A 67,007-nucleotide genomic window follows, 5' to 3' on the forward strand; every position below is an offset into this window, starting at 1 on the left:
ACGATTTGCATATTATCGATAGACGGGGCAAAAAAGAAGTCGATTGGCTGCTAAAGCACATTAAGTGGGTAATGATATGGGAGGATCAATGCACATTCCCCGTATAAAACCCATTTATATGGATCATTACTCGGTTGCAGATGATTATTATGAGTAGTTCAACACTGTAGACAATAAATTTTTGTCCATTTTTTATTTTTATATTATTATTATTATTAAAATAATAATTACAGACCCGTTTTACAACAAACCCAAAGGCCCAGATCCAGAAGCCCAACCCTGTCCAGACTCGGTTCAATAGCAGACCCAATCCAGACCCACAAACCCGAGAAGCCCAAAATCCTAATGCATCTAAGGTTTCATCACCCTATCTCCAGCCGTCGTTCTACTGCCGCCACTCCACTGCCAAATGCCTCACCCGCTGATGCCACGACGCCGCAGCTCGTCGAAGACTCCAGAACACCATATGACAGCCCACGTCGAATCTCTATGGTGAGTCACCGTGACTCACCGAAAGTCAACCATATGACCGGTCCGAGGCAAGCACCGTGGTGGCCTATAAATGCCACCGAACCTGCAACAACAAAGACACAACAATAGCCACCGAGACCCACACCAACAACAACCGAGAGCAAGAATGGGGAGACAGCAAGCAAAACCAATAGTAATATACAGAAACGAGAGCAAACAACCAACAACAGAAATAAAGGAAAAGAAATAGAGAAGAACTTACCCTCAGAGAGCCTAAACGTCGCCCGAAACTGTTGTTAACCAAATGTAAAGGCTTCAGTTTATTTTAGATCTGGAGTGATTAAGGGATTTTTAGGTGTAAATAAGGTCTGATTCGGGTTGAGGGTTTGGAGAGCTTTGATTCGAGGTAGTTTTTTTGTCATCGGCTACCGTTGGCGATGGCCGGAATCGTCGGAGCACAGTTACCGATCGGTGACCGGCCTTCCCTCCGAAGAGGGATTATAGAGAAAACGAGAGCTCTCTACAAAAAAGGGAAATGAGGAAAATTGGCCCAAATGGCCAGTTAAAAGGGTTTAAATACCCTCCCCATACAACGTGATTTTGGGGGATGAGTGCCTGTGTAATTTCCCTCATGGGAAAATTATGTGCGCAATCCCTCGTAGTTTTGTAAACTTCCATTTTAGTCATTAAAATCAAGTTTTTGTTTATTTTAATTTTGTCTTCAAAGTTCATTTTATTATATTTTAGTCCCTACCAGCATGCATATATATTTTAGGGTAAATAATCTATTTAGCCCCTATAATTTTAAGAATTCATATTTTAACCTCGAATAATTAATTATAGTTAAATTACATTATTAATCCCTAAATCTCATAATATTTCAAATTAGAGTTGTAAGTTTTAATATTTTACGTTTTAATCCTGTTATTTTTATTTGTATTAGTCACTGTTTAATTTAATTTAATTTTTATTATTACCCTTTTAATTTCAATATGTTTAAATTATTACTTTAATTATTATTTTATTATTATTTTAATTTTAATCATATATATATATATATGTGATTAAATAATAATTTTTTATTTATTTTTAAATATTAAGAATGGAATGTCTTAAATTAACTAGAGATCATGTTCCGATATTTTTAAATAAATAAATATCTTACTTATAAAAACAAATATATATATATTAGTTTTATTCAAATTAAGTTTTAGGAAAAATTATTATATTCTTATTATTATTTATTTATTTTTAAATATTAAAGAAAGGGGTTGTCTTAAAATAACTAAATGTCTTTTTCTGATATTTTTAAATAAATAAATACCCTATTTATAAAACCCTAAATATATATATATTTATTTTAGTTTTATAAAAAAATATTTTAATATATTTTTCTTTAATATTATGCGATTGAATCTAAAATAATAGAATCTTAAATTAAATTTATATTAGAATTCTTACATTTTTACTAATAGAGACAATTTATAATCGAAAGGTACCAATTTTGGGCGTTATAGGGGTGTTAATCCTTCCCTAAATGTAACCGACCATGAATCTCTTTTTATTAATAAAAAGAATGAATTTTTGGTTAAACACATATTGGTTTATCTTTTAAATTGTTTTTTTTCTTAAAAACTCTTTTAAAAGATGATTTTTAGGTATTCGACCTACCTAACTCGAAAGGTCAATGGCGACTCCAAACATTTCAATAAAAACCATTTATTATTTTACATACTTTTTCGCCAAGGAAATTCGTGCCTGGGCGAAAACCGGTTACGGCATCTTAGCAACTTTGCTGGGGACCCTGGTCAAGCCTAAGCCAATTATATATTGTCTTTATAGTTAGAAATTAAGAATTCAGTTTTATTTAATTTATGATTCTTTTGATTTCTGTCAACTATTTATATTTTTATCTTTATATATTAATGTTTATATTTGATTGATTTTTAAATATTAGGATTCAATTTTTGTGAATTTTGTCAAAGGATTGAGAATTTCTCCTCACACACAACACGTTTATTGCATAAACATAAGCTCTATACTCGAGCTCTTTTCCCTTTTAAGTGGGAGTGAAAGTGACGTATTCATGAGAATTTATTCTCCGTGTTAGACCTAGCAAGTAGCTTTCGGGGTTCATATACCCTAAGTCTTCATGAGGATTTATTCTCCGTGTCAGGCATAGGTAAATGTACCCTCTCGAATTGAACTCGATCCGCTTTAAACCTATAATGGGTGAGGATTGAGGGTTTGACAGCCCAATGGAGCACCAACAAGGACAATTCGAGTACCTTTACTCCTAGAATCGAAACCCTACATATAATAAACCCTAGAAATTCACCCAATATAAGACAATGCCGAAATTCTGTCCAAAATAGGTGTAGACAAAGGAGAAATAAAGTCTAACTTTTGTCTTTTAATTTATTTTTCTGAATAAATGCATGCAAACTAGAAATCATGCGGTTAGGTTAATATTTCCTAACAAAGCATGGAACTAGAAAGCATGAGGTTAGGATTTATATACCATGATAGATAGAATCTTTTCTTTCTATTAATTGGTACTAACCATTTTTTCTCATTTTTATTCATTTTTTATTGTTCATACATTTTATTTTTTGCATACATTTTATATTAATTTCTTTTTTTTTGCATTACATTTATATTGCTCAATACATTTCCAAATCATGCATTAAAACATTCATTCATTAAAATAAGGATTTCAACCGAAGTGATCTTGGTTCTTACTTGTAACAAGAACGCTTAACATCTGCACGACATAAGAAAAATGTCTAAAGAAACTGAGGATAGGCTAGCCAAATTTGACCACTGGAAAGAGTCTTGTTGAAAACCCTCATGTCCTCTTGGTGTTACACTTGTTCATATTCCGGGGCACACCTCTGTGTATCAGGAAATCCAACCTATAGTCCATTTCACTATTAAGAACCCACAATATTAGGCTGAAGCTTCATTCCCCACTGATTGTCCTACTGCTTTTGGGTTGAAGCCAAATGAATTTCGTACTGATAATGAGGTCCCTGACTCAAATGAATTAATTGAGAAGGAAAAATTCACCCAACGATTGAAAATATAAAAGAAGTGATAAAATATAGAGAGATAGTTGAATCATTTTATGGGTTTTACATCGAAGAGCTAAGTTTGGTCCCTAACCTGGTTCTCCCACCAAAGTTCAAAGTTCCAGATTTTGAGAAGTATAAAGGGACCACATGCTTTTCATCTCTTATTACCATGTACTGTCGTCGAATGGCTGGTTATGTGGAGAATGAAGAATTATTGATTCACTATTTCCAATACAGTTTATCTGAACCTGCATCCAAATGGTATAATAAGCTAAAACATTCTCAAATTCGTTCTTGGAAAGACTTAGCTCAAGCCTTTTTGGGTCAATATAAACACATGGTTGATTTGACCCCTGATCGAAATGTTGCAAAACATGAATATGAAGTGCAATGAGAGATTTCGACAATATTCACAACGATGGAGGAATGTGGCTTCTCAGGTGCATCCACTAATGACTGAAAATGAGTTCACTACTCTATTCATCAGTACATTAAAATTTCCCTATATTAATCACATGATAGGGGCTGCCACTAATAATTTCTCTGACATCATCATGTGTGGAGAAATGATCGAAATAGCTATCAAGAATGACAGGATAAGAGGCTCCGACAGTACTGACATCAAGAAAGAAGATGAGATCAATACTGTGAAGTCTTATTCAGCTAATCATGGAACCAAACCTTATAGAATGACCCGAGAGAAGACTCCTATCGGTGAAATTCCAATGACATATGAAGAACTACTCCCATTACTAGTTCAACAGAATCTTTTGACTCCAGTTTAGTCTAAACCAAAAGAACCCCCATTTCCTGAAGGATATGATGTTAATGCCATATGTAGTTACCACATAGGAAGCTCGGGGCATACTATTGAGAATTGTGGGGTATTGAAGCGTAAGGTTCAGAATTTAATTGAATCGGGGGCATGGACTTTTGAGGAATGATGGATTAAAAAACTCTTAAAATGATTAGAGTTTGAACATGCCATATGTAGTTTATATTTTTAGCAACTTGTTTGAACATGTTTTTGTTCCTTTCTATGCCTTTTATGTAATAAATAAATTTGTGTTGCTTTTAAGGTTATGAGCATTGAATCAATTTTTCAATATTACAGTTATTTGAATATCAAATGGATTAAAAAACTCTTAAAATGATTAGAGTTATAATCTTTGACAAAATATCAAGATTGAAAACTGGAAAAACAAGGACCCTTGACTTTACCTTAGAAGAAATACATCCAAACACCATCCTATTACAAATATGAGATAGCCTTATCATATTGAAAGGAATTACGAAAAGGCTTGGTATTTATATATATGAGCATACAACATGGGGCATCGTTGGTGTATTACATTACAAAACAGATTAGATTATTTTTCTATTGATGACGTTCAATGATGAACGTAATCTTCAAAAATAGATAAATCTAGTTTAAGTCAGTTGCTTGGGAATTGAACTCTAACGAAGAAATTTTATGACTTCCACCAAAACACCTAGACTATAACAGGTTCTTCTTAACAAGCTTAAAAAGTTGGAACCGTATACTCATATTATATTATTATATATGCAATAAAGCTTGAGTTATCCCCCTTAAGCAATTGGTTAATAGCCCCGACTTTATGGATAATATTCAGCTAGCCTGTTATGCTTGAGTTATCCCCCTAAAGCAATTGGTTAATCACCCCGTCTTTATGGATAATATTCAGCTAGCCTGATATACTATTATATGTAGTAAAACTGTCCCTCTAGAGCAATTGGTTAATCGCCCCAGCTTTATGGATAAGTTTCAACTTGCCTGATAAAGGTGATTATATTATTATATACAATAAAGCTGAATTTATAAAGAGTGTGGATATGTGTGCAAGTATACACAATCAAACAAGTAATAAAGTGATAAGTAGAGTATCGTCTCCAAAGGGATTTGGAGAAGTCAATGGGTATGTCAAGGCACTTTACTTTGTCACCTAAGTAAAGTTAGTGAGGGTATATACAAATGATAATGTTGTGGCAAACTGGAATGACTGATGTGGAAATGGAATGATGGTGGTGTGGTAGTAATCGGATATGTCATGGCAAATGAAATTGTAAAGTGTGGGAACAAATAGAAATGTCAAGGAAAAATAAAATGCAAATACTTGATTTAACAAATAGGACTTTAGCTTTCTCACACGACAAACAGCGATGGGAATGATTGATGGGAGTCACAAGGAAAACCTAAGTCCATTTCTATGAATGGTATATCTTCTATGCCTAGCCTGCCCGACAAAGTCTACTAAGGTGCCCTATGCTATCTCTAGTAAGGGACTCGACAGTGTGACAGCATTGACATCTAACCTATCGTTCTTGCATGACTCTTTTTAGTCGAATGAAATCCTAGCCTTATCTCTAAGGTGGATTAGGCTTAGTTACTATCTAGAACCCCTTTTTTATGTAGTTCTTCCCTAGTTTCTCTCGAATACGAAGGATATTTTGCCAAGGCATTCTCTCGAACCCTCAAGCTCTCCTAAGGAAGTGCTACTCTCGTAGCTCCTACAACCTTAAGGCATTAAGTTTCATAAACAAAATAGAATAAAGCATAGAAAATCAACCATTCATTGCAATAAAAACTTAAACATCCAAGTGAACTCCCACCAAATAGGATTAGTTCATGGTGGGATTCGAAATAAACAAGCAAAAAACAAGTTTCATTCGTTCCTTACAACCCAATAACAAAATATGAATGAAAGAACTAAGGGAAGGAGAAAAAGCCTTTAACGTGCACTGCCAAATGCCTTCATCGACCACCAAGAATTGCTCCTAGTGAACTAGCTCCTCTCGGATACTTATAACGCCACTCCCTTCGGCTTGTCAAGGAGAAATGCCACGAAAAATATGATTGACTGAGAAAAGTGAGACATTTTCTCTCGAACTTTTTAAACTCAAATCTAGGTGCAACAAAAGTCTTCTTCAAGGTGGCTTCATCATCTATTTATAGGGGAAAACAAATCCTAGGAAACCCCAAAAACCATGGTCAAGTACTTGGGAGTCGAGCAGTACAGTCTATGATGCAACCTGGGTAGCTAACTGAGTGACCGGCATAATCCCGTCCCATACGCCCAAGGACAGACAAGATCTGCAGAGTTAGACGGTGTCATCAGCAGAATTGGCGGTAGCAGCGTCGATTCCTCCATGCATATCTTCGAGGTGGATTTCTCGGGCAGAGGGCACGGAGAGTCGGAGACAGTTGGCTGGGAAAATATTTTCTTTTACCTTGTGCGCTCTCGAAATTCCAGTTGAACTTGGCATTTTTATTTAACTCAGCAATCTCCTTATGTCAAGGCATTTTTCTTTCCTCTTTACCTTGCTTTCAATACCTTCACATCATTAGACAAGTACCTTTCCCATAAAGCAACACCGCTGTAAAAATAAAATGCTACAGCAAACCGATATTCACCACATGCAATTAAATGCTTCTAAATGCATCTATATGGTCCTAAATGAGCCTTTAGACATTCAATAACTTAAGTTAAAAGGTCCCAAAATATGGCCTTTTACGGATTTATCACACCCCCAAACTTAAGCTATTGTTTGTCCTCAAGCAATGGATAGTAATAAGAAAAACAAAAATACCATGACAAGTTCAGAAGCAGAATAGTTTATGGGATAAAATTTCAGCCCTCAGCACATATGGCTTCAACATGCTAGACTAGGTCGAGAAATCTAGTATTGTCCCCTATGGCAAGATTCTTTGTGTGGGTGTGTGCGTGTTTGTATCCAGTCCATGCTTAACAAACTTAAAAATTTTCTATGCAAGCTTTCTTAATTTGCCATGATATTTTCTCAATCAACTCCCACCTTGCCTTTCTTTTCTTTTATTAGTTCTGCTACGAGGGGAGTTAGCCCATCACTCTATCATCCCACACTCTTGGTGAAAGGGAGCATACCTTCCACCCCCGATCTAGTCTGATAGAGTCATCCTGTGACATCTTTCATTCACTCATATGCCATGGCATAGCAGAGTGTCCCTCTGCAGATATGCCTAGGCATTTATTCATAACTTCAAATATATATATATATATATATATATATATTTAAAACGGGGCTTTCAACAGTCAAAATTTTATGCCACGACATTTTAAGAATTCTCTTATAAAAATTCCTAAATTCCTCAAGCATGGGAAGCATACAATCATGTATTCAAGAATTTCAAAGTAACAAGTCCTAGTGTTGGTTCTATCATCCTCAACCAGTCATGTATATTCTATTCTAGCCATCAAATTCATCATCATTGGGCATCCTTAACTAACCCCAGAAAACTATTCAGGTAATTACTAATGTCATTGCATTTTTAATTTACTGCTACTATCATGTAATGATGCGAGAAACGTGAGAACCCTACTTCCCCCAAACTTGAGATAAGCATTGTCCCCAATGCTTACTAAAATTAAGGAAAATGAAATTACATGCCATGAATACAATGCAAATGCAAGGTACCTTGGCTTTAAGCGGGTAGTGGTGCAGCGGTTGCGCGGCGAGTGCGCTTTCTTAGCTTGGCAGGGCTAGAATGTTCAGAGTCAGATGCAGGTGCAGCTGGAGGAGTGCTAGGTCCTTCTGGAACGGCTGGGAGCGAGGGCTCCTGATGCTGAGATGATTTCCTGAGGCGGCGTCGACTCCTACGTAAGGGAGCTTGCCGTGGCATCTCAGATTGGGACTCCTCAGTTAACTCGGTGGACTATGGTACTTCAGGGTGTGCTTCTTCCATAGGCGCGGCGGGTTGTGGCATATGAGGATGTTCGACCGCCAGGGGTTCAACGAATTGTGGTGGTTCCGGGATATTGGCGAGTTAGAGATTAGCTTCTCGATTTGTATCGGGTGACATTGCATGGACTAGATCAGGGTCAACTGGATCGTCCGCTTCAGTGGGCTGGTGACTGTCTTTACTGGATGAGTGTTGAGCAGCAGCTGGAGTAGGGTGGGGTGCTTCTGCAGATGCATCGGTATTCTCATGTGGTGGCGCTAGTATGTCAGGGAAGACATGAATGGTAAAGTTTGTGTGCGGGAGAAAGTCCATCAAGGCGCTGGCAAAAAATTCATCTCGACGCTAAGCATAGGCAAAATATGTCATCAGTTTATCGGATAGCTGCCCGACATGCTCTTGAGTGCAGTGGACTGCCTGCTCCAGGGCATTTAAAGTTGCCCTGGCATGTGGAAATAGTGTAGCGCAAGATGTGGTTGCCTCTTTTTCCTTCCCTTTGGCTTCCTTGTAACCCAACAACAGAGGGATTTTTGCTTTGGTGATTCCAACAATACCCGGTAAAATCTCAGCAAATAATTCTTCAGGGATCTTCTTTTTACGACATAAGGCGGTGATGAGATTTGGAAATACCAGTGTACTTGCAAGTCGCTTCAGGCACAAATGAGCCTGTTCCATAATAATTTTCCCTACATCGATGGCTCTCCTGTATATGATTGAATATAACAAGAGCATCCGCTAGCAGGACACGGTAGTGTTGTGTGAAGTGGGTAAGAGTTTGTGCATCATGAAATGATTCCACAACTTTACTTGTGGAAGGAGTCTCTCCCAGTCCACGGTCTTGCGGATCATTTGCTAACCATTACATTGCGTGTCGGGAAGACAGAGGTCTTTCAGGATGCCTTGGTAAGTTTCGTTGCAGCTTCTTGAGCGAAACTAGCATGGTGGTCTTCAGCAACCTGCAGTTTAAAATAACGATTAATGGCAGAAGGAGTAAAACTAATAGAAATGTCGCGAACCACCACGATATGCTGACTTGGCTCGGTGATGTTTGAATAAAACTCCTTCACTATGGTTGTGTTGACGAGTGCCGGATGCTTGGAAAATTTTTGCCACTTATGTTTGGTGGCCACATCGAGCACCTCACTCCCCAAGTCGGTATCCTCCTCTTTGGAGAAGATAAACCCTAACTCAAAAAAGACTCATCGATTCTTGATAGTTTGGAACCGTTCGTGGGTGGCATCATCTACAAATCGTGGTGGCGAAGGTAGTGGAGGGGGTCGTGATCGGACCATAGTGAGAAGACAAAACAAAAGAAATAGAAAAAGCTTGGCGTGGTCGGCTATGGAGGTTTGGTTAGACGGAGGGAAGGAAGAGATGAAAGAAAGTAAAAGTGAAAAGTAAAATTGAAAAGAAGATAAAACAAAAGAAAGATTTGTGTGGGGGAATATTAAATAAGAAGGTGGGGTGATGTAAGGCTAACCAGGCTTCTTCAATAATGGAGAAGTTGGCAACCTTGTTGTTTCCCGATCTAGGAGAGACACCAAATTCTACACCTTGGATTGAAAGTAATCTGCACAAAAGAAGAAGAATTGATTAAGTAATATGATAATTAAGAAATGAAAAGTAAATTAAAATGGAAAGAATTTAAATGGATAGAATAGTTATCAAAGAAGGGCTGCGAAAGTGTTGTAGAATGATCCTTCAAGTGATGATAGATTCGGCCTCCAATGGTGGTGATGGACGAATGCCTTGTAGAGGATGAAGGATAATTCAAAGATGAAGAAATGGAAATTTATAAGTTGGTGATAATATAGGCGTGATATGGTGATGGAATATGGTGATGATATAGGCGTGATAATGGTGATGGACTATGGTGATGATATAGGCGTGATAATGGTGATGGACAGATTGTATCTTATAAAACTAAGAAGGAACCAATGCTATTAAAGGAGCAAAGACCCGTTTCTTATAAGTTTTATAAAGGATGGTATGAAAGGACTTTGACCCACTAGTTATTTAAACTAGGAACGAAAAGTATCAAGGTGAAGGAATGACGCCACAAGCTTTAGAAAGGCTTGCTTAATCGATATAGTTCTAAAAGAACTTGAAGAGAGAATAATCTCACAAAGGGTTTTTAATATCAAAGGGTTGAGTTTACAAATGAATGCCAAAGCTTATTTATAGATTTGTAAAGGCTTGGCCGAATAAATACATGCCTTTTCGGCAAAGTACATGTCTTAAAACGAAAATAAATGATGCTTGGATGAGGGGAGATGTCTTTGGCCGAATGGTTCCCATATCTCTTCATCTTGGCGCCAACTTGAAGCATGATGATGTTTAGGCCGAATAGAGAGAAGCCTCTTCATTTTGGCGCCTATTTCATTCACATGCAAAGCACATGGGTGGCTGGTCATGTGGCACTCACATGGATTATGTAGAATGCTTAAGGCGTGGACTCCTCCATGGCGTGAAGATGAACAGCAACTTAGGCGTGACTTGGCATCAAACATGTGTCTAGGTGACATGGCATCAATGGGGTAGCAACTAATTATGAAAGGTCACATTTGTGTGAAACAACCTTTCATCATTTGAGCTACTTCCCATGAGTTTAAGCTGAAGTTGAGCTGGCCATAGATGAAGGACATGTGTACAAGTCATAGGACAGCTCCTTGTGAAAAGGCACTTCTCGGAATGGCAACTCTTCGCGGAAAGGTACGAATTCATAAAATTCGACCTAGACCATATTTGTAGTGCTCTATGTGGTGAAGATGATGGTGTAACTCTCCAGCTGAAATGAAGTCTCTAGCTAGCTCAAAAGTCCAGCTCAAGTGAGCTATGAGCACGGGGGTCAGCTAGCAACTTTTCACCATTTGTTCTTCATGATCTCCCGAGTCATCCTATGTAAGATTTCCTATCTTATTAATTCCAATTCTAGCTTTAAATCAGCTCCCATGATGTGGCCGAACATGTACCTACAAAAGAAAGCATTTATAAGCTAAGTAATATAAGAGATAAATATATGGTTCATAACAATAACTTCATACATTCATAATATCATCATCATAACTATAATTATAATGTATATAAGCTATTATCATAACTATGGTATAAAGAAAGATTAAGTTAAGAAAAATCCCCCTTTGAATATTGAGAAAGGTTGGAGATGCAAGTCCATTTGTGACGCTGAATCGGATCACATCATCCCCCCTTCTTTAAACCAATTTGTCCTAAATTGAAGGGTGGTTTCTTTTCAACGTTCCTCCATTCCATAGTTGCTGTTTCGTCAGAAATTGGGATCCCTTCTTTAGGCTCTTGAGTGAGATATGCCCATGTAAATTTGCTCTGAATATTTAGGTCCCTTGATATCCCAAAAGTGGTGTTTCTTAATACTCCAATAGACATGATCATTGAATTCTCATAGGTCACGTCCATTGTTTCTTCTAAAGACACATTCTTTGAATGAAAATTGATGTCCTTTTGCTTTTCAATGGTCACATATTTTGGATTCTCAAAGGTCACGTCTCCTAAATCTTCCTTTTGGCAAATGGTGCCTCTTGGTAAATCATGCAAGACAAAGAAAAAATCTGCATGTTCAAAGTTAGAATAATCATCTTTAACCTTGCATTTTGTTAATAGGCATTCTTGAATCAAACACTTTGAAGAATAAACACTTGTTTTTGGATCAGTTTATTCTACAGTTGTTGCTTTTCCTTTCCTCATAGCCTCAATACTCTGTTTTATTCTTACTTGATCATTCTGAACTTGTTTAGGCGTTAAAGGAGTTAGGATAATCTTCTTTCCTTTATGGCTGAACGAGTATTGATTGGTAAAACAATCATGAATAGTCCTTTTGTTGTATTGCCATGGCCTTCCAAGAAGTAGATGGCTAGCGTGCATAGGGACAACATCACACATAACCTCATCTTTGTATTTGCCAATGGAAAAAGGAATTATCACCTGTTTGCTAACGTTGAGTTCTCCTCGTTCATTGAGCCACTGCAACTTATATGGATTTGGGTGTGCTTCATTGTTTTCAAACCAAGCTTTTCCACCATTATTATACTGGCCACATTAGTACAACTTCCACCGTCTATAATAACAAAACATACCTTTTCATTCACATGGCATCGGGTATGGAATATGTTTTCTCGCTGTGCATTATCTTCCGCAACTTGAAGATTCAAACTTCTTCTAATTACCAAGGCTTCTCCTTGATCAACGGGATCTGCAAGAGTTATTTCTTCATTGACTTCAAGGGGTGCCTCTTCTTCTTCTTCAGGTTCTGATTCTATTTCACCATTTCCAAGTAAGAGCATGGTATTCTGGTTAGGACATTGTGTAGCTATATGGCCCCTCCCAAGACATTTAAAGCATCTAATGTCTCTTGAACGTTCAGTAGTTTGCTTTCCTCGATTGAGGTCTTTACTTACTTGTTGAGTCTTCGAAGATTCGGCTTGTTCTTTAACAGGAGGAGGAGTAGGTTTCTTTATGTTTGGATTCCATCTTGATGGTGTAGGCGCAACATAGCGAGATGTATGTCTCCTCTTCAGTTGTCTTTCAATCTTCATTGCCATTTGCACCATCTCATCTAGTTCGATGTAATGATACAACTCTAAGGTATTGGCAATTTCGGGATTAAGTCCAGCAAGGAATCTTGCCATAGTTTCTTCACGATCCTCCTCAATGTTGACTCGGATCATGGCCACTTCCATCTCTTTGTAGTAGTCCTCCACACTCTTATGGCCTTGTTTAAGATTCTGTAACTTTTGAAACAAGTCACGGTGATAGTGGACAGGAATGAATCGTTTTCTCATAATACCTTTCATTTCAAGCCAAGTTGAGACCGGTCGTTCTCCATTCCTCCTTCGGTTAAGGGTAAGTTGATCCCACCATATTAAGGCATAGTCTATGAACTCCATGGCTGCCAATCTCACTTTCTTCATCTCGGAATAGTTGTGGCAACTAAAAACATGTTCCACTTTGCTTTCCCATTCAAGATAGGCTTCAGGATCAGTCTTTCCTTAGAATTGAGGAATTTTGATCTTAATGTTGCTCAAATTGTCATCAACAATGGCACGTCTAGGGCCTTGGAATGCTGCTTGTTCACCCTCGTCAAAATTTTCTTGAACAACTTCTTCTGGAGGGGGTGGTTGTTGTTGTCTTCTATTGGCTCCATTATTACGGGTTGGTGGTAGATCATGGTGTTGATCTATCTTTTCATGAAGATCATCGAACTCTTCACGAAACATTCTCATCATTTCACCAATGAGTACCTGCATTTATAAGTTTTGTGTTCATGCATTTCCTCGGGGACTTTGAGACATGGTTAGTGAAATAAAGTAATTTAAAACCTTACCAGCACACTCACAAAAACCTCACGTGATCTCTCCAAGAAAATTCAGATTGCACTCCACTCACTCTCGTGTTTGCACTCGGGGATATGATCCTTGGTTTTTTCTGATCCCCCTTCTGATCTCACCCTCTCGTTTGCCTTTTACCGCTCGATTCTCTCTTGTGGGTCCTTTTTAAGAACTAACTCAAGATTGAGCAAGTTTCTTTAGTTTGTGCGTCGGTTTAGAAATGGTTAGGGTATATGATAAAGGATAGGCTAGGAAAGGTTAAGAAAGATGATAAGGTAATGGAATAAGAAAAGATGAAAGAAAAGGAAATGAAATAGTAAATAAGTGAAGATAACTTACAACTCAAGTTGCAACACTTACTATCTTCCTTCACAAGAAACAACAAGGATACCTCCTTCAAGTTTGATGTTGGGCAGATTGTATGGTGCTTCTCTTTGAGTATACTTTGCAACTTGCTTCACTTTTCTTTTGCTTTTGATTTTCTTCTTTTTCTTTCTTTTGCACTCCAAATTTGTTGTAGGAGTCTTTTTTTTATTCTTTCTCATTGCTTTTTGTTGTAGCACTTTGAATGTCAATCCACCAAAGCTCTGATTACCGCTTGATGTAAGGCTAACCAAACTTCTTCAATAATTGAGAAGTTGGCAACCTTGTTGTTTCCCGATCTAGGAGAGACACCAAATGCTACACCTTGGATTGAAAGTAATCTGCACAAAAGAAGAAGAATTGATTAAGTAATATGATAATTAATAAATGAAAAGTAAATGGAAATGGAAATAATTGAAATGGATAGAATAGTTATCAAAGAAGGGTTGCGGAAGTGTTGTAGAATGATCCTTCAAGTGATGATAGATTCGGCCTCTAATGGTGGTGATGGACGAATGCCTTTGTTGAGAATGAAGGATAATTCAAAGATGAATAAATGGAAATTTATAAGTTGGTGATAATATAGGCGTGATATGGTGATGGAATATGGTGATGATATAGGCGTCATCATGGTGATGGACTATGGTGATGATATAGGCGTGATAATGGTGATGGACAGATTGTATCTTATAAAACTAAGAAGGAACCAATGCTATTAAAGGAGCAAAGACCCATTTCTTATAAGTTTTATAAGGGATGGTATGAAAGGACTTTGTCCCACTAGTTATTTAAACTAGGAACCAAAAGTATCAAGGTGAAGGAATGACGCCACAAGCTTTAGAAAGGCTTGCTTAATCGATATAGTTCTAAAAGAACTTGAAGAGATAATAATCTCACAAAGGATTTTTAATATCAAAGGGTTGAGTTTACAAATGAATGCCAAAGCCTATTTATAGATTTGTAAAGGCTTGGCCGAATAAATACATGCCTTTTCGGCAAAGTACATGTCTTAAAACGAAAATAAATGATGCTTGGATGAGGGGAGATGTCTTTGGCCGAATGGTTCCCATATCTCTTCATCTTGGCGCCAACTTGAAGCATGATGATGTTTAGGCCGAATAGAGAGAAGCCTCTTCATTTTGGCGCCTATTTCATTCACATGCAAAGCACATGGGTGGCTGGTCATGTGGCACTCACATGGATGGTGTAGAATGCTTAAGGCGTGGACTCCTCCATGGCGTGAAGATGAATAGCAACTTAGGCGTGACTTGGCATCAAACATGTGTCCAGGTGACATGGCATCAATGGGGCAGCAACTAATTATGAAAGGTCACATTTGTGTGAAACAACCTTTCATCATTTGAGCTACTTCCCATGAGTTTAAGCTGAAGTTGAGCTGGCCATAGATGAAGGACATGTGTACAAGTCATAGGACAACTCCTTGTGAAAAGGCACTTCTCGTAATGGCAACTCTTCGCGGAAAGGTACGAACTCATAAAATTTGACCTAGACCATATTTGTAGTGCTCTATGTGGTGAAGATGATGGTGCAACTCTCTAGCTGAAATGAAGTCTCTAGCTAGCTCAAAAGTCCAGCTCAAGTGAGCTATGAGCTCGGGGGTCAGCTAGCAACTTTTCACCATTTGTTCTTCATGATCTCTCGAGTCATCCTATGTAAGATTTCCTAGCTTATTGATTCCAATTCTAGCTTTAAATCAGCTCCCATGATGTGGTCGAACATGTACCTACAAAAGAATGCATTTATAAGCTAAGTAATATAAGATATAAATATGTGGTTCATAACAATAACTTCATACATTCATAATATCATCATCATAACTATAATTATAATGTATATAAGCTATTATCATAACTATGGTATAAAGAAAGATTAAGTTAAGAAAAATCCCCCTTTGAATATTGAGAAAGGTTGGAGATGCAAGTCCATTTGTGACGTTGAATCGGATCACATCATGGGGTCTAGGCGGGAAGAAAATAAAAAGGAAGAATGAAAATTTTTAATCTTAAGTAAAAGTGAAAAGTGAAAAAGTTCCCTCCCTTTTACTATTCAAGTTTGCCGCCCAAATTGTTCCTAAGCTTCTTCCATACAACTCACGTGCTCTCCATGTGGGTTAACCCTTGCAAAAATACAATAAAATTAATTAATTAAAACAATAAATATTAAAATAACAGCAAGACAAGAATAATTTATGTACAGAAGTAAAATTAAAATGCCACGGCATCCCTAAGATGCCGGACCAGTGTCGACATCGTGCAATAGCAGCGCTGACTTGTCACGTGCAGGTGGGATTCCCTGGGTAAAGATGGATCCATCGTCCATATTCTTGATATCAACAGCACCGTATGGGTAAACATGATGGATTTCGAATGGTCCCGACCAATGTGACTTCAGTTTGCCAGGGAAGAGTTTGAGCCTTGAGTTGAAAAGAAGAACTTTCTGGCCCACATGAAAATGTCGTGGCAAAAGAATTTTGTCATGCCACTTTTTGGTTTTTTCCTTGTAGAGCTTGGCATTTTCATATGCTTGCGCTCGAAACTCCTCCATTTCATTTAGATCAAGCAATCATTTCTCCCCAGCAAGTTGCTCGTCGAAGTTTAGCTTCTTGATTGCCCAGTATGCCTTGTGTTCTAGTTCAACTGGAAGGTGGCAGGCTTTTCCATATACTATTTTGAAAGGATACATTCCCAGAGGTGTTTTGAATACCGTCCTATAGGCCCATAATACTTCATCGAGCTTAGGAGACCAGTCTTTTCTTCGAGGGTTCACCAACTTCTCAAGGATTTGCTTGACTTATCGATTGGACACTTCAGCTTGCCCATTTATCTGCGGGTGATATGCCATGGCAATCTTATGTCGCACTCCATATTTCTGTAATGCCTTGGCAATCAGCTTGTTGTCAAAGTGAGTGCCCTCATCGCTGATAATGGCTCTTGGGACTCCAAATCAAGTGAATATGTTCTTGTGAAGGAATTTGAGCACCGTCTTAGAATCGTTCCGTGGTGTAGCGATTGCTCCAACCCACTTTGAAATATAGTCAATCGCAAGCAAAATGTATAAGTCTCTAAAGGAAGATGGGAATGGTCGCATGAAATCAATACCCCAAACATCAAAAAGTTCTATCTCCAGAATATTTTGCATCGGCATTTTCGTGTCGTCTGGAAATGTTTCCAGTGCGCTGGCATCTGTCGCACGCTTTGCAAAATTTGTGGGCATATTTAAATAGCGATGGCCAATAAAATCTCGATTGGAGGACTTTTGCAGTAGTCCTCGAACCTCCAAAATGCCCTCCACAGATTATTGTATGGCAATGGTGTAAGATATCACTTTTCTCTTCTTCGGGGACGCACCGTCGAATCATTTGATCAGCACATTGCTTGAACAAGTAAGGCTCGTCCCAAAAATAGAACTTGGTATCATACAGAAACCTCTTTTTGCCGGGGTTATTTAGTTCATAAGGAAAAGCACCACTAACAAGAAAATTAACAAGGTCAGCGTACCACAGAATTACCGTGGCATATAAAATTTTCTCGTCAGGGAATTCTTCTTTAATATCAAAAATGTCATGGCATTCTGAAATGTTCTCTAGCCTAGATAAGTGGTCTGCAACCTGATTTTCAATACCTTTCCTATCGATTACCTCTAAGTCGAATTCTTGCAAGAGTAATATCCACCTAATCAGTCTAGGCTTGGCATCTTTCTTGTTCACTAAGTATTTTATAGTTGAATGATCAGTGTGAACTATAACTTTGGTGCCTATCAAGTATGGCTTAAACTTGTCAAATGCAAATACCACGGCAAGTAATTCTTTCTCAGTGGTCGTGTAATTTAATTGTGCATCATTTAAGGTACGACTGGTATAATATATGACATGAAATATTTTACCTCAACGTTGCCCAAGCACAGCTCCCACGGTAAAATCACTTGTATCACACATTAATTTGAACGGGGCCGTCCAATCTGGGAAAACCACGATCGGTGCTGATATAAGTCTTTGCTTCAGCTCTTTAAATACGCAATGACATTTTTGATCAAACACAAATAGTTGGTTCTGTTGCAGCAGGGTGCACAAGGGCTTGGATATTATGGAGAAGTTTTTGATGAATCTTCAATAAAATCCGATATGCCCAAGGAAACTACGAATGCCCCTTGACAGAATTTGGTGAGGGAAGTTTCTCGATCACCTCGATCTTGGCCTTATCTACCTCAATGCCCTTTGCAGAAATCTTGTGGCCTAGAACAATGCCTTCTGTTACCATGAAGTGGCATTTTCCCAATTCAGCACGAGATCAACCTCCTCACATCACTTCAGTACCTTTTCCAAATTACCGAGGCATTTTTGAAAGTCGTCCCCAGAAACAGAAAAATCATCCATGAAAATTTCAAGAAAGTCCTCAACCATGTCAGAGAATATGGCTTGCATGCAGTGCTGAAAAGTTATCGGGGCATTACAGAGTCCAAAAGGTATTCTTCGGAAGGCATAAGTGCCATAGGGGCACATGAATGTGGTCTTCTCTTGGTCCTCTGGTGCGATGGAAATCTGATTATACCCCGAGTAACCGTTCAAGAAACAATAAAATGCCTTTCCAGCAAGTCGATCCAGTATTTGATCGATGAATGGCAAATGGAAGTGATCCTTCTTGGTGGCCTTGTTAAGCTTACGGTAGTCCATGCATATTCGCCATCCGGTGATCGTGCGAGTAGGAATCAACTAATTGTCTTCACTCGTCACCACAGTCATGTCTCCCTTCTTGAGCACACATTGAACGGGACTCACCCACGAACTATCTGAAATGGGGTAAATTACTCTAGCATTGAGCCATTTGAGAATCTCTTTCATCATAACTTGTTTCATGATTGGGTTTAATCTTCGCTGTGGCTCTATGGATTTGCCGTGGCATTCTTCCAGTAGGATTTTGTGCATGCAGATTGTTGGACTTATTCCCTTGAGATCTGTCATCGTCCAACCTAATGCTTTCTTATGTTGTGACAAAACACTTAACAAACTTGATTCTTGGTTAGGAGTGAGAGCAAAGGAAATAATTATAGGTAAAGTTTCATCACTACCCAGATAAGCATATTTAAGATGTTGTGGCCAATTCTTAAGTTCTAGGGTAGGAGCATGTTGTAATGAGGGCTTAGGAGGAACAAACTCTTTGAAATTAAGAGGTTCAAAATGCGTACCTGGGCTAGCTTTAAGGAAACTAGCCTGCTATTCCTCGGATGAAAAATCATTAGGCTCTCCGTCCTTTAAGTCTTCCACTATCCCCTCATCAGGTCTCAGCTGAATGAAATTATTCTGGAAAAATTGATTTGCTTCTTTTGTTATTATTGTATCCACTTCTAAAATGCTCTGGCATTCTTCGAAATCATCCATGTACTTGAGAGATCAGAAAACATTCACAATGACTTGTTGATCGCTCACTCGCATGGTCAGCTCGCCCCTCTCACAGTCGATGAGTATATTACCGGTAGCTAGGAATGGTCTGCCCAATATGATGGGCGATGTGGCGTCGACCTCACAGTTCAGAATAAAAAAATCGGGAGGAAAAACGAACTTGTCGACCCTGACAATGACATCTTCAATTCGCCCCTCTGGTTGAACGTGCGAACGATCCGCTAATTGGAAGATGACCGAGGTTGGTCTCGCATTTCCTATCCCAAGCTTTACGAATATTGACTTAGGCATCGAGTTCACACTAGAGCCAAGGTCACATAATGCCTTCCCAATAAAGTTGTCTCCTATCGAACATGGGATGATAAAACTTCCCGAATCATGTCTCTTTGGTGGTAGCTTACTTAAGGAAGAGCAAAATTCTTTTGACGTGGTAATTGTTTCATACTGCTCAACCTTTCTCTTCTTAGTAACAATTTCCTTGAGAAATTTGGCATATGTCGGCATTTGTTTCATAGCCTCTAGAAAAGGAAAATTGATTTGAAGTTGACTCAGAATGTCAACAAATTTTCTAAATTGGATATCTTCGTTATGCTTCTTCAGTCTTTGTGGAAATGGTGGTGGGGGTCTGGCTTCATGTACTGACGGGGTGCAGACAGAAGTTGCCTTGGCATTTTTATTTGCCCCCTCAGTTTCTTTACTTGACGACTCCTCAGCCTTTTCCTCTTCCACTGGTGCTTCTTCTTACAATTCTTGATCAGCTTGCTTGGTTATAGGGGGTGAATCATCCTTCGGTCTTCCCCCAAACTTGCCTTCAACATTAATTTGTGTACCACTTCGGAGAGTTAGCACACTGCAATTCTCCTTGCCATGAGGTTTGGTGACTTCAGTGTCACTCGGAAAATATCCTGGTTTGCGTTCTTGTAATGTTGCGGCAATTTAACCAACTTGACTCTCCAGCGCAATCCCTGGGAGTCATTGAAATTCTGTTGCCGAGCTGGTTGATGTGCATTGTTGTTTCCTTGATTTCCCCATAAAAAGTTTGGATGTTGATGCCATTCAGGATTATATGTGTTGGAATAAGGGTTGTTGTTGCCTCGATTAAAGTTACCTACAAAGTTGATGGATTCTTGATTGGTTGGGCAGTCACTCTCATTGTGATTGTCGTGGCATAATAAACATGTTGAATGAGCTGTCTTCACTTCTCTTACCTCACTTGGCCTTTGCATATTCTTCAACATGTTGGTGATAGCAACAAGTTGGGCGGACACGTTATCTTTAGAATCTAGCTCGAAAGCTCCGTGTGACTTGCGCCCAACTCCAAGCCGCGTGGATGGAAACTGATAAACATTAGTGGCAATCTTATCCAGAATATCAAATGCCTCTGCTGGTGATTTGTCAAGCAGCGTCCCATTTGCCGAGGCATCTAGCATCATCCTCGTGGGCGCGTTAACTCCATTGTAGAACATCACCACTTGTGTCCAATCTTGAAAACCATGGTTTGAACACTTGCGAAGCAAGGCCTTGTATCGATCCCAACATTCATACATCGACTCGTCATCAGCTTGACGGAAGGAAGCTATGTCATTCCTCAATTGGGTGTTCATATTCGGAGGATTATACCGCATCAAAAAAAATTTGCACAGATCTATCCATGGCTCCATTGAACCCGCTGGAACGCCACTCAACCACGCCCTTGCTCGGTCACGCAGGGAGTACGAAAACAGCTTTAATTTTATAACATCTTCGGGCACCCCTTGTTGGCGAAAAGAATCGCACACCTTCAAGAAGTTACGAATATGCTATCTGGCATCTTCATTTGGCATGCCCCCAAACTGTCATATTAAATTTAACATATTGAATATAATAGGTTTGAGCTCGAAGTGGGCTGCCTGAATTTTTGGGGCCACTATTCCAGGATTTAAATCATCTAAGATCGAGTTTAAGTGATCATGAATGGCACGAGGTCTAGTTGCATGCCCATCATTTAAATTTGCCCCGGCATTCTGATCCTCCTCATGACCAATGCCTTGATTTCCAAGTTGATACATATTTATACGTTGAGCGCGTCTTCTTTGTCTAAAAATCCTCTCGATTTCAGGATCAATCAGTTCTAATGGCTCTTCAGGGTTGTTCTAGTCATGTAACTAGAGAAACCAATGAACAAAAATTAAGGAAAGTAAAAAGTAAAGCTAAGTGAAAAGAAAATATGAATAAGTAAAATCAAAATGCTATGATAAATCAATTTAACTTCCAGTTGCCAACTCCCTGGCAACGGTACCAAAAACTTGTCCGCTCTTGTGAGTACTATAAAATGAATGCGGATATGTGTGAAAGTATACACAATCAAACAAGTAATAAAGTGATAAGTAGAGTATTGTCTCCACAGGGAATTGGGGAAGTCGAATGGGTATGTCAAGGCACTTTACTTTGTCACCTAAGTAAAGTTAGTGAGGGTATATACAAATGATAATGATGTGGCAAAATGGAATGACTGATGTGGTGGGTATGTCAAGGCACTTTACTTTGTCACCTAAGTAAAGTTAGTGAGGGTATATACAAATGATAATGATGTGGCAAAATGGAATGACTGATGTGGAAATGGAATTATGGTGGTGTGGTAGTAATCGGATATGTCGTGGCAAATGAAATTGTAAAGCGTGGGAACAAATAGATATGTCAAGGCAAAATAAAATACAAATACTTGATTTAACAAATAGGACTTTAGCTTTCTCACACGGAAAACAGCGATGGGAATGATTGATGGGAGTCACAAGGAAAACCTAAGTCCATTTCTCTTAATGGTATTTATTCTATGCCTAGCCTGCCTGACAGAGTCTACTAAGGTGTCCTATGCTATCTCTAGTAAGGGACTCGACAAGTTAAAGATGCCCTGGCAAAACCGATTGGCGTAAACCTCTGCAGTGATCCTATTGGTCTAGATAACAGGATATGTCTCGGTAATACCTTTTTGCAGCAACATTAACATCTAGCCTATCATTCTTACATGACTCCTTTTAGTCGAATGAAATCCTAGCCTTATCTCTAAGGTGGATTAGGCCTAGTTACTATCTAGAACCCCTTGTTTATGTAGTTCATCCCTAGTTTCTCTCGAATACTAAGGATATTTTGCCAAGGCATTCTCTCGAACCCTTAAGCTCTCCTAAGGAAAGGCTACTCTCGTAGCTCCTACAACCTTAAGGCATTAAGTTTCATGAACAAAACAGAATAAAGCATAGAAAATCAACCATTCATTGCAATAAAAACTTAAACATCCAAGTGAACTCCCACCAAACAGGATTAGTTCATGGTGGGGTTTGAAAAAAACATGCAAAAAACAAGTTTCATTCGTTCCTTACAACCCAACAACAAAATATGAAAGCAAGAACTAAGGGAAGGAGAAAAAGCCTTTAACGTGCACTGCCAAATGCCTTCCTCGACCACCAAGAACTGCTCCTAGCGAACTAGCTCCTCTCAGATGCTTAGAACGCCACTCCCTTCGGCTTGTCAAGGAGAAATGCCATGGCAAGTAGGATTAACTGAGAAAAGTGAGAACTCTCTCTCTAACTTTTTAAGCTCAAATCTGGGTGCAACAAAAGTCTTCTTCAAGGTGGCTTCATCCTCTATTTATAGAGGAAAACAAATCCTAGGATTTATTGTTAACTATCCTAGAAAACCCCAAAAACCATGGTCAAGAACTTAGGAATCGAGTAGTACAGTCTATGATGCAGCCTGGGTAGTTGGCTGAGTGACCGGCATAATCGTGTCATAGGTGCCCAAGGACAGACAAGATTTGCACGATCAGACGGTGTCATCAGCAGAAACAGCGGTTGCAGCACCGATTCCTCCAGACATATCTTCAAGGTGGATTTCTTAGGTAGAGGGCACGGAGAGTCGGAGACAGCTGGCTAGGAAAATATCTTCTTTCACCTTGTGCGCTCTCGAAATGCCAGTCGAACTTGGCATTTTTATTTAACTCAGCAATCTCCTTATGTCACGGCATTTTCTTTCCTCTTTACCTTGCTTTCAATACCTGCACATCATCAGACATGTACAATTCCCATAAAGTAGCACCGCTGTAAAAATAAAATGCCACGGCAAACTGATATTCATTACATGCAACTAAATGCATCTATATGGTCCTAAATGAGCCTTCAGACATTCAATAACTTAAGTTAAAATGTCCCAAAATATGGCCTTTTACGGAGTTATCAGCTAGCCAAAATGGCAAAAAATTACTATATAAAGATGGACTAAGGGAGTTAAGAAACACTTGTTATAGTCAACCTCACACGAGTACTCAGAAATTTCATTTTTAGACCAATATTTTTGCACCGCCTTTGCTAGAGTTTACAAAGCTTACACAAATGGAAGATTTCAGAGAATCAAAATAGATGTATTCTAGATAGTCTAGTAATTGGCAATCCTAGTTTCGTCATTTTGTCTTCATCCGGTTAAAATACCAAGTCATGAAAGTGAGGAATGTGGCAATGTTCACAAAGAGTGAGAGAGGAGTGACATCTTAAATAGATGTAACCATAGAAAATAGGAAAACCATCTTGAAACCAACCCAAATCTTGATACTTGTCAAAGAGTTATAATTTTCAAACATTAAAGAACTATTGATTCTTTTGATATTCTTTAAATTCATGCTTATGATTTGATCCTATTGTGAACTTGTAAGAAACAATACGTTACCAAATTCTTTCATTCTTTGATAAAGAAAGGAGGAAAAATATTTTTAAACATGACAGTCTCAAATGAGAAAGGTTCTTGAAGCAAGTTGTTGCATATTCTACTTCTATTGTAGAAAAAGAATAAACGAGGCCAAAATGAAGAAGCATTTCACATTCTTGAAGGCAAGTGGTCCGAGAGCCAGAAAGTCTGAAGAATTTAATTTGTAATACTCTCTTGAGACAATATCAGCTATTCATCAAGAATGATTACCCTATTCAAAAGGGAAACATATCTCATAGCATAGTAAAAGGCAAGAACACGACCATTCAAGAAGAAGATGACCACCTCAAGAGGCACATATCTCAGACATTTATATTAGAATGGTTGATCACTTCTTAAGTTTGGGATTACATGAAAAGAATCCCTCAAGTTATTTGACAACACTGCTATTTTGTAACACCAGAATAAGAGCATTCAAGATAAACAGAGTTGGTCACGAATAGAGCTACGAGTACCCACAATGGGGCATTATCAAAATTAGACCTCATGGGTATTATGATATTCAATGGACATTGAGGATAACTTTTACGAATTGGAATGTTGAGACATCTTAAAGACCCATTTTAACCATAAATAGAATGTTGGGGCATTTTGAAGGCCCATTTCAGGCAGAAATAATCCATGTGAGGTATTTTGAAGGCTCACATCAGCAAGAAATTTTTTTTGAATGCATTTTGAACATTCATATCAGCAATACTAGGGCATACTGAAGGCTCACCTAATCTTGTGAAAAGATCATTGATTTGAACAAAGATTTCCAATCAGACAGAAAGTTGCATTGTTCTGATAATTTGATCCTGGAAAGCCAAAGCATCCCACTTGTATTCCCACCGAGTTTTGTTCTTAGGTATCCTTGTAATGACATCTTATAAAAGCTATGAACACTATGCAAATAGCTTCACTGACGAGAAATCTGGGCAGAATCCACAGGAAAGAATGAATGTGTTGTCTAATGTTTTACGAACATCTGTGCAGAAGCCACGAGAAAATATGAATGTGTTGTCAAATGTTTTGCGAACATCTGTGCAGAAGCCAAATGAAAGGATGAATGTGTTGTCAAATGTTTTGTAAACATCTGGGCAGAGGCCATAGGAAATGATGAATGTGTTGCCAAATGTTTTACGAACCAGTGATTATAGTGCTGAATCAATGTTGCGATCGTATGGTTTTTCCATTTATTGATAAGATAAAGTTTGTCTTCTTTAACCCCCAAGGTTAGAAGTGAGATATGATGAAGATTTTTTTCCATGAGAAAGGAAGTTGAAATTTTAACAACAAGAAACTAGTGAAGCCAACTAAGGTTGAATAATATGTTGTTGTTAAACATCTCGACATGATATAGTATAAATAGCCTTGTTCGAGATCCGATAGATGTGGAGACATGAAAGGAATTAGGATAAATCCTCCTTGTGATGTATTTCAAAAGTCAAATCAGAATAGGCACTGCTTTCCTAAATAATCTCTATTGAGTTTGACATATTTACATATACATTCTTCAAAGATGATAGATTCTCTTTTCAAAGATGAAAGTTTTATTGGAATTCTACATAAGTCCAAGCAAAGAAAGCTAGTGTTATCCATGAAAAAATGGGGCAACAAGATCATAATTCTAACTGCAGCAAGAGTTCTATGAATTAAACATTTCTTCTGAGTCTTTAATGCAAATGAAGCAAAGAAGATATAAAGTTTGCTCTTCAAAAAAAGAGAATGCCAGCTTGAAATGACATTTTGACTAAGTGAAGGAAGACCGAGTTCGCCACTTTGAAATCAAATAAAGATGGACTCAACATTCATGCATCATATTTAAGCATTTACAAAAGTAGGGGCATTTTCATTCATTTTATCAATATTGAATATTTGACAGGAATTCTAAAAATTAGAAAAGATTTCAGCAAAGATTTGAAACCTCACTCGAGGGATCAATATTGCCAGAAAGAGTTTGTAATAAGAAAAACTCATATGAGAAGGAAGAAAAAGTTCATAATCTGAAGAACTTATTCAACCTTTTGCTTGACTCTATCGTAGAAGGAGATAGAGCAACAGAACCATTTCAAGACAGAGTTCATAATAAGAAGAACTTCTCTGAAGAGGAAGAAGAATTCATAGTCTGAAGAACTTATTCAACCTTTTGCTTGACTTTATCGCAGAAGGAGATAGAGAAACAGAAACATTTCTAGACAAAGTTTGTAATAAGAAGAAATCCTCTGAAGAAGAAGAAGATGTTCATAATCTGAATAACTTGTTCAACCTTTCACTCGTCTTTATTGCAAAAGGAGATAAAGCAACATCAACATTTCCAAAAGAAGTTAGTAATAAGAAGAACTCATCTGAAGAGGAAGAAGAAGTTCATAATCTGAAGAACTTGTTCAACATTTTGCTCGATTCTATCGCAGAAGGAGATAAAAACAACATCAGCGTTTCCAGAAGGAGTTCGTAATAAGAAGAACTCATCTAAAGAGGAAGAAGAAGTTCATAATCTGAAGAACTTGTTCGACCTTTTGCTCGATTCTATCGCAGAAGGAGACAGAGTAGTATCAACGTTTCCAGAAGGAGTTTGTAATAAGAAGAACTCATCTGAAGAGGAAGAATAAGTTCATAATCTGAGGAACTTATTCAACCTTTTGCTTGATTCTATCGCAGAAGGAGATAGAGTAGCATCTACATTTCTAGACAGAGTTCGTAATAAGAATAACTCATCTGAAGAGGAAGAAGAAGTTCATAGTCTGAAGAACTTATTCCACCTTTTGCTCGACTCTATCGCAGAAGGAGATAGAGAAGCATCAACGTTTCCAGAAGGAGTTCATAATAAGAAGAACTCATCTGAAGAAGAGGAAGAAGTTCATAATCTGAAGAACTTGTTCAACCTTATCTCGACTCATTACAGAAAAAGATAGAGCAGTATCAACATTTCTGTCTTAATAAAGAGAAGTCAACTGGACAAAAATTTATTGTCTTTTTATCTTTGCCCTATTCTTGTTAACACAAGAATGAGCAAAAAGGGGCAGCTGTAGACACTAAATTTTTGTCCCTTTTTAATTTTTAATTTATTATTTTTATATTATTATTATTATTATTAAAATAATTATTACAGGCTCATTTTACAACAAACCTGGAGGCCCAGATCCAGAAGCCCAACCTTGTTTAGACTCGATTCAACAATAGCCCGATCCAGACCCGATCTAAACTCATAAACCCGAGAAGGCCAAAACCCTAATACATCTACGGTTTTATCACCCTATCTCCAGCTGCCGCTCCACTGCCAGATGCCTCACCCCGCTGATGCCACGACACCGCCACTCGCCGAAGAGTCCAGAACACCATATGGCAGCCCACGTCGAAGCTCTATGGTGAGTCACCACCATAGTTCGGTGACTCACTGAAAGTCACCCATAGGACCGGTCCGAGGCAAGTACCGTGGTGGCCTATAAAAGCCATTGATCTTGCAACAACAAAGACACGACAACAGCCACCGAGAACCACACCAACAGTAATCGAGAGTAAGAACAGGGAGACAGCAAGTAAAACCCAACAGCAATATACAGAAATGAGAGCAAACAAGCAACAGCAGAAATAAAGGAAAAGAAATGAGAGAAGAACTTACCCTCGAAGAGCCCAAACGTCACCCGAAACTGTTGTTAACCGAAGGTAAATGCTTCGGTTTATTTTAGATCTGGAGCGATTAAGGGATTTTTAGGAGTAAATAAGGTCTTATTCGGGTTGAGGGTTTGTATAGCTTCAATTCGGGGTATTTTTTTGTCGTCGGTTGTCATAGGAGGTGGCCGGAACCACTGGCGCATGGCTGTCGGCCGGTGACCGGCCTTCCCTCCGAAGAGGGATTACAGAGAAAACGAGAGCTTATCTCTCTATAAAAAATGGAAATGACGAAAATTGGACCAAATGGCCGGTTAAAAGGGTTTAAATACCCTCCCCATACAACATCGTTTTGGGGGAGGGGTGCCTGTGTAATTTCCTTCATGGGAAAATTATGTGTGTAGTCCCTTGTAGTTTTGTAAACTTCCATTTTAGTCATTAAAATCAAGTTTTTGTTTATTTTAATTTTGTCTTTGAAGTTCATTTTATTATATTTTAATCCCTACCAGCATGCATATATATTTTAGGGTAAATAATCTATTCATCCCCTATAATTTTAAGAATTCATATTTTAACCTCGAATAATTAATTATGGTTAAATTACACTGTTAATCACTAAATCTCATAATATTTTAAATTAGAGCTGTAAGTTTTAATATTTTACATTTTAATCATGTTATTTTTAATTATTTTAGTCACTGTTTAATTTAATTTAATTTTTATTATTACCCTTTTAATTTTAATATGTTTAAATTATTACTTTAATTATTATTTTATTATTATTTTCATTTTAATCATATAAATATTAAATATATATATATATATATATATATATATATATTTGATTAAATAATAAATTTTTATTTATTTTTAAATATTAAGAAATAGCTATCTTAAATTAACTAGAGGTCTTATTTCGATAATTTTAAATAAATAAATACCTTACTTATAAAAACAAATATATATATATATATATTCAATTTTTTTAAGGAAAAATTATTATATTCTTATTAATATTTATTTATTTTAAAATATTAAAGATAGGGGTTGTCTTAAAATAACTATATGTTATTTCTGATATTTTTAAATAAATAAATACCCTATTTATAAAACCCTAAATATATATATATATATATTAGATTTATAAAAATTATTTTAATATATTTTTCTTTAATATTATGCGATTGAATCTGAAATAATAGAATCTGAAATTAAATTTGTATTAGAATTCTTACATTTTTACTAATAGAGACAATTTATAATCGAAAGGTACCAATTTTGGTGTTATAGGGGTTTTAATCCTTCCCTAAACGTAACCGGCCATGAATCCCTTTTTATTACTAAAAAGAATGAATTTGTGGTTAAACGCAGACCAATTTATCTTTTAAATAGTTTTTTTTTCTTAAAAACTCTTTTAAAAGATGATTTTTAGGTATTCGACCTACCTAACACGAAAGGTCGATGGCGACTCCAAACATTTCAATAAAAACCATTTATTATTTTACATACTTTTCCGTCAAGGAAATTCGTGCCTGGGCGAAAACTGGCTACGACAAATACGAACGAGAAATTGTTTCTATTTTCTCAGGAAGCACGAGGTGGGAGCATTCATTGATGTCGATAAAGACGTCCACCGTCACAGCATCATCGTCCCCTGACTCGTGGACGAAGAGCATGCGCTTTTGGCTCGTCTTCAGCTGCAGCATCGGAACCATCACAACAGTCACCGTCTATACCGTTATACATTCCGTAGTCATTTCAGATGGCACCACAGCGGTATCAGATGGCACTGCTTCCATACCATATGTTGCCACCGCCGTAGAGTTTTATGACCCCTTTTGGCGGATATTATACTTCCATGCTTGCAGATCCAACTTGGAGTTCATATGTTGGTTTATTTGGCGGGTGAAGCTTCACCACATGCGCAGACACCTCTGGTGCAGTTTTCACACTCATCGATGTCGGTGTTTTCACAGTTTTCACAGTTTTATATGAGCGGTTGGATAGTTAACCATACACCTCCAGGGTCCTTATTCTATGGAGGTGCTACATCGTCATTCGTACCTCATCAACAAAATGTATATGATCCTAATGATGATGGTGATGATGATGATAAGAGTAAGGAGGCAGAACAAGTTATATGAAGAAATCCTCATCGACACAGACAACCACTGCCTTTCGGAACACATTCAAGACGCCGTCATCGATAGAGTTGTTTACTTCATTATGTTTTTATTTAATTTTTTTTGTTTACCAAAAATTGTAAAGTTTTTATTTAATTATGGACTTTTTATTTATTTTGTTTCTTAATTTTTTTATTATTTAATTGTTTGAATTGTTTTTATTATTTAATTTCTTAAGTTGCCAATTAATCGGTGATGCTCAAATGACATTAAATGAAAGTAAATAAAAATTAAATAACAGAAACTTAGATTTCATAAACAACAACTACATCAATCAAAACATCAATGTTTATTTGATGACAAAAGAGATGTACATTTTTTCCTATTGTATCTTAGGTTTCTACAATGCCCAAATCTTTTGTTTTCTCTAGACGTCTCTTGAATATACATATCACAATGAATTCAAGTGGATTTTATACGATCGGGCTCCCTCAATAAGGACGGATCTGGTACAATCAGAAGTTAATTCTGAACCTCATCAGGATCTTTCTCATTACATATAGGGCAACTTAAATTCATATACCTTAAACACTTTTAAAGTTGGTATACAGGATCAATAAAACGGTTATAGTTTTGATGGGTATGAGAGCAAGCTGTTATGACATGAGAGCATGGATACTTCATGTAACATCCCAAAAACAGGGCTAGTGACTAAAATGTAAATTTTGAAAGTTTTTTGCTCAATTTTGAAATAAGTTAAAAGTTCAAGGATTTTGTTGGGAATATTTTTTAAAGGATGGTTTAGTAAATAATTGATGGAGTAAGGGGTATAATAGTCATTTGAAAAGAAAGATTTTTTTATTTTCCCTTTATAAGAGAATTAACCACGTGGAAAGGAAGGAAAAATGAAAGAAAACTCTGGAGTTTGGTTATCTTCTTCCTCCCGTGGCTTTGGTAAGGTGAGTTGGATTCCACTTGATTGTTTCTTTTTTTTAAGCTTTCTTTTGATTCTTAGAGTGATAAGAAAGCCTAAGGGAAGTCTTAAATGGTTTAAAACTTAAAGATGAACAAGTTATTAGAGATTAAGAAAAAGGAGTTTTTAAGTGAATTATTGAGATAGAAGGAGTTAATGGATTTTGAAGTTGAATTTGACTTGTCATAAGATGAAATAAGAAACTCCAAGTGTTAGAAATGAATTTGGAACATGTTGATTTATTAGCATGATTCTTGAATTCAAGTATAATAGTTATTTATGGGATGTTATAATGAGTTAAAGTGAAATAAGTTAATTTGTGTAAGTTAAGTTAATTTTGTGTAAGTGTGGTTAAGATTAAAGGTATGAAAGTATAGTAAAATAAAGAATTTATCTAGGTGATAGTTGATTTTTGGGTTTAAGAAATGAATTATGGGTTGGTAGTATCGGTACTGGTTGAGTAGGTACCAATACTACAAGGCAATTTATGAGGAATTTATGCATGGGGTATCGATATTACATGAACAACATTGATACCATAGGGAAGCAGTATCGATACCAATGTGGAGGGTATTGATACCAAAGAGCATCGAAGCTAATTTTGGTATTGATACCGGGGTAGGGTATCGGTACCCTAGTATAGAAGTATCGATACTGTGAGGGTAGTACCGATACTACTTAAGATGAAAAGTTGAAATTAATGTTTTAGTTAATTTACATTAGTATGAAGCTATACGAGTAATTCAATTATTCGATATTCATTAGATTATATGTTCGTGTAGATATCGATCAAAAATAAAGTCTGGACAAGTCGACAAGTAATAGTCATCGAGAAAAGGTAAGAGATCAATATTGACTAGTGAGGCTAGGTGAGTGCGTATTAATTGGTATATGATGTGTATGGAAATAAGAATCCTGATGAGTCTATTTCCAATATTTGATTGCATGAATCTATGAATATTAATATGTGAGATATGATTATTATGTATGAATGAATATATGAATAGAGTCATAAGTGTTATATATTACTTTGTGTGCTAAGGGTATATGTAATTATATGATGATAACATATAAATTATATGAATTAGATTCAAGTGAATAAATGAAAAGTGAGATAAACTAAGCAGGATTGACATATATGATAATATGTGAATATGATATAAGTTAGGAGATATTGACATAAATGAGTATTTGAATATGTTAGATAAGTACTATAGGAAGGATTTTATGTTAAGTGGAACTATGATCTAAAATTTGTTAAATTCTTATATGATATGAAGTATAGTACGAAGATATCGAAAATCATATGAGGATGTTATAGGAGCTATGTAATAATAAGTTATGAGAATATATGTTTATGTGGCAAATTATGTAAAAATGAACTAATGGAATATAATAAATATGATATAGTGATTATGTGAAACTAGGAAGGTAAACTATATGGCATTGATGTATAAACTATATGAAAAGGAGTACATGATGGAGTAATAAATTATAGAAATTGATATAATAAAATTATATGAATAAGTGAAAGAGTAAAATAAGTTAAGTAATGTTGATATAAACTATATTATGAATTAGTGATATAAGAATATGATATAAAATATGCAATAAGAATCGATATGTTATATGATAAATATGAACATATGAGAATAAGAGATAAGATATGTGACTATGAGTACTTGAATACGTATCTATGTGATGTGACCTATGAGATCATATGAAATATTATGTGACTATGTGATTATATGAAAAAGAATACATGTATACGTGTTATGTGAATGTGAATCATATGAAAATGTTCTATGTGCAAGTGAATCATATGACTATATGAATCTGTGAAATGACATAAATGATAATGCCCATGTTATGTGTCATGAGAGCTAGGGGTATAGTTGGCATGCCAAGAGTCGAGGGTTCTACATGGTCCTTTGGGACATATATGTAATCCTTTGGATTATATATGTGGTACTTCGGTAAAGTTATTTGGTCCATTGGAATATGTATATGGTTCTTAAGGAGTGGTCCTTCGGGACATATGTGATATGTGGTCCTTCGGGACATAGTCGTCTATCGGGACATAGTGGTCCTTCGGGACAAATTCTAAGTGCCCCTAGTGGGATTTTATACGAGCTGTGGTGATAGCATATGTGCACAACCTCTATAAACTCACATATCTGTAGTTCTCACATGTTTACATGGGCTAATGTAAAGATATTATAAATGAACTTGGTATGATTAAATGTTTGTTTCTTTGTGAATGGATATAAGTGATATGATGATGTGTACATGGTTTGGTCAAGAATGTTCAATAAAAGAGTATATGATTAAGAAATTTAAATGAAAATAATACTAATAATGATAAGAATAAAAATAGTGTGACTAATGATAATGATAGTATAAATATATGCATGTTTGTAAAGGTTATATGAATTGTTATATGATTTGCATAATATTAATGTGTGAATTGTTCGTGCATTGTTAGATAATTTAAAGTTTTTTTGTATTCATTTTATATGTCTCACTAAGTCATAGACTTAACGTGTGAATGTTTCACACGTAGGTTTCGAGGAGATTATGGAGCGAAGAGGATCAAGACAGGTCAGATTCTCCTTTCTAAAGATCAGATCAAAAATGTATTTAAATACATGTATTTTTGTTACATAGAATGTAGTTGGTATGTATTCTAAAGATTTGAATTGTATAAGCTCTTATTTGTTTTGTAAACCAATTGATTTTAATTATGTAAAATATTCATTTTCTTGAATTGTGAATTTAAATTTTAATCAATTTGTAAAGGAAAACGTTTTAAAAGGTCAATGTGACACCTTGGACTCGGATACGGGTTGAGAGTGTTACACTTCAGGTCTTAAAAAACCCAAAATCACACCATCTATCTCGTATATTAACTCTGAACGAGTTAGCTTGAATCCCTTGAAGAGGTCGCGACATCTCTTTGACACAAAATAATTCATGGGTTCTAGAGAAGATTGTTACAGACATTTCATTTAATGCAACAATTATTTTTAGATCTGTAACTAATTTTGGGTGATAGACATGACTGTTTTGGATCCAAGTTTGAGCTTGTCCCCTGAGTTTGGCAAGAAGCGCTCCTAAACGAAAATATGTCGTTTTAACCAAAGTTGTTACTGGTAAATGGCATGCCCCCTTTAAGGTTGAATTGATAGCCTTAGTCAAGTTGGTCGTCATGTGTCCATATTGATATCCACCATCATATGCATTTATTCATATTTTTTGATGATGAGGCTAATGTAACCGTATCCTTCCTCATTTTTTCCTCTCAAATCTTGAAGCATGGACTCAAATGCTTTAGATAATAGTATGTAACATGAGCATCAAATGTAGAACTTACTGTTAAGTTTCCATAAAAAATGAAAATGATATAAAAATAAAAAAATGGCATTTTGATATACTCATGCACACAAGTAATTGACGTTCATCTTTCTTCTTGAACCTTCTATGATAGTTAGCATCAATGTGTCAAATACAGTACCGATGTTGGACATAAGGTGGTTTCCATATTGGACCCAAAGAATCTATTGTTGCTTTAACCCCAGCTCCGCAATCTGAAATGTCTCGTCGATTTGGAACACGGGCTTGCAGTATTTCACAGCATTAATGCACCGTGGGTAAGTCAAAAAAATCCGATATAATTGGCATCGATCACGAAGCACTCGATCATTGTGGTATGCATGGTAAATTTTGACGACAATTATCTCTGGATTCAATCTGCGCTCTACCCTAAACCAACTTGGTAGTTCATTCTAAGATGCATCCCATTTCCCGTGAAGTTTTTTAATGGTATTCTGTTTTGCCTTCCATACTTTCCTGTATGAGATGGTATACTCATACTGCAATTGTATAGCTAAAATCAGCACTGCAATAGTTATGGGAGCTTACTTTTACCATGGGCATGATGGCTTGACAGATAATATCGGAGTCCAAGTTGGGATGATCCTAGTTGATTCCTCCAGGATATCATGTGTGAGGACCATTGTATACTGTTACTTCCCATATATTATTTTTCCTCTTCCTCTTTGATACACGAACCATCCAATTGCATCCATTATTACGTTGGACATAGTGGTAGACATACTTTTCGGTGGTGTAACGCTCGACTCTGGACTGAACATAATTATGAATGTTGTAATTCTTAATTTCCATCATCGCTTCTTCTTTGCATGGAAACTCCATTCCTTTATATAAATCATCATCATTGACTGATGAGTTAAATCCGTAGTCACCTACATTAGACATATCCATAAATTCTAGCCCGTACATTGCACCATAGTCAGCTTCATACATGTGTATTGGAGGTTCGGTGTGTACTGTCCATGTTGAACTGCGGTGATTCTGGCTGAACGAATAGTCAAGTCTCAGCATCATCCGCACCTGGTTCACGAAGAGATTCTTCTGGAAGAGATGAGGGTTCCTCCCTGATGTCAACATTTAGGTCAAACAAGCTGGTAGTTGTATGCATTCCCCTTGAATTTGAAGGCATCTCGACATTGAGGTCGAAGAAGCTCACAGTTGAATGCCTCCCTCTGGAACTTGAAGGCATCGTGTCAAATGGGTACTGCACAGATTGTTTCATCGATGGCATCTCCATATTCAGGTCAAATAAAATGGTAGATGAATGCCTTCCCCTTGAACTGGACGCTATGTTTCCATATGGATTGTTTGTGGACCACTTCGGTACAGATAGTAAGAAGTTGTTGATGAATGTCTCCGTATTGAACTTGATGGGATGACACCATGATGTGGATTTCCCATTAACGAATTAAAATCATTACATATTACTTGAGTTGGGTTGTCAACATGATCAGCTTGTTGAGTCAGCCCATAGTGGGAGCATAATGACATACCACGAACAACATGCACTTCAAAAAATTTCGCATACATCTATGTATCAGTGTCTGAATATTGATTTTGAGAATCAACCATCATAGAAACATCGTCATGGTTGGATAGTTCGAATGTTGTATAAGTTAACGGAAATACTATAGTTGGAAATCTATACTGAAGTGAGGACAATCTTCTAGTACTTTCAACATGAACCTTCCTTGAAATTTTCATTATCAGCTCCTCAAGAGTGATGTTTCTCTTGAAAGATATTCTGACAAAATGATTTGATGTGAAGATGAAGTCATTTTTATCTTCCCGGATTTCTCCATCATAGTAAACAATAGTTGAAATACGCCTCATTTTGAGAGTTTGAAAGTTTGAGAGTCTTATATCTGCAAAAACAATAGTTGAAATACACCTAATTAAATAAATAGTATATTAAAATAAAATATAAACTAATCAAAAAAATTTAAAAATTTTCATAATAATTTAAATAACATAATTTTATATTGTTACCGTATCGGAAAAAATATCTTGAGGTATGATCCTAATTTCCAATTTTGCAACCAAAAAAATAATATAAAATAATTAGTACAATAAAATTTATTAAATAATCATATATAAAAATAAATATAATATAATAAAAAAATAGATTTACCTTACAACAAAAATAGAAGGAATTAATAAAAACAAAAATAAGCAAGTAATTTTGATGTGGTGATGTTTGCATAGAGAGGGTTCTTATTTATAGGGGATGAGAAGGGTTTCAAAGTCGAGCTGCTCGGATGGTACCAATAATGGAAGGAGTGGATCATCATCTGCGCCTTACGTACAAGTCATAAATCCCGCGAAGGAACGGATGATGATCCGTGCCTTTCTTGACGTGGCACCAACTCGGACAGAAACCTATGAATGGCTATCCACGCTTTGTTAGAAAGTGTGCTAGATCGGTAATATTAGGAGAAAGGATGCCTCACATGTAATTATTAAATGTATGGGTGATATTTTGGTAAAAACATTGTATCTTTACCTATTATAACTATATCGACAAGCGAACCACAATGGAAAATGAAATTATTGAACAACCACCGACAATCGTAAATTAGATTCGAATGTCATGAGACAACTATCTTCGAACAAACTACATATCCACTTCCAATTCGAGGATCCAAAGCAGTGCATGTCAGTAGAATAATAAATAAACATCATCGAGGCGATGTCAAATCATACTCTAAGAAAATAAAACCAAAAAAATGATTGATAGAAAAGATCACAACGTATCAAAAGACAAAGAAAAACATGTTATAAAAATAGATAAATATGTGTCATAAAGATGAACTTATTAAAAACCAAACTATTAAAAAAATAAAAAAGATCAATGAGAAGTTGATCATTAGATTTTTTTCTATGAATAAAATAAAAATATAAAAGTAAAATGAGAGCAATGTGAAAAAGATTATCTAAAGATCTCTCTCAATTAAGGTTTATGTATTTATAATGACTTCAGCTCGTAAGATTATTATTATTACTTGTAAGTCAACAAGTAAAATGGATCTAATAGTTAAATCTCAAATTTCTTTCTGATAAATTATGCGGACTTATCAGAAGTTTTGTTTCTACATTGTAGATGATTAAGGTAATCATGTGTGCTTGAAGGATGTGAGTCCTTCAAAAACTCTAATAAATAAAATAATCTTTCCAAAGATATTATCTATCAAAGAGTTGATAATTTATAATGGTGAAAATTTTAATGGTAATATTGACGTATTATCATAAAATTATGTTATGGCATCATTGAAAAATAAAAAGTATTATATTAATAATTTTGTTATTTTTTAACGATAAGATATTAAATTTAACTTTAAATGAAATGTTAAATATGATTTAAAAATATAATATAAATATTAAAATTAAAAAATAATAATAATTTAAGTGATATACGTGTAGTTTACCCTATTAACTATTGTAATGTTTTTTGGGATGTGACAATTGGACACGTGTGATCTCACAACAACAATTTTAATGGTTGGAAATTGTCAATAAAGACCTATTTTTTTCTTTTTTAAATTTGGGGTCCAAATGTATTTTCACTTAGATTTTTTTAATTGTTAAGGGCATAAACTAAAGTGTTAGGTTTGTTTGTTTGGTTCTGAATGGAATCATTCAACGTTGAATGTTGAATTGTTTAACATTTAGACTGTTTGTTTTTCACCTCTGAATGATTCAGTATTGACTGATTCAGCAAAACAGTGTTGAATGATTCAGTACAGAAATACATTCTAAATGATTCAGAGTCATTATCAAACAGCATGTTACATTCAGTGTTAATTCATACAGATCCTCTAAATCATTCAGTATTTGAATCATTCAGCGCTTAATCATTCTGAAATAAACAAACAACACCTTAATTTTATAATTTGGGAAAAGAAACACAGAGATCGTTTCATGTCTTTAGCTTTGGATTTTGAATTTTGAGAGTCATCGATGATGACGAACTGCTACACAAATTTTCAATAGGCGTAGGCGATGGATTTACTTTTGTGAATTGCCAGAACTGGCCACTTTCACTGTCGAATTACTCAAATTTGGATGATTTTAAAGGGCCTTGTCCTACCGAGGTGATCAAATGTTATATATTCAAAGAAAACAGTTAATCAAACCGATTTTTTTTAATAATTAATTGAACTGAACAAAATTTGATTTATCAATCAGTTAATCGAAATAACATAAATTTATAAATAATATATATTATATATTTTAATATTTTCAATTAATTCATTTAGTTGGATCGTTTAATTCAATTAAAACTAAAGTTTAAACACTGATAAGGCTAAACTAATATAAAAATAATATATTTAATATTTAATAATTTCAATTAATTCGATTAATATGATTAACCGACAAATTTTTAACTGAATTAACCGATAACCAAAGTTTTAAAAAAAGCATCCACCATTAACCGACTAATCCTAAAATTAACCTAGTGATTTATCTAAAAAACTACAATTTAATCAATTAAATTGATTTTAACCAAAGTTTGAACACCTCTAATCATACGCACAGAGATTCGTCTAATATCCACGTCAAGGACATAGTGTACTCCATGGTCCGATGATACTTGACGTATTTTTTAATCAATAACACGTGTAAACTTTTATGAACTTAGATCAAGAAAATAATATATTTTAGATGTTTATTTTGATAAAAAAATACTTCATATATCTAGATGAAAATAATGACAATTTTAAATATTTACTTTGATAAAAAATAATGGTTAAAATAATGTTTCAATTTTTTTTACTAAAATAATCTATCTCAATCATTATTTTTAAGATTATGGCAATTGTTACATACTTTCGGACTACAAGAGTGCATGAAATCTTTAATTGAAAATTCCAAAATTAACATACGTCTTTATTTTTTAGTATCATCGAAAAATTGAATTCACATGATGTTCCTGACATCTTCTCATTGACACTATAATAATAATCCTAAATCAAGAAATAATATGATGAGAATCTTATACGAAAATTCTCACTATTATACGTGTAACACCCATAACTCATATATATCTTGTAATACGAGTTACATATGTCACGTCAATTCAACTGACATTGGTTGAACTTAAATGCTTAAAAATTTTGTTTCATTTAATAATTTCCTTTTGACTTAAAAACATTTTTTCCTTAACCATATAAATTTATAAAATAAGGTTTGACCATTGAAAATTAATCTGATTTTCGTCTGTAAATAGTAATTGATAATTAGGTAGTTCAGTGTTGTTTCATATCCAAACACAACGGCCTAATTCCACTTATTTTTTTAAACCATTTAAAATATAACTTTTTTATATTATTCACTCATAAATACGATTAATACTAAGATTAATCAAAACAACAAAAAATAATCCTAATTACTATTACAAACCCTTTTTAAAATAAAATTGATAAAAAATCCAACAAATATAATGTACCTATCACTAATAAGTCAAAGTTAGAATGTCTTACTGATATTGTCAATATGTTTGATTTTGCATAAGATGCTGACAAACTTCTCACTTCATGACATCTACTTTATTCGAACCTACGCATGAAAATCATCACGCGTTAAGTAAAATTTAGTGAGGCAGAAATATAATTAAAGAGATATAAAACCATAAATTTCATAAAATATAAGAAACAAACTATAATTTAAATAAAAACAATTAAAACTTCAAACCGGATTAATCATGCCGTTTTTCCTTCTGAAAACCTGAGAATCATCATCTCATGATTTCATCAAAAAAAACATGTAAGTCATCATTAAATATCATAAATAAATTTTGTTCTTATCATTCAAACATGTTTCAAAACTTTCTTTTCAATTCTATGTTCCTTTCTTTCACATACTCTCATAACTTTCACATTTACTATTATAGCCCGATGTATATGTAAGAGAATATAATGTACGTGAGTTTAAGGTGCGCACTTGGCATAACACGGTGCTGAATCATAACTGAAACTGATATATAATGCACTTCAGTGCAATCATAACCTAAATAAGCACCAACGGTGTTGAACATTGATATACAAATGTATCAAAGCTGAACTGATAACTGAACATTGATACACGAATGTACCAAAGCTGAACTGATAAGAACTCACTTAATGGCATGCTAAATGTACATACGACTCTCAATGCAACATATAATGGGCTTATATTTATCGTCACATAATCATTTATTAAATTGTATCTGATAACTGTAAATATTTAGAATTCATCATCATAAATATCATACTTGGGTCGTTCATACCCAAATCATTCATAAAACTTAGTAAAACAAAATATTATATAAACATTACATACTGAAAATTTATAAATTATACTAGAAAATAAAATGAGGTTGACTTATCACAAGTCGTCCTCGACTATAACAATAATCAAATAAACAAATTGGATTCACTTTAACACTTTATTATTATTATTTTAAATCAAAATATAACTCTCACTTAGCTTTAGATATAAATCCTTTGTCTTCCATTACTTTCAATATACAATTTATCAAAATTCTATATTTTGGCAATTTGCACTACTATCAAACAAATATTGTTCTGTATTAATTAATATACTGAAAAATTATTTTGTTTGCACTAATGAAAACTAAACTCGAATACGAATAACCTGATAAGGCACTCTGTCTGGTTCCACTTGTACAATTTATAGGGAATTTTCAAAGTTGAATGATAGAAGTTGTTTCTACAAAATCTCCTGCCTTATTTTCTGACCTATAATCGATTAAAAATTCATATCTTTTTGTATACTCGAAATCAGTCACCGTCTATTTTAAACGAATCTAGACTGATATAAAAATCTAACGGTATAAAGATCGTCCTCTAATAAATTTTGTATAATTTATGGTGAATTTCTAAACACATTGTTTGAATTCAAATTTCTAGACAACTTTCCTTAATTAGCTTCTTTAGCTTAATTTCATAATTCTATAAGCTTAATAAATAGACCTTTAGGCTAGAATCACAATTTCACATAACATTAGGAGTCAATTCTTACCGTAGTAACTCCATCACTGACTCATCGCAAGTCAATGTTTATATCATAATACAAACACAAATTAAATGCACTCACTTTTGTTTCGCTATTGAACATTCTTTACAATAATTTTCTCAATCCCATACTTTTTCATTCCCTTCAAGCTACTCGAATCACTAGATTTACCTTGATCTGATGACATTATATAATATCATAAAATATTCAAACTATATTTTAGCATTGAACTAATATAATTTAAACTTAAATATAAAATTCGATAGAAATAAATCCGATACTTAAATCGATATAAAACTAAATCATATTCCCATCAAAATTTGAAACTTCTCAAAATACTTATTCAATCTTATGAATATTTATTTTCTCCATCAACCCTTCAACATTTGCCAACTACACAATCAAACCACTAATTATGAATTCTTTCTAGAATTCACCTTAACTTTTCTATTAACTTCATAATGATCCTTTACCATTATGATTATTTTACATTAATAACATAAAATTTCCATCACCTCAATAAAATATTTAAAAACACTCAAAAGCTTGCAAATTCATCCTTAACTTTCTGAAACTTTTCAATTTCAACACCTAATTTGATAAACTTGAAATTCGATCCCAACTCAACATTTAAACTAAAAAAATCAGCACATAAATAAGATTTCCAGCAGTGTATTATTTTACTCAAATGGTGCTTTCACATTTAAAAACTTGAAATCAAGTTCCTATATTTCTTAGACTTTTTGAATTCCACCCCTAAATTTTACCTAACTTGAAATTTGGTTCCAACCAACTTTGTAACTTAATTTTCCAGCATCTTAATACTAAATATTATCATTGAATACTCCAAATCTCACATTTATACAATAATGTCCCAAAATCCTTAAAACTTGTAAACTAGCCCTTTTTCATTTTCAAGGTTCCAAATTGATCTCCAAATAACATAGAATACTTCTAATATCATTTCTAATTCATAGGAAAATTTTCACATTTTTCCCAAATTCCTCCCTATGGCCGAATACAACAAGTCTTTTAGGACTTGATTTTCATTTCAAGCATGAATTCAACTTTCTTAGATTAAATTCATGTTACTCTAACCATAACAACATCAAATTAAACCAAATTAAACCAAATTAAACCAATATCCTAAAATCCTAGGTATGGTCGAATCCTATACAAAGCACTACACATGATTTTAAACATCACACATGCTTGAAAATTAATCTTCAACATCAAAAACCTAAAAATCCTTTATCAATTCTTCAAAATCACAAAACCTTACATAAACCCTAACTTTCAATCTCAACACATAAGCATCTTCACTATGAAATATTGGTACCAAATGATAGAGAATTTGATGTAGAACATTTTTCTATTTCACAACTTTTTCCAAAATATTACTAAAATAGCTCAAAAAATGAAAAGAATTTTTTTTACTTACCTTGAAGGGGTTCACGGCAGCAGCTGTCGGAGGAAGAAGAAATCTAAATTTTTTTAGACATTTTCTAGTACACATGACAATTTAACCAATTTAGTTGAATTTAAAATTCAATTCTTGAAAATTTTCATTTTTACCATTATTGAATCTTAAAATTTATCAAATGTCATTTTCATATTCTCCATTAAAATATTTTTTAATCAAAGATGAATCAATTTGACTTTCTAATTTGGCCATGCAATTTTCGAAATTTGTATTTTAGTCATTAAAATTCCACTGTTCGGTCAAATATGAAAAATTGTACAGTTATGAGCCAAATTTCTCTGATCTAAAATATGAAAATAATATTTCTAACCATTTTCTAACATCTTTCAAATTTTCTTAAAATTCCGGTTCGATCTGATTATATGATTTTAATACCGAATTTTATCGCTTTATAGTTTTTAACACAAATTTTATACCGAAAATCAGATTCCCACAAAAATCCTCGTTTTAAACCAAACGGTTCATTTACGAACTAAAACCTATAACTTTTAAAAATTACAATCCCGGTCCCTAAACATTTAAACTTTATACTTTAACCATTAAACTTTCAAATTTTTTATTTTAGTCACTAGTTAAAATTTGAGTATTACAATACGTGAAAAAGAAAACAGTGAAAAATACAGTATACTTTGAGGTACCTATTATTAAATTAAACGAATTACAATTATAGGAGGACCATACCCGTCTTTTTCCCTTGAATTCCATCATTTTCCAAAATTTCAAAAAAATTTCCCACTTCACCCTATATTAAAATATCCTTCTCCGAAAGTCTCGCTGCTTTCGAATTCTGTCCGAACTTGTTTAATATAAGCTCTAAGCATTGCACGCCAATGGGAGCAACCGAGAACATCTGGACCGCCATGGAAGCAAACCGTGCCAAGCAAAGCGTCAACGGCGTTTCAACCGTCGACGATTCAATCCCTCACTCTAATCTCTTGGTTGATACCGCTCTTTCTTTTCCCCTCATGGTCCCTCGCGTCATGTTCGTCTTTCTTTTCTCTTCTCCGTTTCTTGCTTTTTTCTCTCGTTTCTATCGCTTAGCTTGTTATATAGGCTTTGATTCTCATTTGAAAACATCGGATCTTCGATATTTGCTTCGTTATGTTTAAGTTAATTACAAGCAGCTCAAACGCCCCGGAAATTCGAGTTTGTTTTGACTTTTTTGACATTTTTCTCGGTTTATACATCTTTGCAGCGCGTTGTGTAAGGATCTGTTTCCGAAATGGGCGAATTATAACGAGTCCTGCTTCTCCGTCGAAACTGTATCAGGCGGCATCACGAATCTTTGTGAGCGCTTTGCTTTTTTATGTTTGTTATATTTTTTATGGAAACTTTTGCTCTCTCCAGATTAGCGAGCTAAATTGATTTGTAGTATTCATATTTATTGGACCAGATTTTCATACTTAATTTACAGTTATTGCGTTTTAAATTGGAAAAGAAAAAAGGAAAAAGGAAAAAGGAATGGTCCGTATTTAGAGCTGCAAAACCAGAGTTTGGTTGCCTTTTGTGTTTATTTTATACAGTTATATTTTCTGCTTCTGTTTTCTGTTTTTGATCCATTTTGTGGCAGATTATTCACTAACCATGAACAATTTAATGCAGTGCTAAAGGTTTCTGTGAAGGAAGAAAATGGAGAAAATGTGTCTGTAACAGTTAGATTATATGGACCTAACACAGATTATGTCATCAACCGGGAACGTGAGTTGACGGTATTTTCCGATGCTTTTTGTTACTTTTTATTTGTAGAAAATTTTCCTTATGGAGAATTGCAATTTTAGTTCATGGATTTTGGTAGGTATAATATAAAGTGCTAAAACATTGCTTAAAAATTTACGCAAAACTTGTCAGTGTTGTGTTTCCTAGCTCTAAACTCTGAATCTTCTCTGGAAGTGTTTTGGTGAACTAAGGTGTCAATGACTTCATGGATATGTAGTCTGGTTTAGCCAAATGAATTGTTTATTTTTTATTTGTTTTGATATTATCTTGCTTACATGCATTTAGTAGGGATATGCTAACAATTTCAGGTACGATGGGAATTCAAAAGATAGTTTTGTACGTCTTTTGGTGTTTTTGGAACTAAATTATTGCTAGTTATGATGGTGCATCCAACTCTTTTTTTTTTAGTTTTTTTGGTTCCATCAATGCCTTTCTGTTTGATGACCTTTTCATTTCATTCTAAATTTGCATCTTGATATTGTGTTTAGGCAATCAAATACCTCTCGGCTGCAGGATTTGGTGCCAAATTGCTTGGTGTATTTGGAAATGGGATGGTACAATCTTTTATAAATGCACGTACCTTAACTGCATCAGGTAAGCATGAGAGGTCTGCTATGGGAGTAGGCATTGCACATGAAGTTGTATTCTTTAAACACCGGTTATTTGGGAGGGTTTATGCCTGTGAGCATCTTGGTTTCATGTTCTATGTTCGCAACATCAGTAACAAAGTTATCTGCCTCTTGAACCTTTTATGGTCCTATTTATTTCATGACTATCATCAATATTTGGCCTAGATGCCACAATTAATTAGTCTATTAGGCATTGACTTCTGTGGCAACTAATTTCTACCATTAATACTGACAATTGTTGTACTTGAACTGCCATTTATTGTTGGGCCTGCTAGCTGTGAACTAATATACTTTTTACGTATTTTCCCCCTTGCCAGACATGAGAAAGCCAAAGCTGGCTTCTGAAATTGCTAAGCAACTTCGAAGATTCCATCAAGTGGAAATTCCAGGTTCTAAAGAACCTCAACTATGGGTTGATCTCTTTAAGTTCTTTGAGAAAGGTTTGAGAACCGACTTCTTTTACATGTTTCCGTAAAAAAATGAAATGGACAGTCTTCTGGTTGTTGTGGCTCTGATATTTGTCTTCTTTGTTTTGTTTATCTTCAACTTTTGGCTTTTTGGAGAGTATCACTTGTCTGGAGTTTTGATTGATTATGTCTGCTTTTGCCAATTGTCATTAGCAATGTTGGGGCTGGACTCATTTAGTTTTCTCTTAAGATTATTACCTAGCAGCATTCGATGTATATCTAACCCATGAAGCCTCCCTTTGCAGCATCTTCTCTCCAGTTTGAAGATACTGATAAACAGAAGATATACGAGACAATTTCGTTCGAGGAAGTGCATAGGGAAGCTACACAGCTTAAGGTAAGATCTCTTTTTTTTTCATCTGGTGCTGATGAAGGGAAGGTGCTATGTATCTCTGATTATATGTTTTGATTCAACATCAACAAGTTTATCTGTTTACAAGAGTGTCTCTTGATGATGGAGCAGGAATTGGCAGGCCTTCTCAATGCTCCAGTGGTGTTTGCTCACAATGATTTACTTTCTGGTAATTTGATGCTTAATGATGAACAAGGTATGCCTGATCTTACAATTTTGAGTTTGTTCCTGTGCCAGCCTGGCATCTTTCTTCTCGTCCTGTTCACACTCAAAGAAGGTCCATATGTGATATTCATGTTTAGGTTGTATCTTTTGCACTCATATTTCAAGATGAGTTCAGTGTCCTTATCCTAGCATATTTCCATATTGTTGATATTGGGTTTAGTTTTTGCACTTTGTACAATCAATAGATAAACATATTATCAGTAGCAACAAGTGAAGCAACACTGCTGGTTAGGCATAACATAAACGATATCTACAAACTATTGCATAATGGTTCTTAAAGATAGAACATTACGCGGTGGTAGATCTGACAATGTTAAGTTGTAAACAGGAAGCTTGGTTGGCATAGTCATGGATGTCAATATGGGTGCAGTGCAGTGTCTTTATCCAAAGAAATTTTCAGTTGCTGATATTGGGTTTGATTGTCGCTCTAGAGAATATATTTAATGAAAACTGAACCAACACTGCTGGTTAGACATATGAAGGAATAATAGTATCTGTAAACTATTGCATAGTAGTTCTTAAAAAACAAAACACCAATGCATGCAGAATTGAGAATATTCCAATGCCAATACGAGATCTAGCGGGTATATAGGCTGTTAGCAATGTGTAAATCCTGCAAAAATGTAACAATAAGTTTTACCAGATTTTTCTTAAAGATAAGGCCTATTGACCACATGATGCCATATTTGACCTTTCTTTTGTAATTGTCTATCTCCAACCAAAATAAGTTTGTGTAGTATGCCTTAGATATGTTTGCCACATTCTTCAAAGCATGCAAGAATCAAAGGGGGAGAAAAAAAAGATGAGAAAGAAATGCATCCATATGTGGGCATTTTCATATCTTATTACTTGAAACTACATCAGTTGTGCACTAGTCAGCATCCAAGAAATATTGTCAATACTTTTATCTAATACGAAATACACCCTCAAAACAAGTGCAAAGTAGTGTGTGGTATGACACACATTCAAGGATGTACTATTTGGCTATACCTTTATCCCTGTAAGAAGTTTATTATTAATCTTATTGCTTACCAGAAAGTTAGAAACACTGGGTTGTTACCATGATAAACAAATAGGAACAGGACGTCTCACGAAACCAGTAACCTAAAGACGGAAGAATGTGCTATTGAGTTGGTGTCTAACTATTGGATGGAACTTAAGAATATTGTTTCAATTTTTGTGTGCTGACTTAATTATTAATGTTGTTAATGTCCAGAAAAACTCTACTTCATAGACTTTGAGTATGGGTCTTACAACTACAGAGGGTATGACATCGGAAATCACTTCAATGAATATGCAGGCTATGACTGTGACTATAGCTTGTACGTTTCTTTCTACTATATTTTCTGCATTGCGATTCTCCATGATTTCTTGTGCAACAATGATGAATTCTTGAATAGATTGGCGTTTACCTACTGATTATCAAACATGGTGTCAATGCACAGGTATCCCAGTAAAGATGAACAATATCATTTTTTTAGGCATTACTTACAACCTGAAAAACCATACGAGGTAAGGGCATCTCTTAGTTATTTTTACATGTTTTCTCGAGCATTCTTTGCGTGCGTGTTCAGTTAGAATATTCGTTATCATATTAGAAAGGTCTTAGAACCATAGTAACTTGGTTATCAGCAAGCGTGCAGATAATCACGTGTTTGTGATTTAAGGCTTCAAACTATGAAACGCAAATTGAATATTGCTATAACTCGATCTTGTTTACGTATTTTCCTTTAAAGAGTCTTTCGTACTGACGGATATAGTTAGATTTTATAACTTATACTGTGTTTTATGTTTCCAAATTGAAAAATCTATACACTAAAGCTCCTTTTATTAACCACAGGTATCCGAAAAAGATCTTGAAGCTCTCTATGTGGAGGCAAATACGTTCATGTTAGCTTCACATATATATTGGGCATTATGGGCCATAATCCAGGTATCTTCATTCCCCAACTATGCTTGTTCTTTTCATTCCCCAGAAACCATGACATCCATCTTGAGACATTTTTTTCCTTCTAATCATAGGCAAGGATGTCTCCAATTGATTTTGATTATATCGAGTATTTCTTCTCGCGGTACAACGAATACAAGAAGCAGAAGGAGATGTGCATCTCCCTTGCAAAATCTCACTTATCAGGATCTGGAAAAGCATAAGATTCTTAGCGTTTCCCACGAATAGTCGACTTCTATACATCATAGCTTTATATGTCGAGTATTTTGATTCCTTCTGTGCTAGTGATCTTGTTTAGTATATTCTCTTTGTGATTTGTAAGGTTTAACAGATTGGCAGAATAAAGCAATTTCAGGTGACCGTCTCGATATATCCTTTCGTCTTTCATGATCTCTTGGGATTTCACCGCAGCCAACAGATTGGATCAAGGTATTTTGTTAGCTGGTAATCGACTCCGCGTTGCACATTGAAACAGAAAACGTTATTAGTACCACTTCATAAATAAACGACCCCTTCAAATTCAATGGCACACTTCATCCTGAACTTGTTTTCCAGGACTTTATGACTTGGATCCTAAATGTGAATGATAATGTAATAAGAAAGCAATGTCGAATGTTCGAATGTAAAGCTGCAGAAATGTTGATTTAGAGATGATCTCATAAAACAACATTCATGAATATGGGATTTACTTGTAACTGTAAGCTTGTATCAGAAGAAATCCTTCGACTTAAAAGTTGCTTTATATCATAAGGTCCCATCAACTGTTGAATTACACTCATCTTTGGATTATAAGATCTTTTTCAATCAACTTTTATTTCTAGTGACCGACTCTAAATCAATGTATTTTTCGCATATGCAAAAGAAAGAAAAGCAACACAAAAATCAAGTTAGTATATAAATTATAAAATAGTGTAAGGGAAAATTGGCCAATAGGTCATGCAGGTAAAAATATAGTCAATTAGGTCTATCTTCAAAATTAATTTGGAATCTACGGTGAATGCTACAATACAGGGTAAACTTGTCATGCCCACGAAGTGACAAATTCCAATAAAAAATAATTTTTTAGAATTCGTCAAGCCCACGTGACGAATTCCAAAGTTACTATAACAAATGTTGTTATTCCCAAAATAAAATATCTAGTGTCGTATTGGACTAAATAATTAGCCCGCCTACGGGCCAAAATTGCGGAGTAAAACTTGTCGGACTCGTAAATAAATCTTACATGTACAACCCAATATGCTTTATTGAGGATAGGGATGTAAAATTAGGTAATCGTTCATGTTTAGTCGAATCCTGTCAGGTCGGGTCAAATTAGATACAAGTCGTGTCAGGTCAATTTTATGATTCAACTCAGATCAGGTCGGATCCTAGTCAAAATCAGTCTGGGTCATTTTAAGGTTGATTTGACATCAAATTCAATTTGGGTTTGGATCGGGTTAATTTTAGTTCGGATCAATGTCAATTCATGTCAAAATGGTTCAGGTCCGAATTAGTTAAATTCCAGGTTAATTTAGGTTCAGATGGACTTCAGTCGGATATCGTTTAGATCAAGTCACATCATTGACAAACAAAATTCAAGTTGGATCTTACCGAGTACGTATTGAGTTCAAATCGGATCATTTTTAGGTTAATTATTTTTTCGTCATTCATGAGCGACATTGTAATTTGTAATTGTATATAATTTGGAGTAAATTGAAAAAATATACATAATTATGGGTCAATTTTAATAAAAATATAATTTTAAGGACTAAATTGAGCAAACATGAAATTACAAATTGAAATTTAAATAAATTAAACAACTAGCATGGATGAGGGATCAAATCAAAATAATTATAAAATGTTAAGTTAAAATTAATATAAAAATGGACTAATTTGAATTCATTTAAAAAGTTGGTGAACAAAAATTTATAAAGTTTGGGTATTATAGTAAAATTTTAAGGACCAAATTGATTAAACATGAAATTACAAAATATAATTTAAATAAATTAAATAATATACAAGGATCTAATTAAAACAACTATAATATATATATATATATATAGAAGTATATAATTAAACATGAGTGACTAAAATAAAAGATTCTAAAATTAACATTTAATTTAATAATTATGCACATTAAAGAGAGAAAGGAAAATTAAAAGTAATTAGAATGTGTCGAAACAATTTTTTTCTTAAAGAAGCGAGATTTTGAAAACCATACTATTTTTAATTATCTTCTTCATGATTGATTTTTAATTAAAAACAATGCGATTTTAGAAAACATCTCGTTTCGAAAATTTGAGAATTCCTTTACGATAAAAAACATACAGTTCTATGAGTCGCCACCAATATTTGATTAGGGTGTGACTGGGCACCCAAAAACGTTTTGCCATTTTAAATAAAAATTAATTTCAATTAAAACGACAAATAGAGGTCTGCGTTACCAAAAAATGAGTTCGGGAGTCGGTTATGTGTGGGGAATGATTAACACCCTCACAACGCCCTAAATCGGTACCTAGTCGATTAATTAATGTATTTACAATGAAATTTACAAATTCGGATTTAACTTGGTTTATGATCCCTTAAAACAATAAAGATATGAATTTTATAATATTCAGAAGCACCAAATAAATTAAATTAAAATTACCAAGCCATTAGAAAGATAAAGAATATTCGAATATTTAAAAATACTAAGACCAAATCTTTAGGTAAGTTCTAACGATCTTTTCTCAACAAATTTAAATAGTCGAACATTTATTTTTCTTTCATTCCCAAATTTTAAGGTGAAGAATCAAAATTTATTTAGGTGTCACTGACGGGATATACTCTTAATTTAAAATCATCGAAAATGACTATCTAGTGAGTTAAGAAAAGTCATTCCAACAATTTTAAATTAAAAGGGTATTACCCTTAATCCGATTATGTAACTAGGTCAGATGATGCACATGAGGCTAACATATATATTATGCAAAAATGATATCATGTGATCAACAATATTAATATACACAGAGAAAGGGCAACCATCGCATAGGATAAAACATTCGCACAACTTACCTATGTTTTTAGTAAAATAATATGATTTCACCCTTAGTTATAACATACAATACATGAGCTGTCAACAGAATGTATACAAGATTAAATTGCATTGAATTGAAAACTCAAGAAGATATTTACAATTAAGCATGACTAAAATGAAAGAAAACGAAAACCAAATTGCAAAGTAGAAAAAATGATTGCTGGTGGAGCTTGAGCACAATTAACCCAAAATATCTTATTGGACACCGATCCCACCAGCCCCCAACTTCTAAATTTGCCAAAATATATTAAAAAAATGAATTTGACACCAAAATTTCCCAATTTCGTGTGTCTAAATTCCCAAATAAAAACAAAATTTCATCAAAAAAATAATCTTTCTTCTAAAAAAATTTATCCCACCACTCATTTTTTTCAATTTCAAATGAATTCATCTCGTATGTATATTTTAAAATTTTAAGTTAAATTACATTTAAATTATTAATTAATTATTACATAAAAAATAAATTTAATCAATTATATACTCTATGCTTGTACAGTTCACCTCTCTATGACAGCCTCGAAGTAACTTAATATCTTGTACGGAAATTCACCTCATGAAGGTATAATGATTATTCTCAACAGAACTCAAATAAAAAAACTCATTTTATATAAATATAAGTGTGTAAAATAGATTAATATAAGAGTTAATCACATATAAAACTCATTTTCTTTTATTTAATGCTTCTCAAAATTAAAAAAAAATGTAACTGTATTTATAAGTAAAAGAAAAGAAAATGAGCAGGAAAGACGTTGATACAGAATGACCACACAAAACAGCATTCATAACTTTATTATAAAAGCCTTTTATTTGTAACATCCAATCATATCTTTCTTTGAGACATCTTTTTGTAAACAAAAGTTTCTAACGCACGTGCATGCATATTGTATAAATGAATCCCTCCACATACATATCATTAATGCATGTATATTTGAAAATGCAACAGGAGCCAATTACAACAAACAATAACAAATGAGCTAAAACTGCTGCAGTAGAAAATGACACTCGTTCCATTATATCCTCTTTGTTTCGGAAAAGAAAACACAGGGAAAGAGATGTGCTTCACTACAAAAGAATTTCATCTGAAAGAACAATCATGTCTATCTATCCAAACGATACCTCGATACCATCACATGAACTCAAACTTAACAGTCAAATAGACCTTCCCTCTGGTATTCGATCGTTGTACTCGAAATCCTAAGATGCAATAACAAGGTGAATCAAGCACTATCGAGGCAAGGTATAAGAGATGAGTCTAATTCATGACAATCAGCCACATCATCATTCATCGACACACCAAAGGAGAGAAACTGTGACGAGAAGCTAAGTCAGAATCCTAAAAGAAACACTTTCCAGGCAATAGCTGATGCTGCCAACTATCTGTTTAGATTCTATCTTCATGTAAGTCAGTACTGTCTTTATACCGGAATGCTTAGTCTATACGGAAAGAATCGTTTTGTGGCCTCAATGTCTCGATCATGATATGAGGGTATAGAACTAGGCCAGCCATAAAGAGTGTGAACTATACGAGAAAAAGAAAGGAACATTAAACGGCTTCCGAAGGTCATATATCGGTAAAGTGAAAACAACAAAATAAATGCCGTGAACTGTACCAGAAGAGGAAAGGTCAAGAAACCCCAAATAGGCCACAACGCAAAGCAAAGCCTGTATGAAGAAAGGTTAGCAAAATATGAATGAATTTATAGATGCCACAATGAATCAATGAAGAAATAACATGATCGTTTTCCTTACAAGCAAAACGAGACAAGTCCGAGCAAGGTAAGAAATGGAAAAGCAATGATGCACAAGAATTCCCACTTATCGTCGAACCTTCTCACACTCCATGATAACATACTTGTATAAAAGAAGAGGGCAACATCCAATCCAATTCCAGTTAAGCCAAGGTACAAAGGCATTCTGCACAGGAATTAAATGACAAGTGATTATCTTTTATAGAAGCTGAATCACACCCATGAATATATAAACAGTTTCTCTATGTGGAGCAACGAAAAACGGAAAATGAAGCAAATGTTGCAACTCATAACTAAAAGCAGTATTAGGGCTATTCAAAAGTTAAACTAATCAATTAGTGAATGAATAATGAAAATATTTTTATCACAAATTTACAGAAAAAAAATAAAAGTTTCACTGGTATATTACAGAGGCCATTTATCCAATGCATGTTAGATAAATTGGAAGGACCCTCAAAACAGTTAGGTTTGGTTCACAGCCACAGCAGATAACTGGAAAAATCAACAGCACGGAACAGGCCTCGGGGAGAAACCACAATGTCATCACACAAATTCTCAAGAAATAGATAATTTAAGGCTTGTTATTCAACAGAATAACATGACATATATACACCGAGACTTATCAAATAGGAAATATACAAACTTTCCAATTTTACATAAAAGTTCCAGGAACAAGAAAGAATAAATGGAAAACTATTCTAATTCAAACAGGGAAAAGATACTACCAGTAAATTTTCCACTGGCAATAATATCATAGAAGAAATCATACGAAAAAGTAAACTGCATTTCTTGCAAAAAGTTCAATACTTTTAGATCCTAGTTCCTAACAAAGGCCATCAACACCAATACACCATTACATAAGAAAACGATCAGTATCACGGTAGCACTTTCTTGATAGTACAGCTGAATGAGGCCTCAGCCGTAACTTTTACAAGGCTATTGACACCACTCAGGACAATTGCATTTAAAATGCAAAGGTTCTCACAGGTAGACTGTTGGTTACAAAGGATGAACTTCACTTTTCTGGCAATTGTTCAACATGTCCATAATCCAGCTAACATGATGTCAAGGCTATGTAAAGGTACATAAAATGCATGATTCCGAGTGATTTCAATGAACATACATTTGGATATGTGATCTCAACTGTTAGAAAGCTATTTATATCATGATATGTATTCCGATCCTGCGTCATAAAAGAGTGCAGAATGATACAAGCTGCACAACTTACAAAGTGATGCTAATAAAATTCAACTGAGCAGAACATGAGAACTAGCTAAATAAAACATATTTTCCATAAGTTTGTCTGGTATCATATCCATTATGAAGTCCCTGGTTAGAAGTGCCTTATCACATCAAAGAAAAGCACATGGGTTATAACGAATAACAGAAAAACATGCACACACAACAAACACATGGTGTTTCAATATCATCAATTCATCATATAATGTCAAACAAAATTCATCATCCAGAAGACATAGCTAAGAGTGTTAATATATAATAAAGTTAACATATAAAATAAAATAAAATATTAAACATGATAAAATGAATAAATTCAACTGCAATAGAATAGTCAATAAGCAATTTCAATTAGTTAATAATTGCGGATACTTCTTCCATTCTTCTGTAAACAATATGATTGTTCGCAAAGTGCTTGATTTTATCATGGGATGTACATGCATGCACAAGTACAAACATATATATGGTCACAATAAGATGATGTAAAGAAGATACAAAACATTAGACATTACATGTTTCCATAATGTAGCGTTTAACCAGTAAATGTAATATTTAAAAGAAACATTGTCCAAAAGGTAAATCTTTTCAAAACAAACTCTTCCAGACATTTAGATGAATCGAAAAAAAAAGATATCTAATATCTCTATTAACAACAGAGCTCCTTGCCTTCTCTATTAACAAGCTGGAGCTGCCTTTATAGTGTACATAAATTCCGTGCTTAAACTGATCTAAGTGGAATTGCACATAGAAACAATCATTTAAACCCAAAATATTAACTACTCGATTAGACATAGGAACAAAGTGCAAAGCAACAATTAAGATGGAGACTTGGAGCTCTGCAACAGAAAATTTAGTTCTACTTTTAAGTCCACCGATTTAGTGCAACACTATCAAATGAATCCAGAGAAGTTCAACTTTTGAACCAACTGAAGCAACAATCAGAGGAACCCTTAATTGTTGTTTTATTTTTAACTTTGACATTGAAGCAACCGAAACAAAAATAATAATGAACCTTGTGAAGGGGCATTATATGTTTTCAGAAGTCACAGTCACATAGAACAGGATATTAGCATTTATCCAACAGCCAAATAACAACATTCAAGCATTATGGGCACTTAACTAACACCAATATCTCTTACAAATCACACTACAAATACAACATATGACTGCTCTAAACCACACCAAGTTAAAATTTGATCCACTCAGTTACCTTCTGATTCGCTCGTCGTGCCAGAGCAGATATATCAAATTGGAGTGCCTATCACCAAAGTAGATTATGAAGATTGCTGAAGCAATCCAGAGCAAATTCTCCAGAATCTCAGTCCAAGTTCTAGTTCTCAGAGTTTCTGGTGACAGAGGCTGTAACCTAGAACATGCATCATCTTCAAGGTCCTCATTGCCTGATCCATATCCTTGACTATGCCTTTGCCTCATATATCCACCAGCAACTGGTGTCCCACCAGACATATTTTTAATCCTCTCTCACAAGATAAATCCCACAAAAAAGAAAAAGAAGAAAATACTTTTCAAGAACTAAAAAAAACCCACTTCCTGGAACGGAACTCCATGAAGAAACTAGTAAACTTTCACTGTTAAACCTTACTCCAATGTCCAAATCAAAACACCTTGTCTGAATAAGAAATCTAAGGAATTGGAATCGAAAATTGAAGAAGAAAAAAAAATGAAACCCACAGTAGAAATGAAATTGGTGAAGGAACCCAGACGGAAAGTTCCAAGTTTTATTGTCTAAAACAATTCAATAGAAAGAAAATCTTGAAAAAGAAGAAGAATGAGAACAAACCCATCAAAAGCCCCACAAAATCTCACAAAACCCAAATACAAATACAGATTCAGTTTCCCTTGATAACCACGTTATGCTTCTCCTCCAGACTCTAGTCATTAATATCAGGAACAAAGAAAATGGCGTAATAAATGATATTAAAGAAGGATAGTTCAGTCTTTTGGCATTTTCAGTTCTGAACTAGAGAATAATTTATTGGGCAAAACTTAAAAAATGAGCCGTTTTGCTTTACTTTTATAACGACTGACCTTAACTCATTCGTTTCTTCTACCTAAAATGACACAATATGTTGTCCTTTCATCTTATTTTAGTTAAATTATATATTTTTGATTATTTTTCTAAAAATAAAATTATTTTTAGATTTTTAAAAATAACATTCAGATTTTTTAACTATCTTCAAGAGGAAAAAGGGTTTGAGGATATAGTTAAATCATCCTTGAATGTTTCGAGGGGGAGTAGAAGGAGTAGAAGGAGTAGGGGCATTTTCAGCATTCTTCAAGAAACTAAAAAAGCGATTAGAAGTTGGTCGGGCAGAAAGTTCAATGGAATTTCTGAGTCCATAGCAGATCTGGAATTGAAGATAAATAATCTTGAATTTAAAGCTCAAGCTGGGGACCTCTGCCAACAGGACTGGGGGCATCTGCTACAGTTCAGATCGGATCTATGGAGGTTGTATAGGATCGAAGAAAGCATCTGGTTCCAGAAATCAAGGGCGAAATGGATTAAAGATGGGGATAGAAACACTAGATTTTTTCATTTAACTGCTCTAAACAGGAGTAGGAGAAATGAAATTACTAGTTTGAAGATCAATGGTTCTGAAGTTGCAGATCCGCAATCTATTAAGTTGCATATTGCGGCCTTTTTTAAGGAATCCTATAGTTCTATGTCAACGCTGGGTGTAGAGGATTTATCCCTGGAGTTTGCTATGCTATCAGGGTTCCAATCTTTAAAACTTGAGGAGCAGTTCACGGAACAAGAAATATGGCAAGCGATAGCTTCTTCGGATAGTTCTAAAGCACCATGACCGGATGGCTTTACCATGGGCTTCTTCAAGAAATGTTGGCCGGGTTTAAAGGAACATGTATTGAAGTTTTTCCAGGATTTTTTCATAGGTAGAAAATGGGAACACGGAGTTAATCACGCGTTTATTACACTCATTCCGAAGAAGACTAATCCGGAAAGTGTGGAGGATTTTAGACCAATCAGCCTTGTAGGTAGTTTATACAAGATTCTCTCAAAAGTATTATCTAAAAGGTTGAGTGGCTGTGTTGGCGACATAATAAGTCAATCCCAATTTGCTTTTATTCCGGGGAGACAGTTATTGGATTGCGCCTTCATTGCGAACGAAGGTATTGATTTCTGGAGAAAACAAGGACTACAAGGGGTAGTTTTTAAAGTTGACTTCCGAAGAGCATACGACACTGTGGAATGGCCTATTTTGTTTAGAGCAATGAAAGAAATGGGATTTGGAAACAGATGGTCATCGTGGATTACTCAATGTCTGTCTACAGCCTCTATTTCGATTCTTGTTAACGGGTCACCTTCTGAGGAGTTTGCAATGGAAAAAAGTCTTAGACAAGGCTGCAGTCTTTCTCCACTTTTGTTCAAAATTATAGGCGAGATGCTACACTTGATGCTTTCTAAAGCAATCGAGAGGGGTTTATTCCAGGGTATTATTATGGGGAATTCTGGAAATTCTACCAGGCTGTCCCATCTACAATTCGCCGATGATTTAATAATTTTTTGTCAAGCCTCCATTAATCAGATCAAGAATGTAAAAAGGGTGCTGAGGATCTTTAGCATTATGACAGGTTTACACCTCAATTTAGCAAAGAGTAAGCTGTTCGGTATCAATTTGGAAGAGGGAGTGTTATCGGATTGGGCAGAACAAGTGGGTTGTTCGGTTGGTTTTGTACCTACAGAATACTTGGGACTTCCCTTGGGAGCTAGGAAAAACACAGAGGCTCTATGGGATCCGGTCTTTAAGAATTTTAGTTCCAAACTTGCGGGGTGGAAAGCGTCTTGTCTGTCTTTGGCTGGGAGGACAGTCCTGTTGAAGTCGGTGCTAACCTCTTTGCCGATTTTCTTTCTATCTCTTTTCAAAATGCCGTGCAATATCGGAAAGAAGCTTAATTCCTTAATGGCTAACTTTTTTTGGGGTGAGAAGGGGGATAAGCGGAGGATTCACTGGGTAAATTGGAACACGGTTTGCAGGCCTTTGAACTGTGGTGGACTAGGTGTCCTTGATTTGAATCTTACTAACCGGGCTTTACTAGGCAAGTGGGTGTGGAAATTTGCCAATGACAAAAACTCTCTCTGGAAATCTGTGTTGTGTAGTAAGCAAAAGATCAGTTGGAACACTATGTCTATTGGAAAGGTTACTTCTCCGAAATCTTCATGGATCTTGAGAGGCATTGCTAATAATTTTTCTAAGAATGATTCGGTAGGGAACTTTCTTAGATTGAATTCGAAGCTGCAAGTAGGTAATGGGAAATCAATTTCTTTTTGGAATGATGTTTGGGCTGATGAGGTCCCTCTAAAAATAATTTTTCATAGAATCTATGTGCTTTCCATTAATAAAGGGGGGAGATTGTTGAGTTTGGCAGCTATGGACCGAGTGGTTGGGAGTGGAATGTCCAAACTAGAAGGAATCTGAGTGATTGGGAATTGGACCAGTGGTTAGCTTTGATGACAAAAATAAAGGATGTCAAACTGTCAGAGCTGGTGGAGGACTCTCTTTCTTGGTCTGCTAGTGGAGATGGACTGTTTTCGGTTAAATCATGCAGGGAAAACATTGGCTCGGAGGTAGGGAGTAATGATGTGTGGCTACAAGGAGTTTGGAAGGGTTTGGCTCCACCGAGAGTGGAAGCTTTTCTATGGCAACTTGCACATCAGAAATTGGCAGTTAAGGCTGAGTTGATTAAGAGAGGAGTTTCTTTAGGGGAGGATATACAGTTTCCTTTCTGCAAGATTCACGAGGAAACAGTTCAACACTTATTTATTTCCTGTATTGTTGCTTGGAAGTTGTGGAATAAAATAGCTAGCTTCTGGGATATTTCGTTTGTTCTTCCTCAAGACCCTCCTGCTTTGCTTAGTTCCTGGGGTGAGTTGAGGGGAAACTCGACGATATGGAAGTTTATTCCAGGTGTTATCTTCTGGTCAATCTGGAAAGCCAGGAATGCTATAGTGTTCGAAGGTTCTAACCTGGACAGCATGTTTCTGTTCTTTACAGTTAGATTCAGGCTATCAAAATGGTTTTTAGCAAAGTTTCCTACGGTTAATATTCAGGAGGATTTGCTGATTGGTTATCCATCTCTAGCAGATGGGTTTTCGTTAACTTTAGACAGAGTTGGTCATAACCTGCGTTGGATTCCCCCCCTGTTGATTTTCTTAAGATGAACGTTGATGGAGCTGTTAGGCTTGGAGGCTCGGGTGGAGGCATAGGAGGTATATTGAGAGATTCGGAGTGTTGCACGCTTTTGACTTTTTCAGAGAAAGTGGACCAAGTTACTCCTCCGCTAGCTGAATTAAAGGCTATTAAAAGGGGTATTGAAATTTTTTTGGCTTCAGTTTGGGTTTCTGTTGGGAGATTGATTGTTGAGAGTAATTACAAGTCGGTAGTGGAATGGATTAAATCACCGGCTTTGGCTCCTGTTTTCTACTTGTCTTTGGTTAATCAGATTTTGACTCTTTCAAATGGCAAGGTTCATTCAGTGAGGTGGATTCCAAGAGCGAGCAATGGGGAGGCTGATAGCTTAGCTAAGAAAGGGATAGGTTGACTGTAAGGACCTGTCACTGGATTTTCTGGTCCAGTGAGAAGGTCTATTAGAAAATTGTTGTTAAGTTTTATGGGATGTATTGTGGTGTAGTGTTTAAATCTTATGTAAGATTATATTATCAATAAAGTTTTTAAGGCACTCTTTTCCTCCTTCCGAAGGAGCTTACCACTAAGTTCCTTTAATCAAGAAGGGGGTTTTTAGCGAGGCCTTCCATTCCTATCAAAAAAATAATAATTTATAGTATTAATATATACTTTATAAATATAACTACTCATATTTAAATTCTCAAGGGTTAAGGTGGTGGTTAACCTAAAATGAGGTCTAACAATGGTGGATAACTTTCATATAAGGCAATCAAATTTTGATTTGAAAAATTAATTTTTTGATTCTATTTAATTAAAAAACGACTCAAATTAATTTTCATTTATAATATCATAAACTCGAATTAAATTATTCTAGTTACAACGTGAATGACAAGTTTAAGTTAAGTCTCTCAAGTTGTATGATATATGTATATCATATATAAAAAAATATGAAGAAATATAGATGTATTGTATGTGATTATAGAAAATTGTTTAAATTAGAATAAAATTATATCATAATATTATAAATATTTATAATTAAATTTAAATAAAAACTCAAATAATTCAACTCAAATTTTATAAATTAAATTTGACTCAAAATAATTTTATATTTAAATTAAATTATAAAATAAAATTTATCAACTAAAATAACTTAAAATATTTTGACTAGATTGGATAGGTGATCCTACCTATGCATGAGTTGATGAGGTGCCGAAATTTGTTTTGTGGGACAGTCAAGGCTTTGGGCTTGACTTTGGAATGAAAGTGAGGTCCTTTCGTGGTTTTAGTATTGACTTCTTGGGTGCTTGAATGAGAGAAAGTTTTGGCATACGTCAATTTAATATACTGTTAATAAAATATATTATCAGAAATATTAATATTTAATGTTTTTAGTAAAATATTATTTGTTTTACTGTAAATGTTAATTTTATTAGTTAATTTTTAGTAAAAAAAAATAATATTTTAGATAGAGCCTAGTATTAATATTTTGGGTAGAAAAAAATAATGCTTAGGTAGTGTAGACACTAATTTCCGTCCCTATAATGTATATATTATATAATATATGTAATTTACATATTTTCCTTTTTTTTACAGGCCCAATGATGAACCAAAATCCACCAGGCCAAGTGTGCAACAGACCCAGCCACACGTCCAGCCGCATCTCCAAGACTCCATGTGTATCACGTCACCTCACGCCTTCCTCTCCGATTCTTCCGGCAAACGTTACTCCATCAACAACGTGGGTACCTAGGACACATCCATAACCAAGAAACAGAAGTTCAGTTCGATTATGACTCAAAAACTGAAGTCTAAAATAGGAATTTTAAGCTATAAATACATGGGTAATCAACACCATTAGAGGGGGAGGAGAGTGGTGTCATGGCCTCTCGGCCATGGCTCGATATTACCAAATAGTATACCCTTGCGCCAGTCTTAATCATCGAGCTTCCATTCCCAAACTTAGCTAACACATTCAACAACACATAAACACTCACAACACCGTAGCCCCGTTTTCCAGTACAACCAAAACCCACCACAAAAGAACCCATGACCAGCGATGAGCAAGAGGTGGAAACATATGAAGAAACCTACGAAGAAAGAGGCCAGCAACCGAAAAGGCAAAACAGAAAAATAAGAGAAATGGAGAAACTTACCTTTCGACTTTGGGCGTTTTCCGACGATTGAAGGCTCGTTTGATTATTCCAAACGATCAAGCAATAGAAGACGACAAGAGAAACTACATAATCGAAGTTCACCATGATCCAACGGTTCAATCTCATGCGATCAAAGGTGAAAAAGGCTAAGATTTCCAAATTTTGTTTCCTGTATTTGAGTTTAAAAGGAACAATGTTGTGCAAATCGAAGGCAAGGGCAAAAACCCTTTAAATTATATTTTATAAGGGGCCCACGAGCTTGACTCATGTGTAAGGTAACATATTTTTTGGATTTTAAGGGATTAATCCCTGGTGTAATCATTTCATCTTGAATTACATTCATTTTGGTCCCTTTGTATTTATTTATTTATTTTGACTTTTTATTTATTTTTATTCACAATATTCGTATATATGTTTTTTTGTATTTTTTCCCCATATATATATGTTTATTATTCTTTACCTCTTATTTTTTATTTATATATATATATATTAACATTTTGTTATTATTATTATATTTTATTTTATTTTTCTCTTTGATTTGATTTGTTTTTATTTATTTGTTTATTTATTATTATTTTTAAACATTTTTTAAAATTATTTTTTTTATTTTGATTTATTTAGTATTTATTTATATATTTACTTATTTATTCCCTCTAACATTTTTAACTTTGTAGATAAATTTCAACTGATCAAAGGTGAGTAATTCGAATCGGATTTTTAAATTCTAATTTAAAATTTTCAATTTTCACAATTAAAGACAACTGAAAAATTAATTGGTACTGAAAGGGCGGTTCAAGGGTGTTAATCCTTCCTTGATCGTAACCGACTCCCGAGCCCGACATATTTTTGGTAAGACACAGATCAGGTAAGAAATAGGGTATCCGATCAACCCATTTATTTTTAAATAAATGATCGGTGGCGACTCCAATCCATTTTCCTAAGTCGAAACCCAATTCCGGGGCCCAACCGAAAGACGGTTGCGACAGCTTGGCGACTCCGCTGGGGACAGGTAAGTGAGTCAGGCCGAAATTAATTTTCGGTTGTCTTTTATGCGAAAACGGTAAATTTAAATTTAAATTTATTTATTCGATTCCAATTATTTATCTTTGATTATTTTTCAAATAAATAGTTGTACTAACATTTTTTAATGATTTCAGATTTTTCAAAGTTTTCATCTCAGGCTCTATACCCGAGCTCCAAACCCTATTTAAGTGGGGGTGAAAGCGACGCCTTCGTGTGAATTTATTCACCGTGCGGGCCTAGCAAGTAGCCTTCGGGATTCATATACCTTATGTCTTCGTGTGGATTTATTCACCGTGCGGGCATAAGGGAATGTGTCCTCTCGAGTTTAACTTAGTCCACACAAGCCTGTGATGGGTTTAGGACTAAGGGTCTGGTAAGCCTAAGGAGGCACCAGCAAGGAGAACTCGGGTACCGTTTTTTTAGAACCTAACTCGGGAGACTACAAGAAGTTAGAGCCCACCTCAAAACCTCATTTCAAACCCTAGGATGCCGGAATTATTTCCTGCTTTACTTTCTGTTCAAAGCATGTGAACTAGACAAATATGCGGTTAGGATTTGTGTGAAATTAGCATGCGGGATAGAGATCATGTCCGGGTAGGAATTAAAGCATGCAGGGTAGATATCATGTGGGGTAGGATTTTTCGTTTTTATTATTGTTTTGATTTATCTCACTAACTCTATTTTACTTTTGTTCTCTTTTATTTTGTTTTCATTATTTGCATCATTTAAAAGAGGTCATTGATCCACTAAAACGTGTTTGTTAAAACTCGAATAATCTGAATCCATGGACAAAGGTGTTGTAATACAAGAGATGAAAATACAGAGGATAGTCTACAAGGCGACTATGTGTCACATTCAATCCAGAAGACGTGGTGCCCACAATTGAAGAGTATATCACTCTGATGCATTATAAAGGACTCAGAATGAACCGGGTCTACATCAAGCACAATGAAAGCTTATCTTTGAAGAACTGACTGACAGAGGTTGCAGGGGCAGGATGAAGGTTATGTATCTTGGAAGTCCCTTTGAACACGACAATGGCAAAATGATAGCTGAAATTGGAGACCATTGCTGGCGAATTCAAGAAACATATTAATGAACTTCACATAGTTCCTATCAATTAAGGGCTCCAATGACGAATTCGTTGGGAACAGGCTCAACAAAAGTAAATGCTCGAGATGCGATCATTCGAGACTTCTTGGACCAGTACGAAAAACAACTCAACATTTTCACGGTTCATCCAGAGAGGTCGGAGCGGTTCGACAGGTTATTCAACCGGTGAAAGACGAAAGCAGAAGATTAGTCAACATGTCAGAAGCTGTCAGGATATTTTTGTCTCTTAAAAGATAAAACATTTTTGTCCCCAATAAGGATTATTCATAATAACAGGCACATTTCTTGGATCAATGCCTCGAACATTTCATGCATTCTTGCATTTTTGCATCTTCATATACATTTTTAAGCATTTTCATAAACATGAAATTAAGTCACGGAGGATTCGATGAAGTGGTCTTAACCACATTACACCACATGAAAGCAAGATTTTAACAATTAAAGAAAAACTGAAATCAATACAGGGGGAGCTGGATCAGCTGATTGTAGGACTAAGCCTGCCAGGATGATCTGAGAAAAAAGTACCCATCTCCTAAGGGCTACAATGTTGAAGCTGTTGCCACATAAGGATCCCCAAACATTCCTCTGAAAATTGTAAGGCACTGAAGCGTAAGATCCAAACTCTGATGGATTCAGGGGTATGGACAGCCGAAGAAGGGGGCATGGCATATACCATTTGCACTTAGAAGATTGTTTTGTTTGAACACGCCTCTAATCTTTCATGTTAAACGATTGAAGTTATGCTACTTTCTAAGGTGGAGCAATTGAGCAAATTTTAATCTTTAGTTCTTCGAATATTAAATGAATTAAGGATTCTTTTAATTCTTCAAGAATTATAGATTTTTGACATATGGCAAGGTTAGACTTTTCTTATCCTGTCTCAAATCCCAAAATAAAATACCTTGATTCTTTACCCAAAATAACTCATGGTCATTACCAAAAAGACCAAATTTTGACATTACCTCCCTTTGAAATTCTTGAACATTACCTTTATCTTTTTGATACACTCACACCTTTCTTTGAGTCAATAAGATCACATCACTATCTTTTTTAGACTCAAAAATAACTTTTCTTACCATTAAAACCCAAGGCATTGAGTTGTTCATTTTAACATGAGCATTCTTCTAAAGAACCAACTTGGGGTATCTCGCGGGGAGCCTGAACATTGAGACATCTGGAAAAAAAGAAGAAAAATTCATTCGAAATAATTCTATCATGCATTAATTGCACTGTTTTCATGTGAATATAATTAATCCTAAAAATCTATCCCCCTGGGGATACTTCTTCTGTGAAGACTTACATGTATGAAATGATGAACGGCTTTCTTTCTTTATCCCTTCACAACAGGAGAAAATATATATCCCTTGCGTCCCCTTTTGAGCCTATAGTATTTTTTTTTCTTCTGATTCAACCCTAACCAAGGATCACCCTCCACACTGGGGGGCAAGGTGGAGAAAATCTGCTCACATGAGTGATACATTGATTCAGATGAGATACCGAAAGGTGAACCAAATGCCAAGTGCGATGATTCAATCAGAACAAAAAGGGCAAAAAGAAAAAAGAAAAGAAGCAAAAAAGGAAAAACAAGAACAAAAAAGAAAAAGCAAAAATAAAAAAAGGGGACAAAAAGTACATGCAAAATTCCCTAAAGACAAATGGTGCATCAAGCTTCAATGAGATTGATCAAGCACAATCATTCCCGAATCACTGAATCCCTTCACTCAAAGATCATAGAGCATCAAGAGAAAGAGACATTTTGAGCAAGACAAGATTGATGGCATCAGAATGAATTGATCCTTGGTTCAATACCCTGAAACACTTATTTGGGCCTATTTATCATTTTCTTTCATAACCACGAACCCTGGCCTACATTACGTGCCTTAAAAGTCCCTTCTAATCATACATGGATTTCTAAACAGAAGAGACTATCTTCAGATTTCATCCCGCCCATCAGGATTAATCTTTGTTTGCAAAAAAACAATGTAATTAATGTATGGTAGAGAAAAATAACAAAGGGGGGTTCAAGACATAAATCCTGAATAACGTCTTGAAACCAAAGGAGGATTCGAGTTGAAAACCTGAAAAGGCGGCTCGAATATAAAAATTGTGCAACTGAGGTGATCACACAAATTCCTTGATAAGGCATCGCACAATCCGAGTGTGACAACGAAGGTTGGGAGTCAGAGAACACTTCCAGTAGAGAAGCATGCAAGCTACCCCATCAATCCTTTGAGCATCAAATACCAAACCTTTGAGCATCAAATGCCAAACCTTTGACCAAACACAATGACCTGAGACTTTTTATCCTTTCCTTACTTAACTATCTCCCAAAGATAGCTTGGATCTTGGCAGTTGTCAAATAGCTATAATTTATTGAAGGATTAACATTGTAATTAATTATTTGATATCCGATGAACTCTAGTTTTATGATTCGTCTCAATTGTAAAACCGTGATAGGGGCAATATTTTTAAAACTTGAGATTAAACATTTTTTGAAACTCTTTTAATTGATATTTTCATGACTTTGAAAATAAAAGAGAAAGAAAAACATTTTTTTTCAAACAAGACAGTCTCTCTAGAGTGGATCTTGGTAAATGACATGTGACTCTCAAACACAAAGCTCATGCTTAGAATCAATGATGAAGCAATAAATGAGGAACATTTGGGGTATCTTTGAAGATTCAACATCAAATATTGGGGCATTTTTGGATATTCAATGCGAATTATCAGACCTTTTTCAGGAGATAAAATATAATCAATTCATGTTACATGCATCTTATGCATACATTTTAGAGCATCATATCTATCATTTTCTTTCCACGTACATAATTTTTACAGCTTCAGAGCCAATTTCAACTTCACAACGAAGGATATTGGACTCCAGACAACGCAAGTTCAACTTCACGACGAAGGGACCGCTGGTTGTCAATAAACAATTTCCCAATTTCAGAGCCAATTTCAACTTCACAACGAAGGATATTGGACTCCAGACAACGCAAGTTCAACTTCACGACGAAGGGACTGCTGGTTGTCAATAAACAATTTCCCAATTTCAGAGCCAATTTCAACTTCACAGCGAAGGATATTGGACTCAAGACAACGCAAGTTCAACTTCACGACGAAGGAACCGCTGGTTGTCAAAAAAACAACTTCCCAATTTCGGAGCCAATTTCAACTTCACAGCGAAGGATATTGGACTCCAGACAACGCAAGTTCAACTTCACGACGAAGGGACCGCTGGTTTTCAACAAACAACTTCTCAATTTCAGAGCCAATTTCAACTTCACAACGAAGGATATTGGACTCCAGACAACGCAAGTTCAACTTCACGACGAAGGGACCGCTGGTTGTCAACAAACAACTTCCCAATTTCAGAGCCAATTTCAACTTCACAACGAATGATATTGGACTCGAAACAATACTTGGATTTCAACTTCACAACGAAGG

The 67,007-nt window shown here is 35.1% G+C and overlaps 3 protein-coding genes across 4 annotated transcripts; 2 read left to right on the forward strand and 1 right to left on the reverse strand.

Moving 5' to 3' along the window:
- Window positions 1–43,480: 43,480 nt before the first annotated feature.
- On the forward strand, window positions 43,481–48,435 carry LOC120177585 (probable ethanolamine kinase). Its single transcript, XM_039183681.1, has 11 exons — window positions 43,481–43,712; window positions 43,926–44,017; window positions 44,333–44,439; window positions 44,935–45,040; window positions 45,393–45,515; window positions 45,788–45,879; window positions 46,006–46,090; window positions 47,336–47,441; window positions 47,565–47,631; window positions 47,960–48,052; window positions 48,142–48,435. The coding sequence occupies exons 1-11, from the start codon at window positions 43,561–43,563 to the stop codon at window positions 48,268–48,270; spliced, it is 1,152 nt and encodes a 383-aa protein (XP_039039612.1). The 5' UTR covers window positions 43,481–43,560; the 3' UTR covers window positions 48,271–48,435.
- Window positions 48,436–52,083: 3,648 nt separating this feature from the next.
- LOC120177622 lies at window positions 52,084–56,012 on the reverse strand. 2 transcript variants are annotated; one of them, XR_005521439.1, is made up of 5 exons: window positions 55,317–56,011; window positions 52,872–53,036; window positions 52,733–52,784; window positions 52,483–52,641; window positions 52,086–52,451 (listed from the first exon to the last, which is right to left on the reverse strand). XR_005521439.1 is itself a non-coding variant. In XM_039183706.1 (4 exons), exons 1-4 carry the CDS (start codon window positions 55,571–55,573, stop codon window positions 52,552–52,554), a joined length of 564 nt encoding a protein of 187 aa, XP_039039637.1. In that variant the 5' UTR covers window positions 55,574–56,012; the 3' UTR covers window positions 52,084–52,551. The 2 variants fall into 2 exon arrangements, 1 of the variants encoding a protein (XP_039039637.1); XM_039183706.1 differs by having other exon boundaries at window positions 52,084–52,641; window positions 55,317–56,012.
- Window positions 56,013–58,595: 2,583 nt separating this feature from the next.
- On the forward strand, window positions 58,596–59,686 carry LOC120177542. The gene is made up of 2 exons (XM_039183654.1): window positions 58,596–59,255; window positions 59,303–59,686. Exons 1-2 carry the CDS (start codon window positions 58,596–58,598, stop codon window positions 59,684–59,686), a joined length of 1,044 nt encoding a protein of 347 aa, XP_039039585.1.
- The last annotated feature ends 7,321 nt before the right edge of the window (window positions 59,687–67,007 follow it).

Source organism: Hibiscus syriacus, unplaced genomic scaffold, assembly GCF_006381635.1.
Source record: "Hibiscus syriacus cultivar Baekdansim isolate YM2019G1 unplaced genomic scaffold, ASM638163v2 tig00112293_pilon, whole genome shotgun sequence".
NCBI lineage: Eukaryota > Viridiplantae > Streptophyta > Magnoliopsida > Malvales > Malvaceae > Hibiscus > Hibiscus syriacus.

Bases quoted from the DNA above. Each gene is read 5' to 3' on its own strand.
- LOC120177585 (XM_039183681.1), top strand. From the start codon at position 43,561: ATGGGAGCAACCGAGAACATCTGGACCGCCATGGAAGCAAACCGTGCC. The intron at 45,516-45,787 runs GTTTGAGAACCG...CTCCCTTTGCAG, and splicing joins CTTTAAGTTCTTTGAGAAAG to CATCTTCTCTCCAGTTTGAA. The intron at 47,442-47,564 runs GTACGTTTCTTT...GTCAATGCACAG, and splicing joins TATGACTGTGACTATAGCTT to GTATCCCAGTAAAGATGAAC.
- LOC120177542 (XM_039183654.1), top strand. From the start codon at position 58,596: ATGACAAAAATAAAGGATGTCAAACTGTCAGAGCTGGTGGAGGACTCT. The intron at 59,256-59,302 runs GTTGGTCATAAC...GATTTTCTTAAG, and splicing joins TTTCGTTAACTTTAGACAGA to ATGAACGTTGATGGAGCTGT.
- LOC120177622 (XM_039183706.1), bottom strand. From the start codon at position 55,573: ATGTCTGGTGGGACACCAGTTGCTGGTGGATATATGAGGCAAAGGCAT. The intron at 53,037-55,316 runs GTAACTGAGTGG...ATTCCTGTGCAG, and splicing joins CACGACGAGCGAATCAGAAG to AATGCCTTTGTACCTTGGCT. The intron at 52,785-52,871 runs GTAAGGAAAACG...TTCTTCATACAG, and splicing joins GGACTTGTCTCGTTTTGCTT to GCTTTGCTTTGCGTTGTGGC.